Here is a 61,563-nt window from a genome sequence, read left to right on the forward strand (position 1 = left end):
CACTGCAATAAAATGCGTGTCCTCATTGTTTTAGAGTCAAATCAACAAATAAACGTCTTGTCTGAGCATCTGTTTGTTGTCAGTGATGTGTAGCTGTATTAACTGACAGCAGCGCTGCATCTTCTGTGCTCCTTCGTGGCTTACAAGCAAAGTTGTTACAAGCAAACCTGCAGGTCATCCACAAAGACTGAACTGGGTCCTGTCGTGTTGTTGTTGGTATGTGGAGCTGGTAGCAGGAGAGCTGCAGCTGTGTGTTAGAACAACAACTGTGCGTGTAAATAAAGTTAATGCTGAACAGCATAAGCCTGTGGTTGGTGATTTTCCCGAGATGATGTGTTCCTCCCCACTGTCCTCCCCCCACCACCCTCTCCTCAAAACCTGAACAAAACTCAGGGCTCCAAAGCCTCTCTGAACCTCCAAGATGAGAAGCATGCGTCATCTGTTTAAGACTTCAGAGAATTCATTAAAAGGATGCCAGAACATCTCACTATACGTGCAGAACCAGATACTCCAGATATTTGTCACAGGTGTGTTTGGCAGCACATGTGAAGAGTCGTTCATTTGCATATTAGCTTGGTAACAAACTAAATACCAAAGCAACACAGTCATCTGTAAGCTCATCCATCTGTTATGCTACCCTGTCAGTCCACTTTGAAAAATATTATTAATCTCTAGCTTAATCATGGCTGTTTTCCTTTAAAAAGACCTGTGTGTGTCAACAAACTCTGCCTACCTCCCTCTAGAAGTGGCTGTTGTTGAGTAACCTGGACGTCTCCTCGTCACAGTTTGTGTTTTGCTTCAAAACCAGCAAAAACCCCATGAGAGCAAAGCTCCATGAAAGAGTGCCGTGGTCAGTGCTTTCTACTCTGTCTTGGTACATGTGACAAAAATGACATTTGATGACATTACAGCAAACTAAATATGGCTTTTTGAGCACCTTTCTGCTTTGAGTAGGACTTTCTAGAGCAGAGGTCTCAAACTCGCAGCCCCCGTCACTCCTACTGGTGGCTCGTATATTGACGTGAAGAAATATAAAGCAGTTTAGCTGTTGAAGAGACTTTTTGTTTGTTGTTGAGTGCGATGTTAAAATATGTTCTTTAAATGATTTCATATGAACAGAGAGTGCAGACATTGCAGAGGAAAAACAAAAAGGAAACCTGTCTGAGGGCTTTCTGATAGAAACAAATAAAATGTATCGCCCACTGCTGCACCTGTAAGAGACCGAAAACCAAAACAAAGATACGACACCTGGGACACAAAAATGAGAACATACATAAACCAACAATCTTCTTATTGTGTGTGTGAGAGTGTCACAAATGTACGTGATAATGAGGGATGGACACCCAGCAGGAGATGGAGGCAGACAGAGATGGAACCAGGACCATCCACAGCCCCCGAGAGTACCAGAGACCCGACACATCTCTGTGACATCCAGGTGTCCATCCCAGCAGGAGATGGAGGGAGACCCCGGGGACAATCCAGCCCCCGCATCCCAGGGAGGGGCTGAAGTGTCCAGAGGGGAGAGGTGACCATATCCCACTGGGGCCAAGGGTCAGCCAGCCCCTGATCCACCCCACCCACTAGTGACCCACACAAAGACATAAAGACCCATGTACACACACTGCCCCCCTCTCTCTCCTGTGGTGTTAATTTAACAGGATTATTTGTAAGCTACAAAGTGTCATGTTTGCCCCAAAGTGTGTGTAACAAATCCCAAAAACATGATACCAGTAACAAACTGATCAGGTCTGATTGCAGTCTGCTGTGTGGGGACTTTCACCTGCTACTGTAGGGTCTACCTTACAGTATAAAGCAGCATCAGCTGACTGTTGTTGTGATTGAAAATTGAACCTGCTCCAACTTTCAGTGCCTTCTGCATAACTGCACTGAAAACAGCACAAAGACCAACCAGTCTGACCTGATTCTTTGGTGGGGCCCTGATGACTTCTAGAAACAGGTGGAGCTGAGCATACATCTGACATATTTAAAGTCTAAGATGAGCTGAAACAGTTTCAGTTAACCATGGCTCTGCAACAGTTTGTGTGCTGCGTCACTGTGCTGATCATTTTCTTCTGCAAAGGTGAGAAACTGTTTGAATTTCCTTCCTCTCATTGCTGAGGTTTTATCAGGGGTGGAAGAAGAACGAGATTAATTACAGGTACAAATGTTTCTAAATGAAATGTTGCTCCTGGATACAAGGAAAGAGTCCATTTAGCATTAATGTCATTCAGCATCGTATTTAATATGATAATGTAACGAAGTCACAGTCAGTGGACGTCTTCACTCTTCTTTATTTGATATCAACAGTTTCTTTTACAGACGTGTTGTCGTGTTCGTTAGTTTACTTTGTTGTGTTGGATTTCTAACAGTTGATGAGCTGATATTCAGCAGAGAGTAACTTTATATTACAGTTACTGATGTTTGAGTAAACTGAGAACATTTATTTGATGAGGAACACCGAGGCAAAGGTTTGATGCCAGAGTAACGACACAGGTGACTCTGACCTACCAGTTCATCAAGGTTGTAACTGCAGTCAGCATTAAAGTGTTGTGTTTAGTGTGATCAGTTCTTCAAGTTGAAGAAAACAATCACTGCTTACTTTCACAGGTTTGTCTGTGTTTTCTCATTTTCAGGTTGTCACTCACAGCAGCCCGGTAAGCATCCAAAGACATTTAACCTGTCTTCCTTCTGTCAGCTGTACAGCAATGAGCACATATAAACCTGTGAAATGATTTTTGTTCAGTAAAATCTTTTCTGACACAGAGGAGGGACATCTGTGGATCACATGTAAACCACAGTCTGAGTAACTTCCACATGAATGTCAGAGCTCAGGATCTCCCAGCAGAGCGTCGATCAGTGTTTTCTCTCTCAGTGGTTTTAATGTTTAGCTGTGCTCTCTCTGCTTTGTCAGCATGTGGCAGCAGGGCTGTGAACAGCAGCAGCAGCATTGTAGGAGCTGGTGACGCTGCACCAGGAAGTTGGCCCTGGTACGCTGATATAAGAGTTGGTGGAGGGCCTCCAGAGATTGATGTTGGTTTTGGAGGTGTGCCTACCAGTTTTGGTGTTGGAGGGTCTCTGATCAACGACCAGTGGGTGCTGACAGCTGCATCCATCATGTCACTGTGAGTCAGTGCTGCAAGTTTACACTTTGTTGAATATTAATATGATGATGAAGGTGAAGTGTAGCATTCATGTGCACTAGAGATATTTTTAATATTTCCTCACTTCTTCTAACATTTAAAAACAACAGCTGTTGACCAAAGTGCTGAACTGCAAAGTTGTCTGCACAACAATCAAACCAGACGCCACATTAGTTTAATTTCAACTATAAAGTCATTTCATAGATTTCATTGTATTTGAGAAGCATTGATTTTTCTGTCCACTGATGACAGAAGATGGTTAGCTTAGCATAAAGACTTTAAATGGGGAAGCTGCTGCTATTAAAAACAACTACACACCCCTGTGAGGCTCTAAAATGAACACATGCTGGGAAACTGAGATTGGAGAGAAAAGACTCAGTGAGGAAAAGTCACAGTCATGTGTTTTGTTTGTGTGCAGCTGTGATCAGCTGACCTCACGTCACAGTCACTGCTCAGTTCAACAACATGTAAACAGATGTTACATGAGCTCTGTGGCTGATATCCAAAGCCTGCACTCTGTAATGCTGGCATTTAAAAGAGACCTTCAGGATCAGCAGAAGTTGACTTTGATTGACTTTCAACCACCTGTGCACGCACACACACAGAAACACACACAACAAAGGACTGAAAGGAAAAAGTTAACTCGTGGCATCGACTGCTTTGCCCTGTGCTGATGATCAGCATGAGGCACAATAAAAATATCTGTTGTGTGTGAAGGGATTTCAGTAGCATGGTGGTCTATCTGGGCCGCAACAGCCGCTCAGGTCCAAACCCCAATGAAGTGAATCGCACAGTGGTAAACATCACCTGCCATCCTGGATTCAACTCGTCGACTCGTGAGAACAACATTTGTCTTCTGAAGCTGTCGGCTCCTGTGAATTTCACAGACTACATTCAGCCGATCTGCTTAGCCTCACAAAACAGCACTTTCAACAATGAGACCAGCAGCTGGGCCATCGACTTTGGTAAATCATAAAATATTTTATTTTATTTTACTTTGCAGTATTGTGTTGGAGTCTTTAGAAAAGCCTGATGTTTAAATTCTCTCCAACTAGTAATCAGCAATAACCTGCAGGAGGAAATTGTACCAATAGTGGGAAACAATGTGTGCAAAGCCAGCTATCCAGAGATCACAGACAGCATCATCTGTACTGGAGCGACAGGTTTATGTTTTGTAAGCACAAGTTTATTTCTTATAATCTGTTGTTGACTGTCACTGAGATAATCTCACCTTTAGTCACACTTTGGTTTACTTGTTTTGCTGTAATTGACCATAAATATTAATATTCATGTTTATCAAAGGTTGTTTTTTCTAAAGCCTCTAATTTATTTGATGAAACTGATTCCTTTAAACGAGCTGCCTGAAACTTTCTGTCTGTGGAATCGTCACTTTCATTTGCACCAAAGCAGCTGAAGTGGATTCACAGTGGTTCATGTTTCCTCAGTGGACAGACTGATATCCATGAAGTGTTACTGACTGTGTTATACTGGGATGATCAATTTATTTATTACTTAATTTATTTCAGCAGTTTGTAACAAAACTACCAACAAAGTTCAAACTTTAGTGGGTGACAAAGGTCGACCTCTAAGAGTTACACATCTGTCCTGATAACTTTCATCACTGTCTTTCCACAGTTAACTGCTGGGGCACCACTGATGACTCAGAGTGGATCCGTCTGGCTGCAGAGTGGAGTTTTCATTTTTCCTGGATGCTCTTTCTCTCCTTCAGTCTACACTCCTGTGTCCCAGTACCAGAAATGGATCAGCGACACAGTTACAGGGACACCACCAGGCTTTGTTACCTTCCCCTCCCCACACAGTTCATTACAAACCACTGCTCCTCCTACTGCTTCTCCCACCGCTGCTACCACTTCCCCTTCCACCACTCCTCCCACCGCTCCTCCCACCGCTGCTCCCACTTCCCCGACATGTGTGGGTGTGTTTTGCAGTGGTGAAAACCTGATCCACTTCACTCACTTCACCTCACTGTGTGTTCTCGTTGTGTTGCTCCATGTGTTTGCTGCAACTGTTGGAAACTAGATCAACACATTTACTCAAGTTCAAGTACAAACATGAAGAACTTTACCTGACATGTTACTTTATAACTTTAGGAACCTTTTATTTCACTAGATTTATGGACATCAGGAGGGTTTTTCTTATTAGTTATTATTTTTATGTGATTATTTTCTCTACACATCTGTCTGTATTTGCTTTAATGTCTAAAAACTGATTATCATTACAAAATGAAGCCTTCCTACATAATTCTGAGGAGTGAGATGTTGTTATCACACACTTATTTCTGTTGTTTGCTCAAAATCTGAAACTAATCTATTAAAATCCTTTGAAATCTTCTTTTGTGGTGGAATTTTTTGTATATTTCCCATCTGTCCTCAGACTGTGGTTAAATGTAACTACACTGCCTATACCACATGCAAAGAAGGCACGAAGTAGCACTAACAGGTCTAACAAGGCCACTACTTGTGTTACACCAGTGCTACACGGACACTGAGGGAGTTCTCTCACACACAGATAAGTGAACATATCTCGTTCCTCGCCCACTTAGAATAAGACACTGCCAAGACAGAGAGTGTAGTGGTAAAGAGAACGGCAGAGAGACGCTGAATTTAATCCTTTAAACGATCTTATGCTAAACACGCCACCTGGAAATAATTTGTTGTTTGAGGTGTAAAAGTGTCATCAAATCTGCTACATGTCCATTTTTCAGGATCACTACTCCTTTCAACATCTGTTAGTTGTTTTGTTTTACAAAAAGAAAATTTTAGATTTGACAGATTTTACAGAATAAGGCTCTCAGAATGTACATGAATAAAACATTTAGAATTTGCAATTTGAACTAAAAACCACCAAACAACAACAAATATGTGAACTTTGGTCCTAAAGTTTGCTTCTGGAGTCTCTTTTTTCTAAAAGTGAGTGCTTCAGGACATGTTTTGGTCTACTTGTTGTTCCTAGAGTATTTAAAAGTAGAATGGGAGGCAGAGCCTTCAGTTTTCAGGCCCCTCTTCTGTGGAACCAGCTTCCAGTTTGGATTCAGGAGACAGACACTATCTCTACTTTCAAGATTAGGCTTCAAACTTTCCTTTTTGCTAAAGCATACACTGTTAGACTTTTCATCGCCACTTTACGGTAACATACTGGCGTCACTGTTGCCAGCGTCATACCGTGACGCCGTGTTACGGCAGCTTACCGTTCTGCAGGACGATACCGTTTTTTGCTGGTGTGGTATAATACTCTTGGACAAATGATGGTAACGCACCGTAGCCTTTTTTACGGTATCTCACTGGCGACAGTGACGCCAGTGAGATACCGGTATGTCATTATGTCGTAAATTACGTCAACAAAGTAACAACATACTGTGATTAAGAAATTGGTATACTACCGTTTATTCACGGTATGTCACTGTAAGCCCGCTGCAAGGTAATAAACTGCAGTATATTAACCAGTAACTTACCGTTATCACGCATCATGAGTACCAAAAATATTCATCTCTGCTAGAGGACACCGTGTCCCAACAGGCAGCCATTTACTGTTTAACAGGTCGTAATTGACCGTAATTTCAGTTAACAGTAACATACTGTAAGAGACTGGAGGGTTCCAAAAAAAATGGATGGATGGATGGATAGATAGATAGATAGATAGATAGACAAACAGATAGATAGATAGATAGATAGATAGATAGATAGACAAACAGATAGATAGATAGATAGATAGATAGACACACACACAAAATATAGTTCATGTGCTTTACACCACTTTATTTCAGTTCTGATTTTCCTCTGCTGAAATACACATTTCCAAAATCAAAAACTGAAAAGAACTGAAAACATATTTTCATTGAGGAAGCACTTGTTTTTATTAAACCCTGTAATCCATTATTTCCTCAGATGGTTGTACAAACAATAACGATATTATGTCATATCCATATCATGGCAGATAACATATGCTCAAGTGTTGGGTTTTCTTAGTTATATTTTGTAGGGTCTTAAACCTACAGTGTGAAGTGCCGTGGCATTCATTTTGTTGGCACCATACATATAAACTGAATTGTAATGAATATAATATCAAGCCCCACACGTCTGCCTTTATATACACTTTGTCCAAAATACTGGCTCACACCACCAAATCAATGCACAAAACAGGGTGCACAAGGACATGGATGAGCGTGTGTGGTGTGAAGGAACTTGACTGACCTGCACTGAACCCTGATCTTGCTTTGTGGACTGAGTTCATTGATTTGTAGGGTGAGCCAATACATGTGACAATTAAAGTGTAAGTAGCTGAAATAATTTTTAACAAACGGGTAAAAGAAGGAAAAAAAATCAAAACTGTTGCACTCAAAAAAACCTATTGGACAGAGACAGCGTCTTGCAAGATGGCGAGAGAGCTTGTCTTCATTGTTGTTCGTCTTGTGTAAATGTCCAGAAAGCATGGGCCATGGATCATCTGTGGAGACACAGGTAACAACACATTGTTCAATTAAATTATACAAGGAATTCACTAAAAATAGCAAATTACCTAATTTGAAGTTCTCCACTCAAATTCAGTAAGTCGCTGGAGGAAAGTTGTGACATGAGGGTTTATCGCTTCACAGTGGTCCCAGGCTTTCTGCTTGTCCCAACCTTGGAGCTACATTTTGTTCCCTCTTCAGGGTTTATCCTTACAAAAAAACTTAAAACATGCCATAATAAATAGTAACATACAGTAACATTGAGTTGTGATTTGAAATAATGAGTTACTCATCATCATCATCTATCACTATTAGCTAACTGTTCAAACATACCTCTGAATTAGTTCCAGTGTTGCACACGCTGACTCCTGGTATTCCAGGTTCAATACATAGAATGAACCAAAGACTGACATCGCATCAGCAAAGGTGTTCTCTTTGTCCAGCTCGACAATTACACGCCCCTCTGCACTCACCATCCAGCAGGTGGTGGTCATTGAACTTTGTCCTTAAATGTATAGGGGCAACATTGTCATTGTAATTATGCAACATAAAATAATTTCAATACTTCACTTCTTCACACTGTCTAGATAGTCATAAAGCAAATAGCTACGTACAGTTAATTATTAATGGCCTTATGTACACAAGTCCGTTTTAACATATTATAATTGTACATAATTGGGAATTATTCTGCACATTAAACACACCTAACAAAGAGTCAGCCCAATTAAATTACCGGAGATGAATCAACTGTATGGTTATTTTGGAGTTTATAGTTTGTGCTGCTGTTAAACTTTACAGTATTGACTTCAGTATTTCTGCTGTTGGTGTAGCTAGACTACTACGTTGATCAGTAATATGTAATGTGAAATTTGATATTGTTACTTTGCTGGATTCACTGAGACACATGTCCAACAACCTTGGTTTATCAAGGAAATTACAGAAATTTGAGCTAACAAAACAGAGACTGGATACCTGTGTCCACGAAAAGCTCCTGTGCCAAACAGAGATTTTAATATGGTCTAATCAGCTCTATTTCATAAATGACTTCTTAACAAGCATAATTAACCTTCGGGGTGCTTGGCAGGCTTTTAACATGCAAACTGAACAATATAAATTTGCGTGCACTGAAGCCACAAAATTTAGAAATACACATAGTTGCAAAAAGTTCAGTGACCAATTACCTTTCCTAAATGACACATGCAATGCAAAAAATAAGAGTATTGTCAATATGGACCAATTCCCAGTTTTTACATGATCAAAATGATTCACAAAAGGCTTCAATAAACAGAAAACGTGTGCCGACAAGAGAACAGTGCACAAAAATGAAAAGATATTTGAGCTCGACGCTATAAAGGGTTTAACATGACTTAGTCAGCACTCCACACCGTACAGGTAGTACAAGCACACCTGAAAACACTGACCAGCTAACAGCTTTAAGCATTTGGGCACAACCTCGGTAGCTCACCGATTCACCTGTTGCAAACGTCCAAGTTTCTATCAAGTCTCATAAATCCATCGGCAACTATTACCTAACTAGTCTTTTGAGTCTCCACATTCATAGATATTGACATTTTGTCAAAACAAACAGTAATAAGAACGCATTTCGGACTTCTCTCGAATAGGTGAAAAAAACACACTTACCTTCAGACTGATTAGCTGGTGTCAATCCAACTTTAATGTGTCCCATGTCAGTCCGTTTTAGGGAAAAAGTGTTAAGTGGTTTCATTTAATTTTGAGATACTCGCGCATGGACGAGCAATTTGGAGTCTAGCAGAGTTATCACGAATAGCATACGATCTTCAGATATAATCCAATCAACCTTGCATTTAACCCGACTGAATATCCAGTTACCTCTGACTACTTCTAAGTTGCACATGTTAACGGTCTCATCATCACTCTGTGCTGCAACGAACTGGATCTGTGGCACAGAATATGGCCATGTTGTTCTCCTGCTTTGCAGCTTTGTTTGAGTCTGACTTGCGGCTTAAACGTGCAAAGCTAAGAGAAGCAGATCAATATTTTCTTCTTCTTGTTATTTAATGGTGGTTGGCAACCAGCGAAAGGAGCATTAACAACCTCGAGCAATATTTTCTATCCCCATTGTTGTTTTGTGAATACCCGACGTGTGCGTCATACGTCACGTTGCACGTCAGGTGAAGGTGTGGAGTCGGCTATCGCACCTGTCGCATTAAAAAGCTTTAAAAACGTAACAATCGCTTTAAAAACACAACCCAACGCGCTAAACATGAACAAACATAAACACCCGTGTTACATTATCACGTATATCCAGGACATCTCTTCTGAACCAAGACGAAGTGGTGCTACAAAGGAATTATTTCTTTAGGAGAGTGCATTTAATAGCAGTCTGGCCTGCAACATAATGCACCGCTAAAAATACAGTTTCTGCTTGTCCCAGAATTTATTAATTTTGAGAGTGAAGTTGTAGGACTGATGCTGGTTAGTGGTGTAGGTTTCATGGATGTGACACCTTAACTTGTGTAAAATGACGACCAGAGCATATTATTAGGTTAGCTCACTGTAGGCAGAGGTGTCTTAAAAAGTACCACCTTATACAAAACAAATGAAGGTCCAGTATAAGAAAGAATAAGAAGAGAAAAAAGGAACACCCTGCTAAATGAAGTCATTTTTAAACATCACTCTAAATGTAGCCATCAGTTTTTGTTGCTGGCCATTCAACAAACAAGTATACTTCAATTATATTTCCCAAGTATACCTTACCTAGTACGTATACTAATAATGCTTCTTGGGACTACATTGCCCCCCATTTTAGTACATAACAGTATTCTTGAAATTAACTTTTAGATGTACTTTTTGTTCACCATAATTGTACTAGCATAATGTCATAATGTCTACAAGAGTATAATTAAAATATACTCGACTCTATCACAATACTAACCTTACAAGTATACTATTAATTAATAGTATTAATAATGTTTCACATTGTTTGAATAAACAAATACATTTATTAATATATGAGGTTCCATTCAGTTCAAGGAATTAAATTTTAGTGTGGCTGCAACTTACTCCTTAAGTTGAAAATGATGCTGTATATTGTAGTTTATATGTTATACTACTTTCACAGTGAATTGCATTTTATAGTAATACACTCTGAATGAGGATTTAAGTAATTACTCTCAGATCTACAGTAGAAAACAACAGAAATCCGGATGGTGTAATAGTATAATCTCAGTAACATCACCAATTGTTACATTTGCTGTATTTTACAGCTGTTTCCATGAGTACGGTGAGTTACCGTAAAAATAATGTAATCTCATGGAATTTTCCCACAATTACATGCAAATTACAAACTGCTAACATCCTTTAGAGTTTTGTACTGTTGATTTTGCTAAGCTATGGAAATTACTGCAAAGGCTAACAGTGTGCTCTGTAAGCAGTAATATAGGATCCTGTCTCTGACAGACAGATGATGACCTTTGATGACCTTTGTGCCTGTGAACTCTGTTTTTAAGTTTACTCTGAGCGTGAAACAGCATGAAAACTCAAATTTAAACGTTCATTTAATGAAACACGATTCTTCCTCACATCCTCCTCGTCTTCATATTGATGCTACGCTCACTAAACATCATTAATACTTCACACACACCAGCTTTGTCTCAAATGTCCAACATAATAAATCCCTGTGTGATGTGTGATCAGCTTTAACATCACTGTCACTACTGTGAGCGGAGCTGAACTCTCAGAAGGAGACAAACTAGTGTAAAACTGCGAGAAAGAAACTGAGACTGAATGAGATCCAAACATCTGGAGCTGATTTACATTCATCTGTTTAAACTGTAACACACCTGGATCCCTGTGATTTTATTATCACGGACCCTCACGTGTGATATGTGAGGAGTCCAGCACACACCTGCTTCCTGCTCTCTGCTGACATTGTGACCCTGAGCAGTCGTGTAACTGTGCAGAAGGTCGAGCAGCTGCTTCCTGCTGCGTCTGAGATTTATTCAGGAGGAAGAGAAGATGTGTTTGCTCTTCTTCTCTGGAGCCAACCACAGTCCAGCTGCAGCCCTGATACGCTGCCTTCAGCTGCAGATGCTGAGAGTAAACCTGCTGTGTGACTGTGTTTGTTGAGCCTGTAGTTTCAGACTGCTGTTAGTGTAACTGTGCTGCTGCCTTAACTCGGCTTACAGGGCGTGGCCACGATCCTATAGGTCCAATGAAAACTCTGCAACACTAAATGTTTTTAAAGTGGCAGCCTCCTCTGGAGCAGGGCTGTCAAACATAAGGCCCGGGGACCAGAATCGGCCAAAGACTTCAGCCCATTGGACAGCTTTGGAAAATATGAAGCAGGGCATCAGTTTCTGGGCTGTAAGTTTAAATATATTAAATAAGTCTTACAGCGCCCTGCGACAGACTGAAGAGCTGTCCAGGGGAAGCCCACCTCTCCCCCCGTGGTGACTGGGAGAGGCCGTCCTTGTCCTGTAGAAACACTGAGACGTGCTGCTGAAGCTGCTCCTTTATATTAACATGTCTCAGGAATCAACAGGGACTTAAACATCTTTGCACTGACACAAAGAGGAGCTTCACTCGTCCGGCCCACTGACCATCAACATGTATATGTGTACAATCAGTGTGACGCTGCGCTCTACAGGAAGAGGACGACACTCCACACACAGAATCCAGAAACTAGAAAAGCTGAGGACAGAAACCCGAGAGGGGCGCGAGCAGAACCAAGGCGTCAGCGACAAAGACGAGAGCACGATCAGATATCTCCTGCACCGAGACACCGAGCCAACAACTGGATGTGAAGAACATGTGAGAAGATAGGGCGTCCCAGAGGCCAACGAGGGAACAAGATGTTCCCACAGGAGCTGAAACAAACACGTCTTAAACTTTATCTCCTGTATATTTAACTTCAGCTGTGCTCTCAGACCGACCGTGGACCCAGCAGAACTGGGTTCAGATCTCTGGGGCCACTTACATCACCTTCATGTCCCGGGTCCATGAGAGCTCTTCAACACCACCTGGTAAAGAACTCTACAGGACCAGTGACTGTAATAGACCCTGTGCACGAGAAAATGCTAACTTCCTGCTTTGAGACCGGATGTGGGGTTGTACATTTCCAGTAGCTTTACTTTGCGGTCAATCGCTACTGCAAAGATTTACTCCAAAATCATGTCCAAAACTGGAAAACGGAAAGATCGCGTTAAGTTACAAAGAGCAGAAGATGGGAACACTCACCACTGTTGTGTCATAAAAAATCTAATGATCAAGTTTGACGATTAAAGAGTTTAGATCGATCAGTTGTTTACCCTGACTGATGTTCACCTGTGATCAGCGTGGGAGGAGTTTCAGGCCTTCAGACAGACGGCTGCAGGTCAGTGCTGCACTGACGCTGTTGGGTCCTGAGTCATGGGGACAGCAAACGACTTGTCAAAGCATCTGCAGGAGAAGAAAGCTGAACTTTATCAAGCAGTGTGTGTTCAGTCTGTGTGTGTGTGACAGAGAGAGAGAGACCTACCATGGTGCATAAGCACAGAAGCACATGGTCATGCTTCCAGCTGTTCCAGCTGCAGTAAGTTTTCAGTGTTTTTAAATAGATGAGTTGCTCTAATGTAAAAGGTCAATGACATGAGAGTGAATATACAACATAACTTTATTGATAGAAGAAGAGCGTCCACAGCTGTGATGATTTGGTGCTGTATAAATCAAATTAAACTGAATGATAATCAACTATCTACACCTCAGGCTGAGGTTCAGTGTCTGATCCTGGGTCAGGCAGATCTCCCTGGTTACAATGACAGGAAGTGACAAACGAGCAAAGAGAGAGAGGGCGGGACATGGACACTAGAACAGAGACGTGAATGTGAGAAGGTGTTTGGAGACAAATAGAAGAAAGGAAGTGTGAGGTCTGAGGTCTGGTCCTTCTAATAAAGATGCATTTCCTCCAGTATAGCCATGAACTCTGCTGAATGATCACATGTTATCACAGTGATCATGAGGCTCAATGTAAAAAGTTTAAACAGACTCAAACACTGTAGATAAAGGTCAGAGGTCACGTTGATGCCTTCATGTTTGACCACAGAACGGTCAGTCTGTGTAATGTCACTCTGTGATCCTCTCAGTGATCACCAGTGTTGGTCAAGTTACTTGAAAAAAGTAATCAGTAACTAATTACTGATTACTTCCCCAAAAATGTAATCCAGTTACTTTACTGATTACTTATTTTCAAAAGTAATTAATTACTTAGTTACTTTTTAAAAACACGATTTACAACCTGAATAGGTGATAAAGTGATAGATCTTTCAGCCCAATTCTACTTTTTCTGCATAATCATCATACAAAATGTAATCAAATGGAAAAGTCTCTTTTTAAAACTTGTTTTATTAGTTTTAATCTTTTAACTTTATGCATCAAGCAAACATTTAATTATATGAAACATTCTCTGACTGAAAGAAATTTGTTTAACATTTAAACCTATTTTCTACGGAGCCCCTCTGATGACATGGTCCAAAAAATAAATAAATTGTGGCCACAAAATACTACTTTGTGCGCACGAAATGCTAATTTGTGGGCACGAAACACTTGACCAATAACTGTGATCCTTCCCAGGCCCTTGCAGTTGGTTGACAATAAATTCTATCCCAGCGTCCGGGTCGTACTTACGTCTGCTAAGCAACTGGGCTCTCAATATCCTGTTTAAATGTCTCTCCATAATAATGGTTCCTTTCAGTGCCAGGCTTTTCAAAATGCATTTGTAGCTCATTCCAAGCCTAAAATTGTCAGGGATCTGGGTCTGAGGGAGCTAGACCTATTATTGTTTTTTGTTTACTTCACTGTAAATAAACGCACTGCATTAATCGCACAGAGTTCCGCATTTTGGGTCCTCTTTCCCCACACACCCACGGTCCGCCACGCAGACCATGACAAAAATAAAACTCAATCATACTGTCTCTGGCCATGGTGTATAGGTTTAGCCTACTCTTATGCTTATGTCTCTACACAGCTGTCCAATGTATCAATATGATGTGCGCACATTATCTATTTCGTTGCCACAAATGCGTAATTCGTTGCCATGCTATACCCAATTTGTGCCCAAAAATTAGCATTTCATGCCCTCGAAATAGTATTTCCTGGCCACAAATAAGTATTTCGGGGGCACGTTATACTATTTTGTGGCCACAATTTATTTATTTTTTGGAGGATGTCATCAGAAGGGCTCTGTAATTTTCTGCACATTCCAGCACATAAAATAAAATATTTTGTGTGTTTACACTCAGTCTTTCAAATAGATGCAAGTAAAACACAGCAGAAAATAAATAAAGTCAAAGACTAGCGGTCCTGTTGCTCTATTTTCACCTGTAAAGCAGGAGTGGGGTAGGCGGAGGGTTACCCTGGTGCAGGTGTGCAGCGGTCAGTGGAAGAATCCGCGAGTTTCTCTGTGAGTTTCCCATTACGTCGTAGCTACTCGGTGCTTGTTTGGAAGTTTAGGGGTTTTTTCTCTGTAAAAAGAAGTTTTCTTCCCACGCACAACGGACACTAATGTTTTTGTCACTTTTTATGGAATCAAACTCAAAGTAAGGTCAGTACTTCCACGCTTTAAACGCTGCACGCTCATACTCTCTCTGCACTCGATATATGATCCATTGTTGATCTGCACACAGCTGTTGTCACGAACGTCGCACTCGCTTACGTCACTGTCATGAGACATTCTGCAAAAAAATCACGGTTTTAGTGACGCAGTAACGCAGCGTTCCTACGGGAAAGTAACGGTAATCTAATTACTGTCTTTGCAATAGTAATCCCTTACTTTACTCGTTACTGGAAAAAAGTAACTAATATATGCTAAACTATCGTTTATACACTGCTAACATGGATGTGCTAACAGTGAATGCTGTCGGTGTTTACTGAAAGCAAACTGTGGTATGGAGACGACTGTTTATAATATTTCTGGTGATACTCGAAAGGTCTCATCAAGTCCTGATTTAATTCGATTTATGCTGTTATCAGTGTTTGAATGATAGCATGGCTGTGGTGTCATACGTATGCTCTCAGTGTTTGCTGATATCAAACTGGTATGAGGCCCACTGTGGGTTAATCTTTGTAGTGATACTCACTCCTTTTTATTTAGACCTGGTTTAATTCTGGGATAGTTGAATATTTGTATATAATCCCTGCAGCTGTCAGACTCTATAACAGGGGTCACCAGCCTTTCTTTAAACTGAGAGTTAGATAAAACTGAACAGTTTGGTTCATCTTTAGTTATATGGTTCTATCCAGCATATTCTATCTTGATATGCTGTTTTATCACAGGTTAATTTGTCAAAAATATTAACAATGATATAAGAAAGAAAAGGGCTACATGTCAACATACAACTCTTTATTTCTATTACTGTCTTACTTCATTCCTACCTGATTGACATGTGTAGGAATTATGAGTGATTGACTCACTGTAGTGGTAAAAGTTGCTACCAATCAAATTATGATGTTAAAGTTAAAACAAAACACAACTGACTGTTTTATATTATATCTAATATATATTATGTAATTATTCTTATAATTACAAAATGTTTTATGTAAGATTTTATGATTTAAATCTGACGTCACAAAAGTATTTTGGAATTTGAATAATGTATTTTGTAACTGCAGCACACATAATACTAATTTTGAACAATTTTGTCCAGGTTCCTTGCCACCGGGGACTCCTTCAGGACCATCGCGTTCAGTTTCAGAGTCAGTGTGTCCACGGTGAGCCAGATCACCCCCCAGGTAGCGACGGCCATCTGGGACTGTCTAGTGGACGACTCCATGGCTGTGCCTTCACCTGGAGACTGGCGGTCCATCACAGAGGGATTCCAGGAGCGCTGGAACTTCCCTCTCTGCTGTGGAGCTCTGGATGGGAAGCACGTCCACACAAAGGCACCCCATATATCATAAAGGAGACACACACATTTATATACACTAAATATTTATTCCATTTCTTTTTTTGTGGTGCCCAAATTTATGCACCAGCTTGATTTTGTTGAAACAATTATTGCACACTTTCTGTAAATCCAGTAAACTTCTTTTCACTTCTCAAGTATCACTGTGTGTGTCTCCTGTGTGATATATTTAACTGACATTTTTTACTGTAACAACCAACGATTTATACAGGAAAATAATGGCTATTAACAAGGTTGCCCAAACTTTTGCATCCCATTGTATTAGTATATTTTGTCATTAGTATAATATGAAATAAATTCTACATGTGTCAAGTCGTGTGCCAACATTTGCTGTGAAGTAGAACTGAGACATTAGTCATTATAAACATTTATTTGAAATAATATTAAAATTCTCACACAGAAAAACATTAAACATAAAATATAAGTATTTACAGAGAGACAGCAATAAAAAGGACCCAGCTGCTCTCCAGAGCAGGAACAAGGCTGAGGAGGAAATGCTCCATTGGAGACTGGCGTGGCCTCTTCAGGGACTCCAGGATGGCCAGCTCCACCGCCGATGGACCGTCCCTCAGCTGTGTGCACACTACAAAATTTTAGAACCAAAAGGAAGCTTTGAAATAGGTCTGAAATTACACAACAAAGAGGCATCCAAGCCAGGGCGTTTCAGCAGAGGCTGGACCACTGCCTGTTTAAAAGTTACAGGTACATCGCCTAAAGTCAGGCTGCTGTTTTTAAGCCTTTGAATATAAGGTCTAATAGTGCCCCAAACTTCTTTAAAAAAGCGAGGGGGAAGGACATCAGTGGGAGAGCCAGACTTGATTTGGGTGACAATTTTACCAGATACGACAGAGACACGGGTTCAAAATGGCTAAAAACTGCTAAAGGCGTAAAAGTAACAGAAGGGTCATAAGATGGGGGTCAAATATGTGCTCTAATAGTTAAAATCTTGTCCACAAAGAAATTTAGAAAAGCTTCACAAGTTTCAGCAGAAGCTTGTGTACAGTTGGATTGGGGAGGGTTAAGAACAGAGTTTAAAATACTAAATAAGACACGGGGCTTATGGCTGTGCTTAATAACACCTGCAAAATAGGCGGATATCTGGTTCTTAACAGTTTTCTGATATTTATGCCAGCTATCTCTTAAGATATCATAAGACACTTGTAGCTTGTCTTTTTCCATTTGCGTCCTGCTTTTCTGCAGAATGATGTCGTTCAGCCACGGCTCAGACTTCGATTTAGGCCGCCTGACCTTCAGAGGAGCAACAGCATCCAGAATGTTTTCACAAGTAGAGAAAGATTTTGCAGTCAGCTCCTCAGTGTCAGCACAAGCTGAGGGCTCTGAATCAACATTAAAGGCCTTATTAAAGGCGGTAGAAAACTGGGCGGCACTTGATGGATTAAACATGCGAGAAGCAGTAGGAGGACACAAGTAGTGACGTTACAGGGAAGAGAAGTTTCAAACAATACAGACTCAGAAAAGACGACGTCATAAATGTGAAGATTATAAACAGGTAAACCATGAGACAAAACCAGAGTGTGTCCATGTTTATGAGTGGGACCAGTGACAGACTGCAAAACATTAAAAGCATCAAGTAGGTTTAAAAGCCAGTGGTTTAGTAGGACAACACCCATGAATATTCATATCACCAGGATTAAACTTTGTCATACTTTGGCATTATTTCAGCCAAGAACTCAGAGAAGTCATTAACAAAGTTGCTGTTATATTTAGGTGGACGGTAGATCAGCGCACAGAGAACAGGATGATCCAGCTCAAACATATTCAGGTCAAAACTGGAGAAAGTGACAGGTGACAGTTGGCCACAGTGAAAAGTACTTTTGTAAACTGTGGCCACTCCTCCACCTCGGCCCGTAGTCCTCGGTGAGTTAAAATACCAACAGTTTGGCGGTGATAGTTTTGAGAAAGCGCTTAACTCACCGTCACTTAGCCAGGTTTCTGTCACACAGAGGAAATCCTTCAATATGAACGTTTGATTTGCTAACGTCCAAGCGTTAACAAGGGCGATCCTGGTCCATCAGACCGGTGACAGCCATCCAGGGAACCGGTTTCAGTGGCCGGAGATTCCGCGGATTCACCGCAGCGAAGACGAGGTAAGAGAAGGCGGGGACGCTGGATCTCCTCATCCGAGCCAACCACAGGTACCGGCCAGGTGCCAATCAGTGGCGGAGCGGGGGGGGGGGGTGCCTGGCTGACAACTGTATAAAACAAAAACTACACACAATATTCGAAGCACATAGTGCACACTGTGGGAATTTATGACGGTGCGTAAATCCCCCCTAATATTGGTATGATCCGAGCTCAGACACTAAGTGACTGGGTGAGGGGGCGGGGCCAGCTGCTGCCTGCGAGTGCGCTGTTAGAGAAACGCAGCGAGGCAGACAGAGGACTGACGTTTGAGCAGGTACCAACGCAAATCATTCGTACTGTACAAATAATGTAAATATGTATCACGAAAGATTGATGTCAGACTGATCACTTGACCCGTATTACGTTACTCGCTCTTCAAGTGAATCAACAAACGGCGAAATGAAAAGCCGAACAACAACAACTGTTTCTTTAGAGTCTCAGCTTACATGTGTTTATTTCATATTTTCAGTTGTTTCCCTCCACGGCTAAATAAATCAGTAATGCACTGATACACAAGAATGGACATGAGGAGCTTCTTTCAAAGAAAAAACCCTGGTAGTATTTTATATATTATGCTTTGTGTGTTGTTCAGTATATTTCTATGCAAAACAAGAGGAACTTCAGTACACAGCAGTATATTCACAGTTTAAACCAGATATTTACACTTTATGGAAAACACAAGAACATTTTTTTACTGTACAACATCAATTTAGAGTAAACTTGTTTTGTTTTGGTTAAATAAATATTGAAATCTCTTTTGAATTAGTTAAATGTCAGAATAAAGAGCGACAGAGCTTTCTATCACTTTCATCAAATGTAGGAGTACATGTACACTAAGTTTATTGTTAATTAATAAGAAAACTCTTAGTAGAGTCCATGTGAGTAAATTGGTGGCGCAGCTGTGGATGCATATAAGGCAAAACACAGAGCCTGTTTCTTTGAAATGGGAAAATCAAGAGATGTCAACCATCCAATTGTGGAGCTCCATAAGTGTGGCTCAATTTTGAATACAATTTGGTGCCATTTGCAATTAAGAAATACAGACAATTTATCTCTTTACTCTTAAATTTAACAAATGTGTTTTTTATATTTATCATCTAAAAAAAATAAACATTTAGTCTGATTTGATGTTACAATTAAAAAAGTGTTTGTGTTTTTAGAGTTTAAGAGTATGTAAATATCTGGTTTCCACTGTATATTTGATGATGTTGGTTTTTGGCTTGATTGTCAGCACAAAGAGGGAGAGAGAGGAGCAAAGAGGGAGAGAGAGGAGCAAAGAGGGAGAGGAGAATGAGGACAGAACAGAGAGGGAACAAGAGCAGGTGAGGCAAACAGAACCACGTTACAGTGAGGCACCACTGTACAATAATTTCCAGTAGCACTGCTGATATATGAAAAGGTGAGTGTTGAGGTTGTCTTCAAACACGTGCATTGAACTAGAAAAAGGTGTTTGAAGGATTAAAAATGTAAAAAGTAATGACTTGTTTATATTTATGAAAAAACCTTTATGCAGAAAAAGTAGCAAAGAAACAAAAACATAACACATGGACACTTTTGCCACGAACAAGCTGAAGGGATGGTGATTTTTTTAATAAACCCAGAGTGTTAAAAAAAACACTTTTCGTTTTAGCTGTCAAAGTCAATTTAACTGAAATTACGTGTTTCCGGTTAGTGTGGAGGTTCAGAGGCTGCAGTGACCACAGAAAACTGAGCATAAGGAAGTGTGCAGCTGATAAATGAGGCTCCACGTCCTTCATGCAGACTGACAACAAGAACGGTGTTTATGAAGATAACAGCGGCAGCTTCAACCACGCCACATTTCATTCAGCATCTCTAATCACAGCCTCAGAGGCCACAGAGTGAAGCAGACAGGTGCATCCAGGTGTATCCACGATAAAGTTCACATTTATCAGTGTTTACCTTTGTGTTTGTTCGTGTTTATTGCAGCCGCCCTGTTAACCGAGCGTGCGCTCATCATTTTAATGCTGTGGTGCTTCAGTACAGACCAATCATATAACACAGTGTTGCAGGGAGACTGCACTGTGTTTATCTGACAGGAGGACATCAGCTTCATCCATCACAGACTCGAGGCTGGACCGCCTTTAACAGGAATCTGTAGCCTCAGTCCTCCACACCAGCAGGTGGCGCCAACGCACCGGTCTCACGCTCTTTCACCTCCGACAGCGAAGAAGAAGCGTTGGAGTAAAAGAAGAAGAAAGGAGCGCAGAGCTGGAGTTAGCAGGTGAGGAGTGTCCCGGTTCTGTACTCTCACTTAACGGTTCTGGTCGTGTTTCCGGTTTGGTCTGTTTCCCAGCAGCGCTCGGTTCCGGTTCTGGTTAGCTGCAGCTAGCTGCTCGTTAGCTCTCCGTGCTAACAGCTGCGTTAGCCTGTGTGCTGCTAGCTGTTAGCACCAGGCTGTCGTAAATAAGCTTCCATTATCGGACAGAGACGCCTGTCAGTCACACCTGAGCGTGGCGTGACTCCAGCCCGGTCACTGCACAGGTGAGAGCACCTGTCACACCTGCAGGCTGATGACGACCGGCAGGGTCAGTCTGAGAGGCTGTTTGCTCTGGTCCAGATCAGGAGGTGGTTCCTCAAGGTGCTTCTGATGTTGGGGTAGATCAGTGTGTCAGCCTCTAATCCAGATGTTTGTCACATGTGGAGCTGTAGAAGTGTGTGTGAGCGGGGAGCTGGTTCTGATTGGTCCAGGTGTTCTCCTCACAGCCATGTTAAATGTGGAGGAGGCCTCATGTTGACTCCACCACAGCCTGAGGGCCCTGCAGGAACCTCTCTGCACCTCTAACCCTGTGAGGAGCGTTCAGTGTCAGAACCCTGCGATGGTTCCTCGGGTCTCTGATCACGCTCAGCGGCTCAGGTGATCCAGAACACCTGCTGCTCCTCCATCTTTAGAGTAGGAAGCTGAATACAGATGTTTCCACACTGTGGAGCATCTGAAGTGCAGATGTTTGAAACACGCTTTCTTGTACTTTAGACAGAAAATGTCGAGCATCGATGTCGTCCTCACTATAACCTGTGACTCACACACGGCCCCGCCATAAAGGAAATACCTATACTGATGTGGCGTGCAGGCGTGGCTGCCTCCATCATGAAGACGAGAGCACTTTTAAAAACACAGAGTTACAAAGAGCCCCACACTGAACTGCAGGTGGAGCTCACAGCTGATTCACTGCTTCTTCGTTTCATCATCAGGGTGTCATCGAGGTCTGTTGCCATGGAGGACCATGCTGACGTTGCCATGGAGAACAAGACAGAGGTCCCGGCCTCCGACGCCCCGTCCTCTCCTGACAAAGAGCAGGCAAAGCCCGCTGCGCGTCAGCCACACCGCCGCACCTTAGGGAGGAGGGGCCAGAGAGCAAAGAGGCGGGGTCATATAGAGAAGAAGCGGGGTCAGAAATCGAAGAGGCGGGGCCAGGAGGACAAGAAGGAGGGCGTGACGGTGAAGAGGACGTGGAGCGGCGGCAAGCGCCGTTGGGACAAGAAGCATTACTGCGTGTTCTGCCGACGGCCACAGGTGAAGATCGCACGCCACCTGCTGAGGAAGCACGCCGACGAACAGGAAGTACTGGCTGCCAGCACCCTGCCGACAGGCTCCAAAGAACGCCACCTGCTGCTGGAGCACCTGCGCTGCCGAGGCAACTATCTACACAACATCGAGGTCAGTGTGTGTGTCAGTTTACCTGTTTCTTTCAGGTGCCTCTAGTTGTTTGTGGGGGCGTCGGTTTACCTACAACTAAAGACTCCTGGCTTATCGAGGAGGAGGGGTTAGTGTCCCAGAGATGTCAGTTAATCAGGAACCTTTTTCAGCTAAGAAATGTCTCCAAACTGCAAACATTGTTTTCTAAATGTGAGTTATTATTCATGCTTCTATGTAGGGATGCAACGAAGGTTTTCAAACCGATACGATACCGATACGGATCTGAGTACTTGCTGATACAGAGTACAAAAACCGATACTTCTACCACACACAAATACAATTAATTGGAAGACAGGTTTTATTTTATTCTCTGCCGATAAAAAATAAAATCTTAATAAAAATGACCACAAAAAAATTTCAAGTGAAAAATAAGCACTTCTGTTAAATTATTGCAGAGTCTCCACATTGTAATTTAACAAAATATCACTGAACTATTGGCACTGTCTCGAGCTTTCAGAATAATAAATAAACACTTCTGTTTGGAATAAAATAAATACAAATTAGGTTTGAGAATAAAATAAACTTTTAAATTATTGCAGAGTGTCCATATTGTAAACAAACAAACAAAATAATTATTAAATAAATAATAAATAAAATAATAATTGGCCCCCTAGTGGCCAATCTAATAAACTACAACAGAAATGACCACCCTCTGATTAATGAAATAAGTTAGTATCGGTTCATGGTATCGGTTAACTTTTACGAGTATGAGTACACACACATTTTACAGTATCGGCCCCGATACCCGATACCAGTATGGGTGCATCCCTACTTTTATGTCTTCTCTCTTGGATCACTGTAACAGTCTTTGTCTTTGTTTGAGCAAAAAGAATCGTGACCGTCTCCAGTCAAAATGCTGCTGCAAGGCTTTTAACTATGACACGTAAAAGAGCATTACATTAGGGGTTCAAATCAATTCTCGCTTGAACAACGTGATATCGATTCATTAAAATCCTGAATCGATTTTTAAATATAAATGTGTTTTGGCCGAAACGCCAAAATCCATTTATATTTGATCGGTATGTTCTGACGGATCAGAACCAGTGAGATGTTTCTCACGAACACGCCATCAGGTGAGAAAGCCGACAGCCCGTTGATTGTGATGTGTTGGCGGGTCGGCGCTTTGTGTTTACGTCTTTTTTTGTGTTCGATTCTCAAGATGCAGTTTTGTCTCTCCAACCAAAATTGACTTAAACCTTCAACAAACGAAGATCCAAACTATGCTTCACATGTGGCTTCACATAAACATCGTCATGATTTCCCTCTTTGGGGACTTTGGCTGTTTTGCTGCCACCACGATAAAATCACACTTCATGCACAGCTCTCTGTGTAGAAGAACAGTTTCCCATCTAAAAATCTGTTTTCTGCTTTATTCACTTGCTTATTACGCACAAGTCTACCGTTGTGTAATGTAACCGACTTCTGACAGTAAAGCCTCATTTCTGCTGTTCACTACTGAAGAAATGTAAACTTCTTAAACTTCTTAAACAAAATTACAAACCCTTGGCTGTGTCTGTAATCGTCTGTAACTTTGCTCTGCTTCACTTCAGCAGCATCAGGTCATGTTCACATGTTGATTCATGACTTTGTTTCATTTTTGATCGACTGCAGAATATTTTTATCTGCTATAAAATCTCAGGGCAGAAAATCTGCTTCGTGTTTTTCTGTTTTATCCTCAGTTACTTTGACACAAAGACATCTGCTGTGATGAAGTCTCACTGGTGTCAGCTTTCTTTTTATATATAAAAAATGGTTATGTACTGATGAATAATCAGAATTATAATTCTTCTGACTGTCTGAGGCGAAGTTTGCCTGATTCGAATCGAATCGTGGATCGAATCGATTCAGGACCTCGTGAATCAGAATCAAATTGATTGACGATACCCAGCCCTACATTACACCAGTGTTACACTCATTACCCCCGCAGTGGACATGAGAGAAAAAAAAATTAAGACAGACTTTTGCGAGATCTCGCAAAAGTTTTAGCCGCATTCTTCGGAGGCCGCCAGCTCGGAGCCGACCGGAAGGTCGAGGCACGATGTGCCGGGAAAGCGGTGTTCCTCCCGGCTGTAGTAGGTCTCGACCTCCCGTTAGCTTCGAGCTAGTGGGTGTCAGATCTCCGAAAACGTCGGAGCACGTTTGCAAATATGTGATGTCTTGTAAACCGAGCAGGTATCTGACGTTTACACAACTACATTCACGCCTCAAAATATCTTTAACGTTTAACGTTTATTTTACAACTAAGTAGCTGTTTAGTGTGTTAGTAGCTGCCGCCATTGTTGGAATTCAACTTTTGCGAGATCTCACAAAAGTCCGTCTTAATTTCTTTTTCTCCCATGTCCCCTGCGGGGCTCCGTACATTACACTTCCAGAACATTTTAAAGTCTTAGTTCTGACGTTTACAGCTTTGAATCACGACGCTCCCGTCTACATTACTGATCTTTTAGAGCCTCACGCTCCCTCTCGCAGCCTCAACCTGTTGGTATGTTTAAACCTGAGGGGACAGATCTGAGCGGCAGCCCCCAGGTTGTGCAATTCTCTGGATTCCCTGGATTGTATTTGTTCTTTTAAACATCATCTTAAGACTAATTTATTTAGACTAGCTGAATATTTGATTGTGCTGTTTATCTGTTTTATATTATTCTGAAGCACCATGTGGTTTTTGTCCTGTGAAGAGTGCTGTATAAAGTAAGTAAAGCAGGTGGTGGACAGCGGGGGAGGGGACCATCAGGCTGAAGGGTCAGGGTTTGTTAGTCTGTGGTTCCTCAGAGGCAGCCAACAGGTGCAGGCCAAATGAGGCGTGGCTCTGAAGGTAAACCTCAGGTGTGGGAGCAGTTTGGACAAACCGTGTGGAGGAGAGCAGCGCTCCACCTGCACTGTGTATAGTTTAGGTGGAGTGCTGCTGACTTCAGCTGAGGACATGATCACACAGTGGAAGGACTTCGACGACCTCCTGAATCCCACTCATCCTCCGTAAAGGAAGCAGAGTCTATATTAATATTGTCAAGGTTTGAAAAGTGCTTGAATTTCAGGTGTGGTGCTTAAAAGAGCTTGAAACTGTAACATTCATTCAGCATCAATAACTGTCTGACTGCATCATTTTCTCATCAGAGAAACAAAATGAGTCTAAAGGTGTAAAAGCAACATTTCTGCACCTCTGCTTCCTTGGACCGCTTCGAGATTGTTCACGTTGCTCATTTTTAAAAATACTAATTTTTAAAATTATTATTATTTTGCTAGCTATCAAACTCGCAGGATAAATGATTGAAATGCACTGAGTGTAATGCAATAAAGCAACACTATTACAGTGATGTGAGTTACCTCCCTCAAGTGGAAGCTTTAAACGTTACAGCCCGATGCAGGGGCGCATCTACAGGGGAGGATCTACAGGGGCGCATCTACTAGTGGTGGGAGGAAAAATGGATACTGTGTAGCATGGTGATATTTTGTTTGCTAATAATGTATGGATACAGGGACAGCAGAAATCGATACTTTGTTACAAAAAGGTTTTTGTGCTCTGACTTCAGAGCATGTTGATCCTTTTTCTGAGCAAGAATCCTGACATTCCTTCACTGTCCAAATGTGTTTAATAAACATGACAATTTACTTATTTTAATTTAAGACGTTTTATTTTAATTAAGTTTAAAACTTTTTTATTTAATGTAAAATTATATTTTGTTTTAATTTACTTTCAAATTCTTCAGTTGCTGAAGGGGCTGCATAGTTTTCATAAACTGCATAGTTCAGAATAGCTATAATTGTACCAGATGGTTGATTCAGTTAAGTTGGACTAGACTGTAATACAAACCGTTCAGTTTGTCAACAATCAAACTGAAATGAGAGAAAGACTGAGTGTGAGACTTTGATATTAGAGAAAATGAATATTGATAAAGTTTACCTTTATGTACAGAATCTGAATATCGCAAAATATTTTTAAAAATTACAATAATATCGTATCGTGGGTTAAGTATTGTGATAATATCGTATCGTGGGATGTATGCTGATTCCACCTCTAGGATCTACAGGGGTGGCGGCAGCGAGCAAGAGACAGAGAGACAGGTTTTGAGATGTGGAAGATTTGTGATGCTCAGTGTGGAGTGTATAGTTAGCGTGTTGTGTAGTTGTTGTTGCGTGTCAGTGAGGGCACTAATGAATGTCACAAAGGCAGATTGCAGTGTAAAGACTCTCCACTGTCCACCTGCTGCTGTCGGGCCTGCAGGTTTTTCCCTGTGGTGGCTCCTCTGTCTGCTGGTGGACAAACACATTTCTTTACTGACAATTTACTGACATATCTGTAAATTCAGACACGTGAGACTGAGCTGAAGAGAATGATACCAAACAAGGCGAAAAACATTTGAAGGTGAAATACAAGCTTTCTCTGAAAGGTGCCTCTCCTCCCCCTTGGAGATGGGGCCTCCTGGTGAGGTGTTCATGTCCCATCAGAAGACACAGTGGAGAGATTATGTCTCTAAGCTGGCGTGGGGATGTCTTGGTGTTTCCCAGGGCAAGCTGGAGGACGTAGCGGGAGGGAGGTCTGGGCTTGCCCCCAAGACTCGGCCCCAGATAAGCAAAAAGAATCAATGGATGTATTTATAGCAGGAAATCACATAAACAGTTGCCTCAAGCTTTATATTTTAACTTAAAGATGCTACAGTAACACCTGTGTTTACCTGTCTGTTACGGGTGAGGTTTCCTGTTCCTTACAGGTGCATTGACTCCGCCTCCCTGTGTGTCCTCAGGTGATCCGGCAGGGCACTGGTGAGATTGTGCCATGGCGTCAGCCCTCTGAGGATGTGGATGCGAGGAACTACCTGCCGTGCCCGTTGTGTCTTGGATTTTTCCTTCGTGCTGACCTGTGGAAGCATCAGGTGTCGTGTCGCAAGAAGCTCGCCATCAACCCGTCCAAAGCCGAGGCGAACGCTGACCCCGCCAACGACGCCACCTCTGGTTCCACTAGTAAGTTGCCCTGTGATGTCACCAGAGAGGACATACCTGAGGATTCCCTTGGTGAGACTGCAGAGGCCGGGACCAAACAGCTTATGACCTCTGACCCAAGTGTCGATCAGAACACGACCTCTGACCCCGCTGTGATCCGAGCCAGGAAACGGACCAGGGTGCAGGCAGCGGCGTCGCGGCTCCTGCCGATCTCCAGTGGAGCGTCTGAGAGCTGCAGTGAAATCCTGCATCGCATGAACCAAGATAACGTGTCTTACGAGGTCGGCTCACCTGTCTCCACACCTGTCTGTGCACCTAACACTATCTACACTCTCTGACCTTTCTCTATGGTAACTGGCTCCTCTCTGCCTCCAGGTGAAGTCTGATTGGCTGATCTGTAAGTATGGCAACAAGCTGATGGGGAACCAGGATAGTGGTCAGAGGAGGTACGACTACGTAAGCCAGAAGCTCCGGGAACTTGGCAGGTTGCTCCTGGCTGCTAAATCCCTTGACTCCGGCGTCCAGAGCCTGCAGGACCTGCTGGCCCCAGGTCACCTCAGCCTGGCGCTGTCCGCGGCCAGGAAGGCAGCGGGAAACAGGTGGAGCCGCCCTCCACTGGCGGTTAAAACCACACTAAAGACAGTCTGTGAGATTGCTATTGGAGAGAGCCTGCAGGACGGAGACTGGGAGGCTGCCGCCAAGACCACCGACTTCTACCACATGCTGGGCCGGGAGTGGGACAACCTGGGGCTGCAGAACCCAGATCCAGGTGAGGCCACAGTCCTCCTGCTTAGTTTAGCATCTTCAGTAAGTCCAGTAATGTTTGGGTTAGGAAGAACCAGGATGTGACTGTAGTTTTGGATTTTCAGCTGGAGTTTGTGTTACTGACCCAGTTTTTCTCCTTTTCCAGCTGCTACAGATGGAGGAACTAAACCAAAGAAACGACCTGTCCAGATAAGACTGGACAAGGACCTCAGACAAGAAGGTGAGTCCACACCTCGCCGCAGATCAGTTCCCGAACTTCTAACTTTATAGAACCAGTTGTTGGAGCTGTTTACCTATCTGTGCCCACCTTTGTTCACAGTTCTGTCAAAGAGCTCTAACAAACCAGTGACCGCTGCGATTCCACCTGAAGCCAGAATGCAGACATCTGTCTCAGGTGAGTCCACCTGGATTCATGTTGCTACTTTGACTTTAGCAGATTAGTCTGATCGTGCAGCGCTCCAATTCTGTTGGTTTTTCAGTCCCTGTGGCTCCCAGGAAGGTCCGACGGCGGCCGTGGTCCTCTGCAGAGAAGGAGGCCATCTGGAGGCAATTAGGAGTCCATGTTCTGGTCCAGTCCGTACCAGGTAAGGAGGTCTGTCAGCGCTGTCTGGACTTAGAACCAGTCCTCAGGGGGCGGCACTGGAAGGACATCAAGAACCAGGTTCACAACCAAATCCAGAGCCAAAAGAAGCAGCAGTTCCACGCTCAGATGGAACTCGAGAAGAACCAGGATCACCAAGACCAGCTCCAGAACCAGAAAAAGCCAGAGCAGCAGCAGTACCAGGCTCCAGTCGATGAACAGGGAAAGGACCACCGTCTGAACCAGAAGAAACCACCATACCAGTCCCAGATGGACCAGCATGATCCGGATATTTCTCGGAATCAGAAGCGATCACAATACCACATCAGCATACACCACCAGGTCCAGGATAGCATCCAGAACCAGAAGAAACAACAGGAGCACACCCAGCTGGATCACCAGGACTATCTACACAACCACAAGAAGCAGCTGTGTACCCCTAGAGTGGACCACCAGGACCACAGCCAGGTCCATAAAAAGCAGCTGTATCAGATGGACCAGCAGGCCCAGCCCCTGCAGACCCTGGACCAGGAAACGTCTCTTCTAACCATCGCACCCTACAGACCTGATGGGTCAAATCGAGCTCCTGGACATTTGCTGCTTGAGCGGGAGCACAACATCACAACCTACCCAGTTCTGCACAGACCACCTCACATGGACCAGCTGCTGCCCAGAATAGACTGGGCCGAGGATGCTCCAGCCCCGAACTATCCTATCAGCAGGCCACTGGGCAGGACCCTGCTACAGGATGTGCCCCCAGGAGGACCACCCTCTGACCCACAGTCGGGACATGTACACTTCTGACCGACCAGGACGAGCGATGAAGGGCGGTCCTGGTCCAGGTCTAGAGGACTTAATGATAGGTTGGCCCTTCTCAAAGGGTGCATATCGGATTTGCTAGTAAAAAGACCTGCTTTTATGGTAACACGTGTAAACCTTTCTTAGAAGGTCCTTGAATTTCCTGTGTGAAATCAGTATTTGCCTCCTACAGGACTGTATACCCTATACTATATACCCCCCTCCCCCGTATGTTCTGGCAGTTCCAATGGGGGTGGTTCTGATATGTCAGTCTAGTCAGGAGATGAACCTGGATCCTGGTTGAGGTGAAACAGTTCAGCTGTGATGTACCGGAGTCATACCGACTACGTGCCAGTGCCTGATCTTATTATGAAAGGCGGGTACCAAAAACCAAAACCAGCACCTTAGTGGTCCAGTGTTGGAGCCTTTGATGTTAACTGTTCTGGGAGGAGCTCCTGCTGAAAGATCACAGACAGTAGTGTCAGTTGTCAGATACGGTCTTCCATAATCGGAATTTGCCCCAAATGTATCTTCATATGAACCAGCCCACAGCTCTACGTGGTTGGTTCTCTGAAGACACTGAGGCAGAACCAGCTCTGTGTGCAAGAGCTAGTGAAGGGTTCAAGGCCCTTTGCCCTCATTCAACCATGAAGGTGTTTAAAGTTAAAGTTGTTTAAAGGGGCCCTGACAGAGAGGCCAAACCGATGGTTCTAAACGGTTCCTGCAGGTCTCTGTGAGTCCTGGTCTGTAGTGGTCCTGTGATGGTACCACTGCATCCTCAAAATAACAAGTTGTCACGTCACAGGCTTATTCCAGAAAGGATGACATTCATTTTGACCTCAGTATTCTACACACAGTACTCCAGATTAAAATTCTTAAAGATTTATTAAAACATTTAAGAGAAAAATATAACACATGCACAGGTATTCTCAGCCTTTGTTAAAATATGTTGTTGAAGCACTTTTTGTCAGCAGTTACAGAAGATCAGTGTTGGGTTTAATAGTTTTTATTTAGTTTTGACTGAATTTTATATCAGTTTTAATTAGTTTTTACCAATTGTTTGCTAGTTTCATTTTTATTGTTTTGAAAATCTTTTTTTTTTTAAATTTTTTTTATCGTTTTTAAAATCCTTAGTTTCAGTTTAGTTTTGATTAGTTTCAGTTATAGTTTTAGTCGTGTTTGCAATAATTAAGTGTAATCCCAAAAATAAAATAATCCCAAATTGGACTCTGGCGCTTTCTCCCGACCTTTCCTGACATGATTCTGCGCGTGGACGGAGCAGCGACACAGACGACTCGACTAACGTGCTGCCACCTGCTGGCATAATGAGACACAGCAAGAAAAAAATCTGTAAACTAAACTTCATTTTCACCCTTGACTCTTGTATGACACGCACACATCAATGAAAACTAAACACATTTTTGCTATAAATGCAGTTAATTTTAGTTAGTTTTGTGAACACTCATTATAGTTTTAGTTAGTTTTCCTTTTTTTGTTTTTATTTTTATTTCCGTTAACGAAAATGTTTTTTCACTTCTTGTTTTCGTTATTTCGTTCGAACCGTAGTAAAGGGACCTCTGACTAGGGCTGTTCGATATAACATATATATCGGATGACGATATAAAAACATCTATCGTTTCATTTTACGCTATCGTTTGTTTCGTGGTGTCGCAAAATAAACTGTTTACAGCAATATTCATGGTTCTGATGGTCACTGTAGTGGCTATATTAATGTCTTAAAGTTCTCTCTTTCTCTTATATTTAATATAACCACACTACGGACGGACAAGCGCCTGTTTTTATGCGTTGTCGTTAGCAACAACGACGGTAACACCATCAGTAACAGACTTTTCAAAATAAACTGAATCATGTGAAAGAGCAGATTATTTAGGATGAGAAGTAAAAAAAACGCCAGATGCTAAAAAATAAACCTTAGACTCAAATGTTAGAACAGGCTTTTCCCCGCAGCACGCCGTGTAATAAATACAAAGAAAACGGCGCCGTTACAACTTATGTCTAAAAATGTGTCGTTTCATGCATCGGTTAAAACACTCGACTCCAGCTACATGACGCGCAGCTGGAAACACTTCACGCAAGTCGAGCTGCCCGAGATTCACAGAATTTACAGAAAATGTTACATTTTTGTGATTTATATCGTTATCAGGACGATAGATGTCTTATATCAGGATATGAGACTTTGATATGAGACCCTAGAAACTAGGTTGAGCTCAGCCGAGTAGGTACTAGATGAGAGGCGCAGAAGATTGCAAACATTACTGACAGACGATCTGTGCACAGCTGAACAAACATGAGTGTCGGGGCTGTGAGTACTTATGTCCATGTTATACTTTAACATGGACAGTCAGCTGACTGTGCAGAGACTGTTTACTGTGTGCAGAGGTGAGATGAATGTCACATGGAATAAGGCTGTAACGTGACAACACGAGGAACACTGAATGCTTCCAGGATGATGTGCAGAGATCATCTACGATGTTTCTGTGTCTCCTGCTCGTCTCCCTTTAATCTGTCTTCATCCACCCCTCAGTGTTCCTGCTGTCCTCTCGTCCTCATGTCCCTGCAGCTCCACGTTATAACCACTAGATGGCAGATTTCTCCCTGTTAGAGGATAAGAACATGTTACAGTCCAGACTGCGAGCTGCTGCTTTTTCCTCCACATTTCTGATGTCCTGTAGAGTCGCTGCTCCACAGGTGACCAATCCACAGCTGTGGCCTGCAGGAGCAGCATCAGCTCAGATGCTGATAGCAGCAGGAGGCTGTGTGTGTGTTTAATGTGTAATAAAAGTGTCTGTAACTGTCTGTATCCTGTGATGGAGCCCTGTCACACTCGGTCCTTTTATTTCATTATATCTGTTTCAATAAAGGAGTCCTCACTCTGTGAAGGTTCAGACTCGTGTTCTTCAGCCTGGAGGAGACTTCAGGAGCTGTAACTCTCTTCATGAGTTAAAGGTCCGATATTTGGACACACCTGGACAGGTTAGGATGATGTGTGGAGCAGATGGAGACACGGAGGCTTTTATTTATGCACAGGAAACAGCATTGTGTTATTCATTATGATGGTGATGGTGTGGCATTAAGAAGCATGATAAAACCAAGTTTCCCACAGAGACGAGGTCTGAGTTTGGACCTCAGCACGACTGTGAAAGAAGAAAGTTTAAGTCACTGCATCATAAACACATCATAAATAAACTGTTAATAAACCAGAACATGAGGACCTGTCTCTGCTCTACTGTGAAGTCAATCTGCAGGTTTGAGGTACTCCCAGGGAGGATCCAACCAATCAGGAGGGCCGAACACAGACCACAAAGCACATGTTTCTGGTTTGTGATTGGCTGAGCGGTTGACAGCCGCCATGTTTAACCCTTTAAAACCGGTCAGAGCGAGCACGCTCCGTTTTGCGTAGCTATTTTTAAATCCTTGTAGCTCTGCAACCACGTGAGCTAGCACAATAATTTTTTTGCATATGAAACCGGAGGAGTTGTACTTGCATCTTATGCCATCAGCTTGTCCTCGGTCACAGTTTCCTTCCACATATAGCTTTGCAAAAACTGCATAAAAAGCACTTGCAGCAACAAAAACATAATATTCCAGAAACAGGCTTTGCCGATCCGATCAGCTGTTCGTAACACTTCCTACGTTGGAATAGACGTCAGCGCGAACGATCGCACGTCCACCATGACCTGCCCGAAACCAGAAGTGACGTCATTTTTCGGAAATGTAGCTTTTTACCATCAGGGCCTCATGAGCCTATACTGGTGTTTTTAAAAGTTATGTTTGACTTTATGACTTTCTGTGTGGTTTCTGGGATGCTTAGGACTCATATTGCACTGCTGGAAATAGTTTATTTTGATGCATATGCTGCTTTTTTGCAAATTTGCACTATAATATTTATTTTCGTTTTTCCTGCAGTGTATAAAAATTGGTGTATTTCAAAAATAAAACTATGAAGACACTCAAAATAAATTTCCTGTGGTGGGAAACTATTTTGTGCAACTTTTTTTTATTTACAGTTTTGAGGGATAAGCCTCTTAAATTTCTCTAACTAGAAATATATGTTAAAAAAACAAAAACGATTTTCAATTTTTTTGTAGTTTATTGCATTGTTTTGCAATTTATGTAATTACTATGCACTTAATGCAGACATATCATTAAAATTTAGGCTGTAATGGTTGTATTGATGTATAACAACTTGAAATGCTCCCAAAAATGGCTCCACAGCATGTAAACATATAATATAAGCTCTGGCAGACTTGGTTCTATGGTAGGTCTTAAAGGGTTAAACAGACTCGGCCTGTCTGGACTTCCATCATCCTCTCAGCTGTCACACTGTTTCACACTGTTTGCACCACTGCAAGCTTTGCTATCGATCACTGATACCAATACTGATACTTTTAACTTATGTAGCGCAGGCGGTGACATCAGTCATCATTTTACCAATTCTGAACACATTTTAATGATCGCTCAACAACTGGGACTTTACCTTTCCACAGTAGTTACCACAACAAAACACACCCTTCAGCTTTTATTTTGAAAGTTTTTCTGGGAGACCATGGATGTTCCTGTCTCTGAAAGACTTTGGTTCAGCTTCTGTTGTTTAAATGTGCTGTAGGCTGCAAAAAGACACGTTTAACACGTTTCACTGGTCTTCATGCTGAACGTAGAGGATAGAAACAAAATAGGAGGCTGAAGGCTCTGCAGTCATTGGGAGAAGGAGATCCAGCTGTTTTATCTGATCCAGTCATATGATAATAACACATGTTTGCTTTAACGATAAAGCTTTCGTCCTGCAGCTACATCCCACATCCAGACTGGACTGCTGCACCTCTCTCTGGTTGGGCCTTCAACACCCGTCTCTCCATCACTTCCAGTCTGCTGCTGCACGTCCTTTACAGGTGCTAAACCACTGCAGTTTGGCTAATTTATGACTTGTTTTTACCCTTTTAAATGTTATATTGTCTTTGCTTCAAATACATCAGTTACTCTTTGGTCCCATAGCTGGCGTTCTGCACTGGATCACACTGTAAGAACTGTTACTCAGATACTTTAAAGAAGTAAGACAACATTTTAAAAACACTTTTTGTAAGAGACTTAATACTTTTTTGACTGTAAGCTGAATACAGTAATAACTAACACATACATGTATTTATGAACCTGTAGTATTTGTACACAGTTTGTGTAGTATATCAGTATAATTATATACTAACCTGTGGTATTTGTACTTTATCTGCCATGTCCTCAGGCATTACTAAAACACTCTGATTACAGTTCTCGGGTGTTTCTAATAAATTGGCCGTGCGTGATGACGTCTGCTCAGTCGATCAGCTGCTGGTTATGGTACACGTGAGTGACGTCACGGTCACGTTCCCCCCCACGGTCCGGTCTATGATGTCACGGTCTGTCAATCCCGCAGAGGGCGGGGTCTCCTTGCGCCGCGATTGGCGAGCCGCGCGGTGACGTCAGCGGGCGCTGAAGGGGAGGGGTTTATCCCAGAGAGCGAGTGTCCGCGCGCTCCGTCAGCCGCATCCTCGTCATCAGGGACTTGGAGAGCCTCCATCATCACCTCGTCTTTCATCACCTCCATCACCTCCGTCTGCTCCATCATGTCCGGCTCTAAGGAGGACGACCGGAAGGGCTCGAGTGAGTGGCGGGAATTCTTCTGGAACCCGAGGACGCACGAGCTGCTGGGCCGGACCGCCGCCAGCTGGGGTCAGTACCGCGGCATCCGTGCGCGTCTCCGCGAATCGGTTCGTGTGTTCACGGCATCTGTGCGCGCGCACAGCTGATTATTGACTACTGATCGATCTGCTAACGGTCCGTTTATCAGCCACTCTGATCATTGATCGAGCAGAGGGCAGCCGGTGGTTTCCAAACTGTGGGGCGGGACCCTCGGGCAGACGATGTTTCAGCTCTGAACTGATGTATTGATTATAATCAATGAGTATTGGAGCTGTGTTAGCAGAGGGTTTACCTGTGAACAGCTGCTGAGGACTAACACACCTGAGCTCCTGATGTCAGCAGGCGGCTCCCACCTGTCCAGGTGTACCTGCCCGTCACAGGTGACGTGGGTTTAGATTCGTCCTATTGCTGTGAATCTCACTGTACATGCTTACACTGCCTGAGCGTCTGCTTACCTGGATGCATTCAGGTGATCGTCCCAGGCTGTGTCTGATTGGATGAAAGCTCTGTTGGTCTGCACCTCGGCTTAAATCTGGTTTGTCTCAGACTGAGTCAGCTGCACCTGAAGAGGTGTGTTTGAGGTCAGCTGTTTCCAGCTGTTTCCAGGTGTGTCTGTGAGCTCAGAGCTCCATCCTCAGGTGATCTGTCCCACGGTCCAATCAGCTCGCTGTGTCACAGGTGGCCTCAGAGATCAGTCACAGACTTCAGTTACTGACGGTCGATGTGATCGAACATCAGGAGGAACGTCTGTCTGATTCTGTTACAGTGATAACTGATCACAGCTGATCAATAACCCTGATCGGCCCTGATCAGCTGACTCTCATGACGACCACTACTGAAGCAGTGATGTTGGCGGCCTCTCTCTCTCTGAGTGAGAGTGATGCTCGCTCGCCCTCTGACAGCCATGTCCTGTCTGAAGGTCATTCTTTAATGTGTGTGTGTTCAGAGTACCATCCAATCAAACGCGTCTGCTTAATCCAGATTAAGACACACTCACACACACGGGCAGATATGTTAGAGTGCTCCTTAAAGGGACAGTACATGGCACTGACTCAGAGGGAGGTTGTAGTCACTCTACTGGTCACATGACCATAGTGGGTGGAGACAAAACATCCAGAATCAGGCAGTTAGAGCACAGTGAGGTCGCGGTTTTTCAGGAGGGAGCTTAGTGTGTGTAACCAGTGTTATAGAAGGTTCTAGATTCTTCTGAAGAGGAACCAGGTGTGTTTGGACAGAGCTGATGGAGGTAGTGCTCTGGGTGGAACCAGTCACCTCAGCTTTATTCACACAGCACCGGTTCACAGCAGTGACACAGTGTTTCTCTGAGGTCAGAGGTCACAGTGAAGAAACACACAGCTCTGCTGTCACTTCCAACATAAATGAAGACAGAAACTAAACAGCAGTGACGTTTGCAGGGTTACTGAAGTTGGCTGGTAGATAAAACTAATGTCTAACATTTTCGACATGAAGGGAAGTTTAGAAATCGGGCTGTTGGGGTCAGAGTGGCTTTTCTTCATAACTGGTTGCACAACTGCGTGTTTGAAGGCAGTATGAACACAGCCTGATGACAAGGAGGAGTTCATTAAAAGTAAGATACAGGATCCAACGGTGGTCAGAGCTTCCTTAATGAAGGAAGGAAGAGTGTCATGCAGCGTATTGCAGCTTCTCAAATGATCGATTATTTCTTTTAAAGTCGAAAAGGATACGTGTTGGAAAGCCACAGAGCATTCAGACTGCCGGCAGATATGGCTCCTTAGTGCTGAGATCTTATCTATAAAGTAATAGTTTATAAAGTAAGTTTGTCTTTTTTCCATCTCCTCTCAGCTCGGCGACATTCCCGCCAGAGAGCGCGAGTGGATTCATTGAGCCATGGTTGTGGCTGAATGTGGGCTTCAAGCGTTAAGTCCTTAATGGAGCCACAATGTCTGAAATTGAGGAGCATGTTGAAATAAAGGAGTTAGCACGTTCATCAGCCGATATAGCTGTATTACAGTAGATATCATAAAAAGTAGAGTTAGTAAAGGCCGCGGAGAAGCATCCGTACATCCGTAATGCACACGTCCAAACTGGATGACCAGATCAAGCGTGTGGCCTTTAACCGGCACTAGAAGGCATGAGCACATCCCCCCTGTCCTCGCTAACTTACACTGGCACAAATATCGCATTGGTTTCAGAATCCTTCTTCTCACTTTTAAAAGTCTAACTAACGTGGCCCCTAGCTACCTAACTGATCTCCTTGATCAACCCAAGGCGAGCACTAAGATCCTCCAGCCAACTGCTCCTAATGCAACCAAGGTCTCGTTTAACAACCAGCCATTGCTGCTCCTAGACTCTGGAATAATCTCCCAGTCGAACTCCATACATCGGAATCAATTCAATCCTTCAAATCACGCTTAGAACCACACTTGTTTAACTTAGCTTTTGAAACAAATCACTTTGAACTTCATTGGGTATGCGCTACACCAGCTAAAGGCAATTTTAAGTATCATTGTACTATTTGTTTCTTGTTCTGGCCGCATTGCGGTTTTATTGTGACGCACTTTGATGTCTTTTAAATGTGCTGTAGAAATACATTTTGACTTGACTATATAATGATGTGCTTTTGATCGCTAGCTACACAGCTATGTTAGCATAACACAGTGAAGCTGGAGGATGAACGCTAACTTTTTTCCACTCAATAAAAGTTAGCATGAGGGTTCTCCATGGTTAGAGACAAATGCAATCGCATAGCAGGATGCTGTAAACGGACCAAGCTTCAGTCAGGAGAACAACTGAGATAATCCATCCACAATATGAGGTTAGTCATTAATATACTGCTGCAACAACACGGGAATAGAGCAGCTGTGATAGAATTCAACATTAATGAATCAATGGTACAGAAGTGCAGGAAGCGCCGTTTTCGGCCTCACACCGAGCACATCTACTGCGGGTGTGGTGCCTGTTATCGACCCGGAGTTAGCAACATCCCCCAAAAACCCGAAGAGGAGAGTCCTGGCCCCTAGCCCTGCCAGTGTAGCAGAAATGATGAGGATGATGATGCAGCAGCAGCCGTTCTTCTCTGCGTGAGTAGCTTAATGTTGTTCGTGTGTAATTTACGTTGAGTAGGCTAACCACGTTATTACATTAATGCATGTAAGGTGAACTAGCAAACACCATCATAGCTACATGCGGCTATCTTCTTGTTTGATGGCAGATACTCCCTTCACCCTGGACAAAAAGGCTAAAATGACCAAAGAAAAAGTGGAAAACAGCTAAACATGAGAGGTTTTTGGACAAAGTTTGTGTTTTTTCCATTGTTTAAGCTGCTTCCAGCCAAGAGTGATACCATATATGCCCCATAGCTGCAGAAAAGGCTAACATTGTTATCTTTTTACAAAAAAACAGCTGAACATGAGAGGTTTTTGGACAAAGTTTGTGTTCTCCATTCTTTAAGCACCGGTTTGAGCACCGTTTAAGCACCGGCACCGTTTCAAAAGTACCGGTTTGGCACCGGTATCAGATAAAACCTAAACGATACCCATCCCTACCCATGAGGCTACATTCTTTAGTGCTATGCCTGTAAAACTCTGCTCACATTGCATCAATATTAAATCATTTTTTGAATAATTTTAAAAATGTTTCTTCACGTCAATATGTGGGCCGCAAGTGGGGATGACATGGACTGCAGGTGACCTGCAGGCCACAGGTTTGAGACCCCTGGCCTAAGGGAAGCATGTATAATGTAAACAGAATTGGTCCTAGCACTGAACCCTGTGGGACTCCATAGCTGACCTTGTGTCTACAAGTCACCAATTTATCTAACAAGGTAATACAGAGCTCTTAATGAAACATCAGAAAGAAATCAGACCAAAATAACTGCACGACCGGGCTCAGAAGATGTGACAAGGAAGAGAGAGACCACACAAAGGCTCAATATGCTATAAGCTATTTTAATGGAACAAAGTAAAGAAACCTAAAAACAGATCAAGTGGTGCGACATCCATGGCTGAATGCACCATGTCAGGATAAGTTCTCGATCACCCAGGGAAGCATGAGGAGCCAAGAAGGAAGAAGGAGTTATAACACACTGGGGACTGGCCTACTAAGGTGTGCTGCACCTGAAACTGGGTCAGCTCCACCAACTAGACACCTGAAAGAGACAGGAAAGCAAGGCTAGCCCACTGGCTGTCACAGTGAACAGGTAAAACCTCTGTTGGAGTAGCATTCAGGGCGTTGACGGTGACAACAGTGGGTAGATTATATCCTTAAACTCAGCTACTGCACTTTCAGAAAGACATCTACTGTGATGAAGTCAGTGATGGGGGACATACAGGACAGTGAGGTGTGTTCTCCACCAGCTCTCTGCCACTATCGCAGGGCTCTAGACTAACTTTTTGCCAGGGTTGCACTCACATTTTTCAACCGCATTGCTTAACACTGCAGTTTTACATGTGCACTTTCTTTGGGGGGAAGTCCATACAGACAATATTCATTTCTAAATTATTAGCTAACAAACTTGTGCTTAAAGTGCTTTGTCAATATTGTAGAAAATGTTAAACTTAATCATCATCTCGGCTCCTCTGACGACCTGTTTGCTGCTGGATGCTGCTGAAAGGCAGTGGGGACACTTGGGCATTTATTACCCACAGCTACGTCCACTTCTGTCAGGCCTAGGCTGCTCACTAGGGCTGGGTATCATCACTGATTTCTATCATCCATTCGATTCTGGTTCTCAAAGTCCTGATTCGATTCAACTTAGCCTCAGACAGTCAGAAATATCATAATTCTGATCATTTATCAGTACTGATACATGTGAGACTTCATCAGCATTGTGAACATCACAGCAGATGCCTTTGTGTGAAAGTAACTGAGAATAAAACAGAAAAACATGAAGGAGATTTTCCTGGTCTGGCTTTTTATAGCAGATAACCTTAAAATATTCTGCAGTTTTGCATAAATTTAAAAAGTTTTAATTTCTTCAGTATTGAACAGCAGAAATGAGGTTTTCTTGTCGGAGGTCATTTAAGTGAAAAAAGAAAAAGACAGCGCTGTAAACAACGGTAGACTGGTGGGTGATAAGTGAATGAATAATGCAGAAAACAGAGATTTGAGATGGGAAACTGTTCCTGAAGTACACAGAGAGAGAGAGCTGTGCAGGAAGTGTGATTTTTATCGTGGTGGAAGCAAAACAGCAAAAGTCAGAGGGAATTCATGACAACATTGATCACATGTGAAGCGCAGTTTGTTGCTTCTTTTGCTGCTGGCTCGGCGAATTTTGGTTGGAGAGACAAAACCTGCAGCTCAGAATCAGCGCAAAAAGACGCAAACACAACGCGGATGCATCAGAATCGCTGAGCTCCGACAGCGTGTCCGTCTACGGGCCGTCAGGTGAGAAAGCCGAGAAAGACAAAGCTGATTCTGATGCGTCGGGTCTGTGTTTACGTCTTTGTGTGGAGTCCGTTAATGAATCGATATCGCCTTATTCAGACTACTCACCTCTCTCTTCCACCTGCACTTTCAACTGGACCACGGCCAATCAGAGAGGTCCGCCCCTGACTATATCTGATTGGTTTAGTCCACGATAGGGGCATAATGTGTCTGTTGTTGACCACACGGAGAGTTTTTTTTTGTTACCCGAACAGTTGGTTGTACTGGTGCGACCAAATATTTATTTTAGTCGCACAATTGAAACATTTGGTCGCATTTGCGACTAAATTGGTCGCACTCCAGCGTCAGGGTCACCTGCAAGTGTTCCCAGGTGTGCATGAGGACGTCTGATGAGGAAATGAAGGCTCTCAGTGAGCGTGTGATTCTCTCACCTTCTCTCAGTGGTTGGATGATGGCGGCGAGCCTGAGTCTGCCATAGATATTGTCATGTGACCATCAGAGCCCCTCTGAGGTCAGCTGGAATCAGACGATGGATGAAGAGGAACAGAGGCTGAGCAGATTACAGTACCTCCCCCTCCCCCTTACACCGATGACCTACTTCAGTATGAATCGAGGGGTGGGGGAGGGGCTAAGCACAAGAGGATTATAAAGATGACATTAGAGGAGGGAACGGGGGAGGGGCATGCTGTGCTCTGAGTAACCATGGCGTCACCTCCCTCCACAGGGCTGATCCTGCTCTTCTACCTGATCTTCTACCTGTGTCTGGCCGGCATGTTCGCCTTCACCATGTATATCATGCTGCTCACGCTCGACGACTACAAGCCCACCTGGCAGGACCGGCTGGCCACTCCAGGTGAGGACACCACACCCACAGCAGAGAGGGGCGGGGTTTATCAACAGGCTCGGCTGTGATTGATTAGCGCTGACCTGCTTCCTGTTTCAGGGATGATGATTCGCCCAAAGGGAAACCAGCTGGAGATCACCTTCTCCACCTCAGACACCGAGAGCTGGGACGGCTTCATCCACAATCTCAACTCCTTCCTGTCCCGTAAGAGCCCCGCCTCTTTAACCACTTATCAATACAACTGAAAGGTTACCTGCCCACTGACCTGTCACACCTGTGTCTGTGCCTGTGTGTCTGTACCTGTGTGTCTGCAGCGTACAACGACAGCTATCAGGTTCAGACCAACGACGAATGCACACCTGACGAGTACTTCATCCAAGAGGACAGCGGAGAGGTATGACCTACACCTGTCTGTTTGACCTACACCTGTCTGACCTACACCTGTCTGACCTACACCTGTCTGTTTGACCTACACCTGTCTGTTTGACCTACACCTGTCTGACCTACACCTGTCTGACCTACACCTGTCTGTTTGACCTACACCTGTCTGACCTACACCTGTCTGACCTACACCTGTCTGTTTGACCTACACCTGTCTGACCTACACCTGTCTGACCTACACCTGTCTGTTTGACCTACACCTGTCTGTCTGACCTACACCTGTCTGTTTGACCTACACCTGTCTGACCTACACCTGTCTGTCTGACCTACACCTGTCTGTTTGATCTACACCTGTCTGTCTGACCTACACCTGTCTGTTTGACCTACACCTGTCTGACCTACACCTGTTTGTTTGACCTACACCTGTCTGTTTGACCTACACCTGTCTGACCTACACCTGTCTGACCTACACCTGTCTGTTTGACCTACACCTGTCTGACCTACACCTGTCTGACCTACACCTGTCTGTTTGACCTACACCTGTCTGTCTGACCTACACCTGTCTGTTTGACCTACACCTGTCTGACCTACACCTGTCTGTCTGACCTACACCTGTCTGTTTGATCTACACCTGTCTGTCTGACCTACACCTGCCTGTCTGACCTACACCTGTCTGTCTGACCTACACCTGTCTGTTTGATCTACACCTGTCTGTTTGACCTACACCTGCCTATCTGACCTACACCTGTCTGTTTGATCTACACCTGTCTGTCTGACCTACACCTGCCTGTCTGACCTACACCTGTCTGTTTGATCTACACCTGTCTGTCTCACCTACACCTGCCTGTCTGACCTACACCTGTCTGTTTGACCTACACCTGCCTGTCTGACCTACACCTGTCTGTTTGACTCATACCTGCCTGTCTGACCTACACCTGTCTGTTTGACCTACACCTGCCTGTTTGACCCACACCTGCCTGTTTGACTCATACCTGCCTGTCTGACCTACACCTGCCTGTTTGACCTACACCTGTCTGACCTACACCTGCCTGGTTGACCTACACCTGTCTGTTTGACCTACACCTGTCTGTCTGACCTACACCTGCCTGGTTGACCTACACCTGTCTGTTTGACCTACACCTGTCTGACCTACACCTGTCTGTTTGACCTACACCTGTCTGTCTGACCTACACCTGCCTGGTTGACCTACACCTGTCTGTTTGACCTACACCTGTCTGACCTACACCTGTCTGTCTGACCTACACCTGTCTGTTTGACCTACACCTGTCTGTCTGACCTACACCTGCCTGGTTGACCTACACCTGTCTGTTTGACCTACACCTGTCTGACCTACACCTGTCTGTCTGACCTACACCTGCCTGGTTGACCTACACCTGTCTGTTTGACCTACACCTGCCTGGTTGACCTACACCTGTCTGTTTGACCTACACCTGTCTGACCTACACCTGTCTGTCTGACCTACACCTGTCTGTTTGACCTACACCTGCCTTTCTGACCTACACCTATCTGTCTGACCTACACCTGTCTGTTTGACCTACACCTGCCTTTCTGACCTACACCTATCTGTCTGACCTACACCTATCTGTCTGACCTACACCTGTCTGTCTGACCTACACTTGTCTGTTTGACCTACACCTGTTTGACCTACACCTGTCTGTCTGACCTACACCGGTCTGTTTGACCTACGTCTGTTTGACCTACACCTGTTTGACCTACACCTGTCTGTCTGACCTACACCTCTCTGTTTGACCTACACCTGTCTGTTTTACCTACACCTGTCTGTTTGACTGACACCTGTCTGTCTGACCTACACCTGTCTGTCTGACCTACATCTGTCTGTTTGACCTACACCGGTCTGTTTGACCTACACCTGTCTGACCTACACCTGTCTGTTTGACCTACACCTGTCTGTCTGACCTACACCTGTCTGACCTACACCTGTCTGACCTACACCTGTCTGTTTGACCTACACCTGTCTGACCTACACCTGTCTGTTTGACCTACACCTGTCTGTCTGACCTACACCTGTCTGTTTGACCTACACCTGTCTGACCTACACCTGTCTGTCTGACCTACACCTGTCTGTTTGACCTACACCTGTCTGACCTACACCTGTCTGACCTACACCTGTCTGTTTGACCTACACCTGTCTGACCTACACCTGTCTGACCTACACCTGTCTGTTTGACCTACACCTGTCTGTCTGACCTACACCTGTCTGTTTGACCTACACCTGTCTGACCTACACCTGTCTGTCTGACCTACACCTGTCTGTTTGATCTACACCTGTCTGTCTGACCTACACCTGCCTGTCTGACCTACACCTGTCTGTCTGACCTACACCTGTCTGTTTGATCTACACCTGTCTGTTTGACCTACACCTGCCTATCTGACCTACACCTGTCTGTTTGATCTACACCTGTCTGTCTGACCTACACCTGCCTGTCTGACCTACACCTGTCTGTTTGATCTACACCTGTCTGTCTGACCTACACCTGCCTGTTTGACCTACACCTGTCTGTTTGACCTACACCTGCCTGTCTGACCTACACCTGTCTGTTTGACTCATACCTGCCTTTCTGACCTACACCTGTCTGTTTGACCTACACCTGCCTGTTTGACCCACACCTGCCTGTTTGACTCATACCTGCCTGTCTGACCTACACCTGTCTGTCTGACCTACACCTGTCTGTTTGACCTACACCTGTCTGTCTGACCTACATCTGTCTGTCTGACCTACACCTGCCTGGTTGACCTACACCTGTCTGTTTGACCTACACCTGTCTGACCTACACCTGTCTGTCTGACCTACACCTGCCTGGTTGACCTACACCTGTCTGTTTGACCTACACCTGCCTGGTTGACCTACACCTGTCTGTTTGACCTACACCTGTCTGACCTACACCTGTCTGTCTGACCTACACCTGTCTGTTTGACCTACACCTGCCTTTCTGACCTACACCTATCTGTCTGACCTACACCTGTCTGTTTGACCTACACCTGCCTTTCTGACCTACACCTATCTGTCTGACCTACACCTATCTGTCTGACCTACACCTGTCTGTCTGACCTACACTTGTCTGTTTGACCTACACCTGTTTGACCTACACCTGTCTGTCTGACCTACACCGGTCTGTTTGACCTACGTCTGTTTGACCTACACCTGTTTGACCTACACCTGTCTGTCTGACCTACACCTCTCTGTTTGACCTACACCTGTCTGTTTTACCTACACCTGTCTGTTTGACTGACACCTGTCTGTCTGACCTACACCTGTCTGTCTGACCTACATCTGTCTGTTTGACCTACACCGGTCTGTTTGACCTACACCTGTCTGACCTACACCTGTCTGTTTGACCTACACCTGTCTGTCTGACCTACACCTGTCTGACCTACACCTGTCTGACCTACACCTGTCTGTTTGACCTACACCTGTCTGACCTACACCTGTCTGTTTGACCTACACCTGTCTGTCTGACCTACACCTGTCTGTTTGACCTACACCTGTCTGACCTACACCTGTCTGTCTGACCTACACCTGTCTGTTTGACCTACACCTGTCTGACCTACACCTGTCTGACCTACACCTGTCTGTTTGACCTACACCTGTCTGACCTACACCTGTCTGACCTACACCTGTCTGTTTGACCTACACCTGTCTGTCTGACCTACACCTGTCTGTTTGACCTACACCTGTCTGACCTACACCTGTCTGTCTGACCTACACCTGTCTGTTTGATCTACACCTGTCTGTCTGACCTACACCTGCCTGTCTGACCTACACCTGTCTGTCTGACCTACACCTGTCTGTTTGATCTACACCTGTCTGTTTGACCTACACCTGCCTATCTGACCTACACCTGTCTGTTTGATCTACACCTGTCTGTCTGACCTACACCTGCCTGTCTGACCTACACCTGTCTGTTTGATCTACACCTGTCTGTCTGACCTACACCTGCCTGTCTGACCTACACCTGTCTGTTTGACCTACACCTGCCTGTCTGACCTACACCTGTCTGTTTGACTCATACCTGCCTTTCTGACCTACACCTGTCTGTTTGACCTACACCTGCCTGTTTGACCCACACCTGCCTGTTTGACTCATACCTGCCTGTCTGACCTACACCTGTCTGTCTGACCTACACCTGTCTGTTTGACCTACACCTGTCTGTCTGACCTACATCTGCCTGTTTGACCTACACCTGTCTGACCTACACCTGCCTGGTTGACCTACACCTGTCTGTTTGACCTACACCTGTCTGTCTGACCTACACCTGCCTGGTTGACCTACACCTGTCTGTTTGACCTACACCTGTCTGACCTACACCTGTCTGTTTGACCTACACCTGTCTGTCTGACCTACACCTGCCTGGTTGACCTACACCTGTCTGTTTGACCTACACCTGTCTGACCTACACCTGTCTGTCTGACCTACACCTGTCTGTTTGACCTACACCTGTCTGTTTGACCTACACCTACCTGGTTGACCTACACCTGTCTGTTTGACCTACACCTGTCTGACCTACACCTGTCTGTCTGACCTACACCTGCCTGGTTGACCTACACCTGTCTGTTTGACCTACACCTGTCTGTTTGACCTACACCTGTCTGTCTGACCTACACCTGCCTGGTTGACCTACACCTGTCTGTTTGACCTACACCTGTCTGACCTACACCTGTCTGTCTGACCTACACCTGTCTGTTTGACCTACACCTGCCTTTCTGACCTACACCTATCTGTCTGACCTACACCTATCTGTCTGACCTACACCTGTCTGTCTGACCTACACTTGTCTGTTTGACCTACACCTGTTTGACCTACACCTGTCTGTCTGACCTACACCGGTCTGTTTGACCTACGTCTGTTTGACCTACACCTGTTTGACCTACACCTGTCTGTCTGACCTACACCTCTCTGTTTGACCTACACCTGTCTGTTTTACCTACACCTGTCTGTTTGACTGACACCTGTCTGTCTGACCTACACCTGTCTGTCTGACCTACATCTGTCTGTTTGACCTACACCGGTCTGTTTGACCTACACCTGTCTGACCTACACCTGTCTGTTTGACCTACACCTGTCTGTCTGACCTACACCTGTTTGTTTGACCTACACCTGTCTGTCTGACCTACACCTGTTTGTTTGACCTACACCTGTCTGTCTGACCTACACCTGTCTGTCTGACCTACACCTGTCTTTTTGACCTACACCGGTCTTTCTGACCTACACCTGTCTGTCTGACCTACACCTGTCTGTCTGACCTACACCTGTCTGTCTGACCTACACCTGTCTGTTTGACTGACACCTGTCTGTCTGACCTACACCTGTCTGTCTGACCTACACCTGTCTGTTTGACCTACACCGGTCTTTCTGACCTACACCTGTCTGTCTGACCTACACCTGTCTGTCTGACCTACACCTCTCTGTTTGACCGACACCTGTCTGTTTGACCTACACCTGTCTGACCTACACCTGCCTGTCTGACCTACACCTCTCTGTTTGACCTACACCTGTCTGTCTGACCTACACCTGTCTGACCTACACCTGTCTGTCTGACCTACACCTCTCTGTTTGACCTACACCTGTCTGTTTGACCTACACCTGTCTGACCTACACCTGTCTGTCTGACCTACACGTGTCTGTCTGACCTACACCTGACTTTCTCACCTACACCTGTTTGACCTGCTCTCTCTGCAGGTGAGGAACAATCCCAAACGTTCCTGTCAGTTCAATCGGACGATGTTGGAGGAGTGTTCGGGGGTTTTGGATCGTTTCTATGGTTACGACAAAGGACAGCCCTGCATCCTCATCAAACTGAACCGGGTATGACCTCTGACCCCCATGTTAAGCCCAGTTACACTCTAGTGTTACTGAAAATGATTTTGCCACAGGAGGAAGTGCTTCCTGTCTGTAGGTTTCAGAAAGCGGCCAATCAAAAGAGACTTTTAACCTCAAACCCTCCAATGACATTCTCACGAGCTGTTCTTCTACCTGCTGCAGGTGATCGGGATGTTACCGGGGAAGGAAAGACAGTCTCCTTATGTCACCTGTGCAGCAAAGGTCTGTGAACCTGTCTGTCTGTAAACCTGTCTGTCTGTAAACCTGTCCTTCTGTAAACCTGTCTGTCTGTCTGTGAACCTGTCTTCATCTCACCTGTGTCGTCTCCATCCTCAGAGGTACAGAGTGGGTGAAAATGAGTGGGTAAGACCAGCAGCCCAGGAAGTAGATCATGATAGAGTCCCTTAGTGCCTCCATCACAGAATCACAGCAGAGTTACGTGTTAGTAACCTCCAGTTACAGGTTATTGAAGCGTATTGACGACCAGTCAGAAGTATTGATCAGTGTGTTTGTGTGCAGAGGGAGGACAGCGACAAGATCGGACTTCTGGCTTATTATCCTCCTAATGGGACCTTCAACCTCATGTACTACCCGTACTACGGCAAGAAGGCCCAGGTACTCGCTCAGTATTCACTCAGTGCACACAGAGTACTGTACTAATACTGACATGCGATGTGTTTACTGTCTCAGGTGAACTACACTCAGCCTCTAGTGGCCGTGAAGTTCCTGAACGCCTCTCTGAACACAGACATCAACGTGGAGTGTAAAGTGACCTCCAACACGCTCGCCGCCGGCAGTGACAGGGACAAGTTCGCCGGACGCGTCTCCTTCAAACTCCGAATCAACGACAAATAGACACACACACTGACACAGACACACACACACACAAACACACACAAACACGTGAAAGCTGCACTCATCCAGATGTTTCCACTTCCTGTTACAGCCTCACACTGACCAGCTGTATTTTATATTTCCATGTTGTGTTCACTGACCAAGGTCTTGATGCGTTCACTGACCATGATGACGATGCGTTCACTGACCATGATGACGATGCGTTTACTGACCATGATGACGATGCGTTCACTGACCATGGTCATGATGCATTTACTGACAATGGCCATGATGCATTTACTGACCATGATCGCGATGCGTTCACTGACCAAGGTCTTGATGCATTCACTGACCAGGGTCATGATGCATTTATTGACCATATTCATGATGCATTCAGTGACCATGATGATGATGATGCGTTCACTGACCAGGGTCATGATGCGTTTATTGACCATATTCATGATGCATTCAGTGACCATGATGATGATGATGCGTTCACTGACCAAGGTCATGATGCATTTACTGACCATGATCGCGATGCGTTCACTGACTGTTTAAAGTGTCTGTTTCTCAGTGGATTCCCTGGTAGTTGTAAACACACAGTTTCTTTCTCTGATAGGACCCCTCGGTGCAGCTTTAACTCAGACACACCCACCCTCAAACCGACCAATCAGCACGCACACATAGTCTGATGTCACTGCCACTGGAGGCCGGTGACAGGGCCAGTGTTCACCTCCATGGTGGATCAGTCTGCATGAATCAAAGAGAGAATTATTGATCCCTTGATGTACACTTTATTGATTGTTTATTTATTTGTTTGTTTACGACGTGTTTGTTTACACTAAAGTCAGAGATGAGACATGTGAACACAGAAACACTCAGACATCGACCAATCACAGTAATTAATGACCTCATAGTCAGGTGACTGATCAATCAGCCAGTCTGGAGTCAGTTCTCAATTCTCTGATAATGAACCACATCTTCTACATCATTCCCAGTCCAGAAACCACAAACCAGTTCACTAACTGGTTTGTCTTATCGGCCATGATAAATGTCTCCTCGTTTGTTGCCACGGAAGCAGCTGAACTCACAGCCAATCGGAAGCTAGCTTTAGTTTCCATTCCCGCAGCTTTAGTGTGATGATGTCACCTCGTTTCTTCTTTTCCTTTTTGTGTGGCTGCAGCTGATTGGCTCCTTAGTTAGAAAATCAATTAGCGCTCACCTGGGTGAGTTAGGTTAGTTAACGAGGTCGTTAATGTTTGCTTTTGTTTGTTATTTATTTGTTTGTATGTGTGTTTCTGTTTCCACCATGGGACTGAGCATGACAACACACACACACACACACTCAGTGTCCTCAGCTCCGTCGGGGAAACACCCCCACTTACCTGTACTCCTGTCCACCAATTGTCTTCCTTTAAAGAAAGGGCCTGACCAATCAGAGGTTCCTGCTGTATGATGTCATCTACTGTTACCTGCTTGTAACTGGTTGATTTCTCCTGCCTGAAAATGTCCTTGTGTTCAAACAGCGAATAAAAAAAAGCAAGAAATTAAACAACAAAAGACTATTTATGTGTATTTCATTGGGGGGTCCTGGATGCAGTGAACACATCACCTGTGCAGTGATGTGTTCCTGAGGATGTTGTCATGGAGACAAGCATCTTCCCGGAGGATGGGTGAGTTTTCTGTCAGTGCTCAGACTGTTTCATGTGTTTTACATAAGAGCCTCAGTTATATAAGAGCATGAGTTATAGACAGAGGTGAGCCGTGAGCCCTCTGCTGGTCACAGCCATGCATTACAACCAGACGGCCCATAATAACTATATGTCACTGTGATCAACACTGCCACCTGCTGACAACCCTGCAGTACTGCGTCTTCACAAACAACAAACACTTTGATATAATGTTTTTAAGACAGTAGTGTATCCATGGTTACCATGACTGTGTAGCCAGGTACGATATGAGTTAAACCTGAAGTTGACAGGGTAACCACACATCCTGTAGTCAAGCAGGTTACATGAACTGACCTGTAGAGAGTTATTAAAGGTGAGCCAGAATTTGCTCACAGAGTCAGATCACAAAACAAGTTTGGCAGTCGAGCGATGACGCAAAGATAAAACTATTTTAACAATCTCCATGGAGACGGGGACAGTGACGACTAGGGGACGGAAGGTCCATTTCCACGACATCAGGACAGCTACAGTATCTGAAGCTTGGATCAAACACAGAATAACTCATCGAGCCGTTATCAACGAAGCAACCTGGTTGTTTACGAACAGTTTATTAAGTTCAACTTCACAAATCCAATAATTTTGATTGCCTTCTTTTCTGTTCAAATTTCTAAAACCACACGTACCATCTCTCTAGCTCTTGAATAAACCTTAAATACCTGCAGGACTCTGTTAAGGACATTCTATGACACTGTGGTAGCATTTGCTATTTTCTATGCAGTGGCCTGCTGGGGGAGTGGATGCACGGACAGGGACAGGATTGACAAACTGGTGTGGAGGGCTAGCTCCGTGCTGGGATGTCACCTGGAGTCTGTGGAGGTGGTTGGTGAGGGGAGGATTCAATTCAATTCAATTCAATTCAATTCAATTTTATTTATATAGCGCCAAATCACAACAAATGTCGCCTCAAGGCGCTTCATAGATACAGAGAAAAGCCCAACAATCATATGACCCCCTATGAGCAAGCACTTTGGCGACAGTGGGAAGGAAAAACTCCCTTTTAACAGGAAGAAACCTCCGGCAGAACCAGGCTCAGGGAGGGGCGGCCATCTGCTGCGACCGGTTGGGGTGAGAGAAGGAAGACAGGATAAAGACATGCTGTGGAAGAGAGACAGAGATTAATAACAGATACGGTTCAATACAGAGAGGTCTGTTAATACATAGTGAGTGAGAAAGGTGACTGGAAAGGAAAAACTCAATGCATCATGGGAATCCCCCGGCAGCCTACATCTATTGCAGCATAACTAAGGGAGGATTCAGGGTCACCTGGTCCAGCCCTAACTATATGCCTTAGCAAAAAGGAAAGTTTTAAGCCTAATCTTAAAAGTAGAGATAGTGTCTGTCTCCCGAATCCAAACTGGAAGCTGGTTCCACAGAAGAGGGGCCTGAAAACTGAAGGCTCTCCCTCCCATCCTACTTTTAAATACTCTAGGAACAACAAGTAGGCCTGCAGAGCGAGAGCGAAGTGCTCTAATAGGGTGATATGGTACTACAAGGTCATTAAGATAAGATGGGGCCTGATTATTTAAGACCTTGTATGTGAGGAGCAGGATTTTGAATTCAATTCTGGATTTAACAGGAAGCCAATGAAGGGAAGCCAAAACGGGAGAAATATGCTCTCTCTTTCTAGTCCCTGTCAGTACTCTTGCTGCAGCATTTTGGATTAACTGAAGGCTTTTCAGTGAGTTTTTTGGACATCCTGATAATAATGAATTGCAGTAGTCCAGCCTGGAAGTAATAAATGCATGAACTAGTTTTTCAGCGTCACTCTGAGACAGGATATTTCTAATTTTAGAGATGTTGCGCAAATGGAAGAACGCAGTCTTACATATTTGTTTAATATGTGCGTTGAAGGACATATCCTGGTCAAAAATGACTCCAAGGTTCCTCACAGTGTTACTGGAGGCCAAGGTAATGCCATCCAGAGTAAGAATCTGGTTAGATACCAAATTTCTAAGCTTTTCAGCGCCGAGTACAATGACCTCAGTTTTATCTGAGTTGAGAAGGAGAAAGTTAGTGGCCATCCAAGTTTTTATGTCTTTAAGACATTCCTGCAGTTTAACTAATTGGTGTGTGTTATCTGGCTTCATGGACAGATAGAGCTGGGTGTCATCTGCATAGCAGTGAAAATGTATGCTATGTCTTCTAATGATGCTGCCTAGGGGAAGCATGTATAATGTAAACAGAATTGGTCCTAGCACTGAACCTTGTGGAACTCCATAATTAACCTCAGTGTGTGAAGAGGACTCTCCATTTACATGCACAAATTGGAGTCTATTAGATAGATATGATACAAACCACTGCAGTGCAATACCTGTAATACCTACAGCATGTTCTAATCGCTCTAATAGAATATTATGGTCAACAGTATCGAATGCTGCACTAAGGTCAAGAAGGACAAGCACAGAGATGAGTCCACTGTCAGAGGCCATAAGAAGATCATTTGTAACCTTCACTAAAGCTGTTTCTGTGCTGTGATGAGCTCTGAAACCTGACTGAAACTCTTCAAATAAACCATTCCTCTGCAGATGATCTGTTAGCTGTTTGACAACTACTCTTTCAAGGATTTTTGATATGAAAGGAAGGTTGGAGATTGGCCTATAATTAGCTAAGACTGCTGGGTCTAGAGATGGCTTTTTGAGTAAAGGTTTAACTGCAGCCACCTTGAAGGCCTGTGGTACATAGCCGATTATTAGAGATAGGTTGATCATATATAAGATCGAAGAATTAATCAATGGCAGAATTTCTTTGAGCAGTTTTGTAGGAATGGGGTCTAAAAGACACGTTGATGGTTTGGAGGAAGTAATTATTAACGTTAACTCAGAAAGATCGATTGGAAAAAAAGAGTCTAACTTAACATCAATGGAACTACAAGTAGCTGTAGATAATATTACATCTGTGGGATGATTATTGGTAATTTTTTCTCTAATGATAAAAATTTTATTTGTGAAGAAGTTCATGAAGTCATCACTAGTTAACGTTAAAGGGATGGTTGGCTCAAAAGAGCTCTGGCTTTTTGTCAGCCTGGCTACAGTGCTGAAGAGAAACCTGGGGTTGTTCTTATTTTCTTCAATCAGTGACGAATAGTAAGCTGTTCTGGCTTTGCGGAGGGCTTTCTTATAAAGCAACAAACTATTTCTCCAGGCTAAATGATGATTCTCTAAATTTGTGACACGCCATTTCCTCTCCAGATTACGAGTCGTCTGCTTGAGGGTACGTGTTTGAGAATTATACCACGGGGTCATGTACTTCTGATTAGAGACCTTAGTTTTCACTGGAGCTACAGTATCCAGAGTCGTACGTAGTGAGGCGGTGAAATTATTAACAAGATAATCAACCTCTGTTGGGGTAGCGTTCAGATAGCTACTCTGCTCTGTGTTGGTACAGGGCATTGACGATGATAATAGTGGCTGGATTATATTCTTAAATTTAGTTACAGCGCTTTCAGAAAGACATCTACTTTGATAAAGTCTACTCTCCACTGCTGCGTAATCAATTATTGTAAATGTAAATGTTATCAAGAAATGATCAGACAGGAGAGGGTTTTCAGGAAACACTGTTAAATGTTCAGTTTCTATGCCATATGTTAAAACCAGATCTAGAGTGTGATTAAAGTGGTGGGTGGGTTCTTTTACATTTTGAGAGAAACCAATTGAGTCTAACAACAGATTGAATGCCATGTTGAGGCTGTCATTTTTAGCATCTACATGGATGTTAAAATCACCCACAATTATTATTTTATCTGAGCTCAGAACTAAATCAGATATAAAGTCGGAGAAATCAGACAGAAACTCTGTGTAAGGCCCAGGTGGACGATAGATGATAACAAGTAAGACTGGTTTCTGAGTTTCACAGCTAGGGTGGATAATGTTAAGCATCAGGCTTTCAAATGAATTAAAAGTCTGTCTTGGTCTTTCATTAATTAATAGACTGGTGTGAAAAATTGCTGCCACACCGCCCCCTCGACCTGTGCTTCGAGATTTCTGGTAGTTAGAATGACTCGGGGGTGTTGATTCATTTAAACTAACATAATCATCCTGCTGCAACCAGGTTTCTGTAAGGCAGAGTAAATCAATTTGTTGATCATTTATTAAGTCATGTACTAACAGAGACTTGGAAGAGAGAGACCTAATATTTAATAAACCACATTTCACTGTTTTGCTCTTTGGTTCAGATGTGGATACTGTATTGTTCTTTCTTTGTAAATGTTTAAGTTGTTTGTTGCTGGTTTTTAGTTTGTTTTTTGTCTTTTTGGAAGCAGACACAGTCTCTATGGAGATGGGTTTTTGGGGGGGTAGCAGGAGGAGAGAAGCTGCAGAGAGGCGTGTAAGACTGCAACTCTGCTTCCTGGTCCCAACTCTGGATAGTCATGTTTTGAGGGGTTTAATAAATTTGTCCATATTTCTAGAAATGAGAGCTGCTCCACCCAAAGTGGGATGGATGCCATCTCTCCTAACAAGACCAGGTTTCCTCCAGAAGGTTTGCCAATTATCTATGAAGCCCACATCGTTTCTGGGACACCACTCAGACAGCCAGCAATTTAAGGAGAACATGCGGCTAAACATGTCACTCCTGGTCTGATTGGGGAGGGGACCAGAGAAAACTACAGAGTCCGACATTGTTTTGGCAAAGTTGCACACCGATTCAATATTGATTTTAGTGACCTCCGATTGGCGTAACCGGGTGTCATTACTGCCGACGTGAATTATGATTTTACTGAATTTACGTTTACCCTTAGCCAGCAGTTTTAAATTTCCTTCAATGTCGCCTGCTCTGGCCCCTGGAAGACAATTGACTATGGTTGCCGGTGTCTCTAGCTTCACATGTCTGAGAACAGAATCACCAATTACCAGAGTTTGACCCCCAGCGGGTGTGTCACCGAGTGGGGAAAAACGGTTAGACACATGAACAGGTTGGTGGTGTACCTGGGGCTTCTGTTTAGGACTACGCTTCCTCCTCACCGTTACCCAGCCTTTCCCCAGCTGCTTGGGGTCTGCCGGGGTACAGCTAGCGGGGCCTGCGCTATCTTCGGCTGCACCAGCTACAGGGGCCTGGCTAGCTAAGGGTGAGTGCAAGGTGCGAAGCCGAGTCTCCAGATCAGTAATCCTGGCCTCCAGAGCTGCAAATATGCTACATTTGTTACAGATATCATTACCGCTAAAGGAGGCCGAGGAGTAACTAAACATCTGACACAATGAGCAAGAAAGTGCAGAAGGGACGGGTGAAGTAGCCATGGTGCTAACGGGTCGGCTACGAGCTAAGCTAGCGAAAAAGTACAGAGACAGTGAGTGAATACTTTGGCTATAAATTAGGTAGTAAGTACACAGAAAGTGTGCTTCGGATGAAGCACGTGAAGATTATACTGTGAAAAAAAGGATGTATTTAGAAGTTGTTTAATTAAACTGCTAAGCAAATAAGCTACTCAGAAACACCACTGTGTTTGAGCAGGAACAGGAAGTGATACTATACCACAGAGCGAGCGAACACCAAGTGACAGCGCCACCGACAGGAACAGCAGTGAGTGCAGTATACTCATGTTGTCAGGATGTTAGTAAAGCTGACATCCATCATGAACAACCCACATCACCCACTGCATGAGTATGTGAGTGGGCTGAGCAGCTCCTTTAGTCAGAGACTGAAACACCCTCGCTGCAGGAAGGAGCGCTTTGGCAGATCATTCATCCAACAGCAGTTAGACTCTATAACTCCTCAATACGATGTCATAAGTCACTGTGAACATCCACGGTCACCACCTCATGCATAATGGACCTTCATGTGTACGGACGTGTGCAGGTATATATGTCTGTATATGTATACATATGTATATTTATTGCGTACATGTCTATAAACAGGAATAGTAGTGGTACAATAGTTATGTTAAGCTATATAGTTTATGTCTTGCATATTTCCACAACCATATCCATAATCTCATACTGTGTATGCTACCATTGTATACAGTGGGGCAAAAAAGTATTTAGTCAGCCACCGATTGTGCAAGTTCCCCCACTTAAAATGATGACAGAGGTCAGTAATTTGCACCAGAGGTACACTTCAACTGTGAGAGACAGAATGTGAAAACAAAAATCCATGAATTCACATGGTAGGATTTGTAAAGAATTTATTCGTAAATCAGGGTGGAAAATAAGTATTTGGTCACCTCAAACAAGGAAAATCCCTGGCTCTCACAGACCTGTAACGTCTTCTGTAAGAAGCTTTTCTGTCCCCCACTCGTTACCTGTATGAATGGCACCTGTTTGACCTCATCATCTGTATAAAAGACACCTGTCCACAGCCTCAACCAGTCAGACTCCAAACTCCGCCATGGCCAAGACCAAAGAGCTTTCGAAGGACACCAGGAAAATAATTGTAGACCTGCACCAGACTGGGAAGAGTGAATCTACAATAGGCAAGCAGCTTGGTGTGAAAAAATCAACTGTGGGAGCAATCATCAGAAAATGGAAGACATACAAGACCACTGATAATCTCCCTCGATCTGGGGCTCCACGCAAGATCTCATCCCGTGGGGTCAAAATGATCATGAGAACGGTGAGCAAAGATCCCAGAACCACACGGGGGGACCTGGTGAATGACCTGCAGAGAGCTGGGACCAAAGTAACAAAGGTCACCATCAGTAACACACTACAACGGCAGGGAATCCAATCCCCCAGTGCCAGACGTGTTCCGCTGCTGAAGCCAGTGCATGTCCAGGCCCGTCTGAAGTTTGCCAGAGAGCACATGGATGATACAGCAGAGGATTGGGAGAATGTCATGTGGTCAGATGAAACCAAAGTAGAACTTTTTGGTATAAACTCAACTCGTCGTGTTTGGAGGAAGAAGAATACTGAGTAGCATCCCAAGAACACCATACCTACTGTGAAGCATGGGGGTGGAAACATCATGCTATGGGGCTGTTTTTCTGCCAAGGGGACAGGACGACTGATCCGTGTTAAGGACAGAATGAATGGGGCCAAGTATCGTGAGATTTTGAGCCAAAACCTCCTTCCATCAGTGAGAACTTTGAAGATGAAACGAGGCTGGGTCTTCCAACATGACAATGATCCAAAACACACCGCCCGGGCAACAAAGGAGTGGCTCCGTAAGAAGCATTTGAAAGTCCTGGAGTGGCCTAGCCAGTCTCCAGACCTCAACCCCATAGAAAATCTGTGGCGGGAGTTGAAAGTCCGTGTTGCTCGGCGACAGCCCCAAAACATCACTGCTCTTGAGAAGATCTGCATGGAGGAATGGGCCAAAATACCAGCTACTGTGTGTGCAAACCTGGTAAAGACCTATAGTAAACGTTTGACCTCTGTTATTGCCAACAAAGGTTATGTTACAAAGTATTGAGTTGTATTTTTGTTATTGACCAAATACTTATTTTCCACCCTGATTTACGAATAAATTCTTTACAAATCCTACCATGTGAATTCATGGATTTTTTTTTCACATTCTGTCTCTCACAGTTGAAGTGTACCTCTGGTGGAAATTACTGACCTCTGTCATCATTTTAAGTGGGGGAACTTGCACAATCGGTGGCTGACTAAATACTTTTTTGCCCCACTGTATAAAGTCCGTCTTTCTCCATGTATTTGCGTGCAAACACGTTGTCACTACCCGATCCATACCGGAAACCCGATCGGTACCCCGCATGCGCAAATCTTACGTCACTTCCTCTCTTTGCCAACATTGCGACATTCAATATATTTGAACGATACGGTTAGCGCCCAGTTAGCTCCTAGTATTTCTCAACAGCTCTGCCTCCTTTTCGACTGCCCGGGACATTTAAACAATGGATAATCCGTATACAAACAAATTCATGCTTTTCTCCTCAACAGAGAGCGTTCCCGATTGAACAACAGCGCCGTAAAATAAGAAGAATGGCGCCTAATTACAGACTTAATAATAGTGATTTAGCAATGTGTCAAGTGAAGATTCATCAGCCAGATTAAGTGTTTACTGACAATTGACAGTGATAGCGGACATCATCATCACTATTCCAGTCTATCCTCTCCACACAGACAAGCATAAACACACTCGACTATCACTAAATCAAATTTAACACACGTTTGTAATGACGCCAATTCATTTTACAATAGGGTTCATTCGCTCGGTCAGCAGGTGGCAGTATCCTCGTACACTGGGGAGTAAACTGCCATTAAACGAACAGAAGGAGAAGAAAACATCTGCACATGCGCGGTACGGATTGGGTAGACCCGATTTGTACGGTCCGACTTTGCACATGCGCAGTAAGGATCGGGGAGTCCCGATCCGTAACTATCTTTTTATTTTTCGTTTTTGTCTACATTGTACTGAAATGCTTCATTATTGCAAACATTTTAAGATAAACTTATTATTCTTAACATCTTAACCGATACTCTGACCCATAACTATCGTAAAACGCTACGACCGGAAGTAGACACCTTTCGCGCGTGCGGGGTACCGATCGGGTTTCCGGTACGGATCGGGTAGCGACACACGTTGCTCCCATAAATCACAGAGAGGGCGCACACTAATGACATCATAAACCCTCGACATTAAAGAGGGCTTGTAGCAGTCACACCACTGTGACTGCTACAAACTGCTTAACCAAATGATTGGATCTCATTGTTTTGTCTCTGTTTGTCAGTTAAAGGTGTGATTCTGCTGATCCCAGCCCTTCCTGTGTGGACAGGAAGTGATGTCACTCTGCAGTGCAGCAATGGGAAAACAGCTGCAGCTTATTTCTTCATTAAAGGGAGTCCACTTGAACATAATCCTAAACCAAAGCACATCCTCACTAAAGTCCAGCGGTCTGATGAAGGTTTCTATTCCTGTTCTACTAATGAGGATGGAAAGTCTCCAGAGAGCTTTCTGAGGGTCAGAGGTCAGGACAATGACATCACTTCCTGTTTATAGATACAAACCAGCCTGGTGACCTGATAATGAACTGACTGAACCATCTTCATCATCTCTCCTGCAGATTCTTCTCCCAGTACAACTTGTCCTCTTCTTCTCGCTACTCCCTCCTCTTCCTCTCCACACTCTTCCTCCTCCCTTCCTCTTTATCTCCTGGTCCTCCCTGTAGTCCTGGTCCTGGTTGGAGGTGTGGTTCTGTGGAGGAAACAGAGAGGTATGTCTCACCTGGACTAACCAGGTAACCCCTTTAACCCGAGGCTCTCTGAGAGTGACAGTCAGACTTTACTCCTGATCGCCTACTTCCTGTTTCTAACCGAGATGATGCTCAGAGATGCCAGCTAAGCTCCACCCTCTATTAAGCTTCGCTCATTCTGGAGGTGAAGGCGTTTCTAATGGTCGTGGTCAGCGTTAGTTGACTTTTATCTGGTTTCACATAGATGATGGTTCAGCTGGAGACTCTGGAGTCACATCTTCATCTCTTCACAGAGCAGCAGATTCAAATGAAGGATTTCATGAAACTTTTCTGTCTGAGCGCAGAAATACTGAAGATCCTGTCCAAGTGAGGATGTTTCCTAATGTTTAACGATGTTCAGTGAGTTGTTTCCTCCTGTGCTGATGTTGCTCTGTGTGATGTAGGAGGTCGGGGAGCAGAGCTTTGGAGGTGATGGCTGCCTGCTGTGAGTCTCCTTCATGTTTCTCCACATGTATTATCTGTGTTTCCACCACTGGAGGGCGCTGTGGGTTATTGATGTGTAGGAACAGCAACCAATCACTGCAGTCTGAATGCTTGTCTTGGTCATGTGACCATTTGATCTCTGATCAGTGTGTTCTTCAGTTTCAGGCCTGTTTCTGCTGCAGGTGAGCTGATGTTCCTACACCTGTCTGTCCTCATCATGACCGCTGACCTTTGGTGACCTTTAGTGACCTCTGTCCTCCTGTTGCAGGTGTGTGTGTGCTGCTGCTGTCTGCTCTGACTGTTTCTACAGGTGAGTTGAAGGTAACGGGAACTCTGAGGTGATGTAGGTATTCTGTGGTCGCTGCTCCATCATCATGTCTAACAATCCTCGGCTTTTTCTTCTCTCCTTTATCTGACAAGCTACATTTCTCCTTTAACGTATTGATCAGATTTATATGTGAATTATATCTTTGATTAGGAGTAAAGATGATTTATGACTAGCACATATAGAAAGAAGCTGTTTTAGCACTCTGATCATCTTTACCAGAAAAGGATGGATGTTGGGATCTTCTCTAGTCACATGCTGGAAATTTGTCCTGCATGATGAGTCGAGTGTTTCCAGCAGCAGGGTCTGAAACTGCAGTTAAAGTTCTGAGACTCCGCCCATAATGACCTAAAACCATGTGTGATTTAGATGCTACACATCTATCCTTCAGTGTCATCTCCTCGTTCACCTCTGGAGTTCTTCTGTCCTGCAGCTTCGTTTCATTGCACTCGATCACACCTGCTTCATGTTTCTGTCCTCAGACTCCCAGCATGCCCCAGGGGTGGAGCTGTTTGAGAGGGCGGAGTCTGTCCTGCTGTCCTGTCAGGTACCAGCTGATGTTTCCAGGAGTGCCACACCAGCAGTGAGGGACCGTGATGAGTTCAAGGTCCCAACAGTCCACGTACGTCTGCAGAGCGGATCTTAAAGATCAGAACCATCGTTACTTCAGTCGATGAGAGTCGACGCTCTGCAGACTGGAGACCTCAGCCTCACTCTGAGAAACACCACAGTCTCTGACAGTGGTAACTACATCTGCACCACCCGCAGGGCTGGAGACGATCTGAAGAAGATCCATGTACAGCTGAAGGTCAAAGGTCAGTGGGGAAGATCCAAATCCAATTTATTTATACAACACATTTAAAAACGGAAGGTTTGCCCAAAGTTTTGTACAGAAACAAAGGAGTTAAACACAAGATAAAACCACTGACGCTCACATAAAAATATAATAACAAACATAATAAACATATCAACTCACACCAGTCTGAACCTTTCAAAAAAAGGAGTGTGTCTAATATTTAAAGGCAACGTATTCCAACGTTTGGGGGCCATAATTGAAAAAGGCTCGTTCTACTTTTTGGTCTAGATTATTGGACAACCAAAAGCAGCTGGTCAGCTGATCTAAGGGTCCGCGAAGGAATATAAGGCTGAAGTAACTCAGAAAGGTATGGGGGAGCAAGACCATTAAGACAGTTAACCTTGTCAGGTAATGATGGTAGTGATTCTCATTAAAGCTTTCTGGTTTGATCAGAAAAGAAAATATTGAATGTCCGGTATGCCCAACGGCCAGTCCAGCTGTGCGGTCAGCTGGTGTGTAACAGGCATCTCCGAAAACGTTAGAGCAACTTTGCAAATATGTGATGTCTTGATGAATCGAGCAGGTATTTGAAGTTTACACAGAAACATTCTCGCATGAAAATATCTTAAAGTTTATTTTGTGACCCAGACAGAGTAATATTTCAAACTCCGCCCCTCTGTGTTTCTCCGCGACTGCCTCG

The 61,563-nt window shown here is 44.1% G+C and overlaps 3 protein-coding genes across 4 annotated transcripts; all 3 read left to right on the forward strand.

The window, feature by feature from the left end:
• Positions 1–2,005: 2,005 nt before the first annotated feature.
• Positions 2,006–5,591, forward strand: LOC148103082 (chymotrypsin-like protease CTRL-1). The gene is made up of 7 exons (XM_087831025.1): positions 2,006–2,080; positions 2,634–2,654; positions 2,912–3,122; positions 3,858–4,105; positions 4,196–4,288; positions 4,870–5,072; positions 5,535–5,591. The coding sequence occupies exons 1-7, from the start codon at positions 2,023–2,025 to the stop codon at positions 5,589–5,591; spliced, it is 891 nt and encodes a 296-aa protein (XP_087687151.1). The 5' UTR covers positions 2,006–2,022.
• A 15,263-nt stretch (positions 5,592–20,854) lies between these two features.
• LOC102798321 (uncharacterized) lies at positions 20,855–32,861 on the forward strand. The gene is made up of 7 exons (XM_087831226.1): positions 20,855–20,916; positions 21,885–22,350; positions 27,129–27,605; positions 27,700–28,093; positions 28,235–28,309; positions 28,409–28,483; positions 28,569–32,861. The coding sequence occupies exons 2-7, from the start codon at positions 21,907–21,909 to the stop codon at positions 29,471–29,473; spliced, it is 2,370 nt and encodes a 789-aa protein (XP_087687352.1). The 5' UTR covers positions 20,855–20,916; positions 21,885–21,906; the 3' UTR covers positions 29,474–32,861.
• Positions 32,862–34,935: 2,074 nt separating this feature from the next.
• On the forward strand, positions 34,936–50,007 carry atp1b2a (ATPase Na+/K+ transporting subunit beta 2a). Of its 2 annotated transcripts, XM_087831228.1 has the most exons (9): positions 34,936–35,191; positions 41,253–41,381; positions 41,472–41,576; positions 41,687–41,766; positions 47,473–47,598; positions 47,776–47,835; positions 47,950–47,976; positions 48,133–48,228; positions 48,304–50,007. In XM_087831228.1, exons 1-9 carry the CDS (start codon positions 35,086–35,088, stop codon positions 48,466–48,468), a joined length of 894 nt encoding a protein of 297 aa, XP_087687354.1. In that variant the 5' UTR covers positions 34,936–35,085; the 3' UTR covers positions 48,469–50,007. The 2 variants fall into 2 exon arrangements, with proteins under 2 accessions (XP_087687354.1, XP_087687353.1); XM_087831227.1 differs by lacking the exon at positions 47,950–47,976.
• The last annotated feature ends 11,556 nt before the right edge of the window (positions 50,008–61,563 follow it).

Source organism: Neolamprologus brichardi, chromosome 3, assembly GCF_056152115.1.
Source record: "Neolamprologus brichardi isolate AB-2024 chromosome 3, ASM5615211v1, whole genome shotgun sequence".
Taxonomy (NCBI): Eukaryota; Metazoa; Chordata; class Actinopteri; order Cichliformes; family Cichlidae; genus Neolamprologus; species Neolamprologus brichardi.

What these genes read in the sequence shown, in the direction of transcription:
- LOC148103082 (XM_087831025.1), top strand. Translation starts at nt 2,023, where the DNA reads ATGGCTCTGCAACAGTTTGTGTGCTGCGTCACTGTGCTGATCATTTTC. An exon ending in GATCATTTTCTTCTGCAAAG is followed by an intron (nt 2,081 to 2,633) that starts GTGAGAAACTGT and finishes TCTCATTTTCAG; the next exon opens with GTTGTCACTCACAGCAGCCC. An exon ending in TTGTCACTCACAGCAGCCCG is followed by an intron (nt 2,655 to 2,911) that starts GTAAGCATCCAA and finishes CTGCTTTGTCAG; the next exon opens with CATGTGGCAGCAGGGCTGTG.
- LOC102798321 (XM_087831226.1), top strand. Translation starts at nt 21,907, where the DNA reads ATGGAGGACCATGCTGACGTTGCCATGGAGAACAAGACAGAGGTCCCG. An exon ending in ACTATCTACACAACATCGAG is followed by an intron (nt 22,351 to 27,128) that starts GTCAGTGTGTGT and finishes GTGTGTCCTCAG; the next exon opens with GTGATCCGGCAGGGCACTGG. An exon ending in AATGCAGACATCTGTCTCAG is followed by an intron (nt 28,484 to 28,568) that starts GTGAGTCCACCT and finishes TTGGTTTTTCAG; the next exon opens with TCCCTGTGGCTCCCAGGAAG.
- atp1b2a (XM_087831228.1), top strand. Translation starts at nt 35,086, where the DNA reads ATGTCCGGCTCTAAGGAGGACGACCGGAAGGGCTCGAGTGAGTGGCGG. An exon ending in TCCAAGAGGACAGCGGAGAG is followed by an intron (nt 41,767 to 47,472) that starts GTATGACCTACA and finishes CTCTCTCTGCAG; the next exon opens with GTGAGGAACAATCCCAAACG. An exon ending in TCCTCATCAAACTGAACCGG is followed by an intron (nt 47,599 to 47,775) that starts GTATGACCTCTG and finishes TACCTGCTGCAG; the next exon opens with GTGATCGGGATGTTACCGGG.